General features: G+C 47.5%; 2 protein-coding genes and 1 long non-coding RNA gene across 3 annotated transcripts; 2 read left to right on the top strand and 1 right to left on the bottom strand.

The window, feature by feature from the left end:
* Nucleotides 1-2,819: 2,819 nt before the first annotated feature.
* LOC126524579 (uncharacterized) lies at nucleotides 2,820-17,067 on the top strand. The gene is made up of 4 exons (XR_007598011.2): nucleotides 2,820-3,186; nucleotides 10,635-10,752; nucleotides 13,937-14,156; nucleotides 16,820-17,067. It is a non-coding gene; the product is annotated as an uncharacterized lncRNA (long non-coding RNA).
* Nucleotides 17,068-22,805: 5,738 nt separating this feature from the next.
* Nucleotides 22,806-25,303, top strand: LOC126524224 (putative nuclease HARBI1). Its single transcript, XM_050172559.2, has 3 exons — nucleotides 22,806-23,424; nucleotides 23,501-23,642; nucleotides 24,109-25,303. Exons 1-3 carry the CDS (start codon nucleotides 22,882-22,884, stop codon nucleotides 24,597-24,599), a joined length of 1,176 nt encoding a protein of 391 aa, XP_050028516.2. The 5' UTR covers nucleotides 22,806-22,881; the 3' UTR covers nucleotides 24,600-25,303.
* Nucleotides 25,304-25,367: 64 nt separating this feature from the next.
* LOC129382634 (uncharacterized) lies at nucleotides 25,368-53,400 on the bottom strand. The gene is made up of 5 exons (XM_072286940.1): nucleotides 52,939-53,400; nucleotides 27,543-27,609; nucleotides 27,395-27,442; nucleotides 27,106-27,275; nucleotides 25,368-26,643 (listed from the first exon to the last, which is right to left on the bottom strand). Exons 1-5 carry the CDS (start codon nucleotides 53,398-53,400, stop codon nucleotides 26,491-26,493), a joined length of 900 nt encoding a protein of 299 aa, XP_072143041.1. The 3' UTR covers nucleotides 25,368-26,490.
* Nucleotides 53,401-71,805: the final 18,405 nt, after the last annotated feature.

The raw sequence follows: 71,805 nt of genomic DNA, 5'->3' as shown, positions 1-71,805 counted from the left end.
ACAAACGGCATGCATGTAGTGTACTACAAAGCCCTCATTAAATGAAAAAAAAATGAAAGAAGTGTCAGCACACTTGCTACTTTGATGCCACAACTAGGGGCCTGCACGGCCTTTCGAGCATGGTACAAAAATGACTCGTGTTCTGAGCTTGTTTGCAGAAGCACTTGGCAGACACACACAACAAAACCCATTTCCTTGTGAAACAACCTGCCCAGAGTCCTCACACGATGCACAACCATAAGCACTGTTGAATTGTGTCATACTAGTTAGTTCACATTTGGAAACGCTGTCTACTGTACGGGGACCAGGAAATGCCTTTGACGTGTGCGATACACCCCTGCTGTCCCTCCAAACAAGTACAGTGGATATTTCATTCATTGTTTTCACAAACTGTATCAAAAAAGAGTTCATTGATGGCTTCCCTGTGCCAAACCACAGCCCAGACAACAAAAGAGTCTGTGCACATTCTTTACATGGCAGTTCACTAATCATCAAAAGAAGAGACCACATGCTCGCATTAGATCTTTCAAAAAGGGGCACACCGTCAGTACTCAATGTCAATGTAATGTCATTCGAAGTCACAGGCAACTTGTACTTATAGCTTTTTGTGATGTCACACACATCAAAGGAAGTGCCTGTTCTACTGCACTGCAGCTTTCCTGATTCTAACACATCTTGAATTTGGCCCTTCATATCCATTACAAGAAAAAATGAGCCTTTCAGTAAGCTACCACTCGCATAGTTCACATTGCACTGACTGCCGACCACATCATTTCCTGGTAATTCTGCTAGTTCACCAATATACCCAGAGTACACACTACAGTATAAGTGCTTAGCATACTGCTTTTCGGCTCCGGCAAAGTGTCAAAAAAGAAGTATACTTTGATGTTGGGTACGCGACACCTTCTGGCAAGTGAGCTCCGAGAAGCTGCAGTAGGCTATCGGTGGCTTCTTTTGAGCAGCCATGGCGCAAGCTGTGGGCCATGACCATTAAGAGGCTTTCGGCTTTCGTAAGCTTGGCTCCAGGAAACAGGTCTTCATCCTAAGCAGAGAGGAATGGTAGTAAACAATGGTGGTGTTAGAAAAAGTACAACATTACAATCATACACATGTAGATGCCTGTTTTGTTACCTGCACAGTAAATTGGACAGAAAGTCCTGCCATGACAAGGGCTTCATGAGTTATCTTGTGGCACTGAGTTTATACTGGCTAACATGTTACTTAACCTGGCAACCAACTTTAATGCACTATTTTAAGCTACCCCTTTTACATTGTGAACCTGCCTCGAAATAATGTAGATGCCAACTCTGCATGGTGAACACCAGATGGCCACCAAAGAAACCTCTTTAAAGCGGCCATGGTACATGCAGCACAGTGAGACTAAGCACTGTCTTGCCATGAAATGTGTGCTTTGGGACAGCAGATATTTTTAACATGTACTTTTGGAGCACTATTAAATTGCGACAGATGTTCAAGGAAGATTTGTGGGCTTCATTTGCAAACAACCCCCAAAAAAGCAGGCTTTGGCCACAACACGACAAAATTACACACACACACACACACACACACACACACACACACACACACACACACACACACACACACACACACACACACACACGCGCGCGCGCGCGCGCGCGCACACACGCACACGCACACTCACGCGCACGCGCGCACGCACTATGTATATATGCTAGAACAGGCGCCAAGATAACCCCTGAACGTTAAAGGAAAACCCTCGGAAATTTCATCAGCACATTACGTATTCTAAGGCTCTGCGGTGCTCTGTTCCTGCCTCAGCTCCACTTTACCAACACCAGTTCACTAATGCTTTACCATCAGCAAACACAGTTTACTGATTACTGTGTTTACATCAGTAATATCAATTTAACAGCGTGGTTTTGTCCTTAACTGAGAGAAATAACTGTTGCGAGCAATGATCGCATCGGTACGCTCCTTACTTCATTCCATCACGTCAATATTTTCACTACATGACTCGGTCACTACGCTGCATAAGCTTCAGGAGATAACCTGCGGCAGGCGTTACAGCGGCGCAAAATAAGACGTCACAGCAACAAAATAATATCTGGAAATTACGCCTGACACCACAACGCTTACCAAGTCATCCTTGCTGCTCGCCGTGGCCAGGATACACGTCAGCGCAATCAGCGTCACATTCCGATTCGCTGCTCTCAGACGACGAGGTAGACAAGGTTTCATGCGAGCTTTCCAATGCATGACAGTCTTCAGTTGCAGCGTCAATTGAAGGGAACGGTGCGATGTGGCCTGCGTCAGCGTCTGCTTCGTTTTCACAGACTGTTCACTTGCATCAGTAGAACCCAGTTCACTGTCCAACGCGGCAGACGAAGCATCAACTGATGAACGTTTTTGAACCTATTTTGAGCGTATGGGCACGTCGATGGACGGGTCCCATAAGTAATTTCCAAATTGTCTTTTCGGCGACATTATTCGTGAACGGCGCTGGGCCTTGCACGATTACTTTACGATAAAATATAGAGCGCTACACACAGTAAAACATAGCGAACAGCGAATGCGGAGCAGTACAGCAGAGTAGTCATACAATCACGTAGTAGTGCACCCGTTGGCTAGAAAACCTAAAGCGTTGCCAGACGATCAACTGCCTCGACGCTCAATGACTCAACAGTAAAACGTTAGATCAGCATATCCAAGAGGTAAGTCTGGAAAACGCATTTTATAGTATTAGGCAATAGTGTGTGACTCACAGGGCCGCAAACATTTATTAAAGTTTTGTTTCAAGTTTTTGTTATGAGTTTTTTTAAAAATAATTTTACGCCAAACATAGCCATATCTAAAAAGTGAGCAGGAAACACTGATACCATCTCTTTCGTTTGCGTCGTGTTTGCATTTTTCTGTCGCCATTTCGTACGTATTTTTGTTAGTCGTCTCCCGGCAAGTTGGTTCTTTATTTTATGCTCCGGCCTCTGCACGTGCGTTTGTTTGCTCGGACAGCTGGAGCGTAAGATGTCTCACGTCCTTGTAAAGTGAGTTGACGATAACAAGTGGGACGTGTATCCCGTGAATGCTTTGGCCGACGCGGATGTGGCCTTCCGTCTCGTATCGCAGCAGGGGTCAATTAAAGAAGTATTCAACTCATCAGTTGGAAAGAAGGAGCGCCACCGGACCCGGCAGTACTCCTTGCCTTCGGTGAGTACATCTCGTGTTTTTTGACGGCTGTCCCTACTAAAGTAACATATTTAACAGGTAGAGGCGGGCTAGTTGGTGGTCGATATTGGAATGCATCATGTAACCGCGCAAACGACAACGGACGAGGAAACATCCGCGCCTGTCCTGTGTGTTTCTTTCCTCGTCCGTTGTCGTTTGCGTGGTTACATGATGCATCCCAACTAAAATCCTGTTGGATTCATCCACGTTACACGGAACCTGTATCAGAAAAGTTTATGCGCTGTCCAGGTTGCCGTTGTAGCGTGTTGCACGTACAATCAGTTGATCACTAAGACACGGGGGAAAAAAAAAACAGCGAATATGGTCGACGCGACCAGTTTGTGTGCTAGACCTTGACATTTTTCATACGTATGCCCGAGCAGCGCAATGTAATACAGCCTAGCCACAAATTCGTGCCAGCTTCCCCGCCTATCAGTCATTCTGCTCGATATTTCAGCAAAGTTCTGACTGGTGTCGCATAAAAGTCGCGGGCCGCTTTTATCGTCGCGACATGAGATTGGAGGATTTTTTACAAGCACTGCTTCCCGGAGGGGACATGTAACCGGCAAACGGACGCTTCAGAAGAGCACTTGAGATTATAACAAAAGAGGCGGCGCAGGTTCTCCAGGGCACCCAAGGGGTTTAGTGACATGAGCTACTCGTTGCCCCAGATTTCGATCCGATGAAAGTCAGACCGAAGGGAGTGAATGTCAGACAGGTTGTTAATTGGACGATATATGTAGCACGCAGTCGTCAGCAAAAAGTGTGATGTTAGAAGAAATATTACTCGGTAAATCATTGATATATATTAGGAATAATTGTGGGCCTAGGATCGTTCCCCCGAGGCACGCCCGAGATGACAGGAAGATAGGCAGAAAACTGTTTCTTAGCGTGCACGAATTGCTGGCGGTTAGTTAGGAAGTCACAAATCCATTCAAAAGCAAAAGAATTAACGCATGAAAGTTTTACAAATGGGCGTTCATGAGGAACGTTATCAAATGCTTTCTCGAAGTCCCCCCCCAAAAAAGACACACACGCGCACGCACGCACGCACACACACACACACGCACACACACACACGCACACACACACGCAGGTTGTCCCACATAAATTGAGTCAAAGTTTTAAAAATAAAGGCACTCCGGTTGCGAGTTGAACCGAATGCATAATGTTGGCACTGGCTAGAGATACTCCGAGTATTTTTTATTTTCCCCTTAACTAAGGCATTAGTTAGGTTTCATTAATCAACTCTTTAAGTATTGACTGCAGACACCAAGTGTGACACGCAAAGTTGTAGAACACCTTCAACCTCTCAATAAATTGTTTCCAACACGATATATCTCACGTGCTCCTTTCTTCCGCATTCCAAAGAAAGCCCACGAAATATAAAAAAATACCATGTGACAAGGCAATGGTGCACTGTTATTGTGCTACTTGCTCTCAAGCGTGCGATGGATGAAAAGGTCGGCTGCAGCGAGACTGGCCCGCGACAGGGCGTTACGTCTGGTGTGTAGGTATCTGGGCGTGCGGCTTTTATCGCATGACGGCACAAACGCGTGCTGCTGGCCGAGCGGTGCCGAAGCGATAAAGCATCTAAGGAGACGAAAGAGAACAAGAAGATAGCTTTATTTTTTTTGTTCTTGAAATGGACAAGAGCCGGCGGCCTGCCGATGGAGTGTAATGGGGTTGGGCGGGGAGGCGGCGTTAGGGCCGGAATGATTTTGCAGTGACCTTCAATCCAAAAAGCGCCTTTCGATTATAATGCGTGTTCGAAGAGGTCACCATCTCATAGGCACATTTTCCAAGCCGTTCTTGATCATGGTATCAGGGATGAAGTTGCAAACTTGTCTTACTTTTTCTTTTAGGTTCTCTGATGTTGTAGTTGGTGTCCGGTATACTTGATCCTTGATGTAGCCCCAGAGAAAGAAAGCAAGGGAGTTAAATCTGGCGACCATGCTGGCCAAGCAATGAGCCCATGTAGTCCAATCCACTGCTGCGGGAATAATTCATGCAGCCATTTGGAAGCTTTGCTGCTGCCATGTGCATGAGCACCATCATGCTGATACCAGATATCCTTGATCCTAGCCACTGGAACTCTGCAAAGAAAATCCTCAGGCGCCCCATCAAGGATGTTGTTCATATGTTTCGCCTGTAAGCATGTTATTTAAGAACAGGGGGCCAATGATAGTGCCACCGTAAATTCCACACTACACATTAACCGACCGCTGATATTGGTAATGTCTTCAAAACCCAGTGAGGGTTTTCGTTGCTCCAATAGTGAGTGTTGTGGATGTCCACTTCGGCATTACATGAGAAGGTAGCTTCATCAGTCCACAATGTTTTGTTGGCAAAGCCCGGCGGAAGATAGTCTTCCGCCTTGATTATATTCCAGTTTGCAAAGTTCTTTCGATTTTTTATATAGCGGGGCTCCAACATCTGGTGCAGCTGCATGTGGTATGGATGAGGCTGCCTCTTCTTAAGTACTCTCCACATTGAGGAATTTGGCACTCCAGCTTCAGCACCCACACTACGAGCACTTGCACGTGGGTCTGAAGAAAACTGACACAGTATCTGTCTCCACGTCCTCGCCCAGGATTGAAGATTTATGTTGTTTCTTCGTAAAAGTCCCAGTCTGTCTCAGCGTTTCATATGCATGCACAATCATCATTGAGCTCAGATGCTTACCTGGATGCCAGTGTTGAAATAGCTAAAGTGCACGCCTTCTATGTCCACTTGACGCACCTAGAGCCAAAACCATATCCTCCCTTTCCTCATTGGAGTAAGTCATATCCGCTGCTCAACGTTGGTCACAGCTGAATAGCGTTGCTGTAGAGAACACGCAGGGATACGGGTGCCTGAGGAGCTCTGGATATTGGGGACGAGCTCCACCACTGGAAAAGCTCATGCCACCATCGGCGTGACGTGACATGAGGGGTCACGTGGACACAGTGGCCGCGTCGGCTGCATTGGACGCACCGAAGTGTGCTGAAAATGAAAGTTTAATGTGCCACCTGTGCTGCGGTTCTGATTAAGTGGTGAGGCTTTACCGCTTGACAACATTTTAAAGTACTCTAATAGGTAGTGGCTGCCTTTGGAAGCGTGCAGCATGGTAGGCTGCTGCTCGGTGCCGTTGTGCCGGACGTACGCAATGGAGCCTGGTGTCAGCCTTATTCACACGTAGCCGCAGAACAAGGAGCCACGTGAAGCTTGACTCGCGAAACTTAGAACCGGCAGACAGCCATCACCTACAACTCCGGTATGCAGCAAACAGACGCGAGGAAGATTTCTGCTATGGTGTCGGGCGTGCGCGATGTTCGGTGAGTAGCAGAAAACGCACACCGAGACGCTTGCCCGCGCCCACTGCCTGGCTAATGTCATGACGGTTTTGGTCTATGAACTTGTTGATGCTAGGTACTGGCAAGTTCACTGGAGCAGAAAGGGAGCGGCAAGAAGCGCATTAAAAAAAAGGCATGGCATATGGTCACGTTTGTGTTATGAATTATTGCACTGGATTACGAAAAAGAAGCACAGGGAAATTGCACGCTGAGAAGACCGATAAGCATACAGTGCGACGTTCGCTGGAATTGGTTCAGACGAGGTACATAAGGTATGATCTACATCCGGTAAATTGGAACAGCCTGTGGGCGCACTCTCTCGGGGACTGACACGCTGGTGACGGTGCATAAGTGTGAAGCCAGACGCGGCCACCCGATACTGCGACCACGAAGTGATGTGCATGCGCGGGGTGCGAGATCAAAAAAAAAAAGTCTGGTAGACAGTAAGTGCGAGAAGGGGAGCAGACGGGGCCAGTATGGAAAGAGTTGTCTGAAGAAGACGTGTAATCTTCCTTGAATATAGCCAAGGTTTTTTTACCATTAGTTAGTTTTGTCCACGTGTGACTTATCCGCTGTTATTCGAGCCCTCAGGTTTAAAGCTGTAGCATCATCGTTCAATTTGAAAACTTCTACAAGGTCATTTGTGTACAAAGGCAAAATTGTAGCAGCAGTTATCGCTTTTCATCATTCCCACGCGCTTCGCCCTTTCCTTCTTTCAAGCAGAATCAAAATGCTGCTTTCATCTTTTCTCTTTTGTGGCCTTAGATGCTTTATCGCTTTGGCAACATTTGGCCAGCAGCATGCATTTGCACCGTTCTGCAATAAGAGCCGCATGCCCGGATACCTACACCAGGCATAACACCCTCTTGCGGGCCAGTCTCACTGCAGCCGACCCTGTTCATCCATCGCACGCATGAGAGCAGCACAATAACAGTGCACAAGTGCCCCGCCACGTGGCATTTTTCATATTTTGTGGGCTTTCTTTGGAACGCGAAAAAAGGGGCCATGTGAAATATATTGTGTTGGAAACAATTTATTGAGAGGTTTCTGTAAATGCTCTACAACTTTGCATCTCACACTTGGGGTCTGCAGCCAATACTTAAAAAGTTACCCGCTGTGGTTGCTCAGTGGCTATGGTGTTGGGCTGCTGAGCACGAGGTCACGGGATCGAATCCCGGCCACGGCGGCCGCATTTCGATCGGGGCGAAATGCGAAAACACCCGTGTACTTATATTTAGGTGCACGTTAAAGAACCCCAGGTGGTCGAAATTTCCGGAGTCCTCCACTACGGCGTGCCTCATAATCAGAAAGTGGTTTTGGCACGTAAAACCCCATAATTAATACTTAAAAAGTTGATTAATTAAACATAAATAATCCGTTAGTTAAGGGGAAAATAAAAGAAAACAGCCTGAGTAACTCTAGAACAGTACCAACATTATGAATTTGGTTCAACTTGCGTCCGGAGTGCCTTTCATTTTTAAAACTTTGGCTCAAGCTATGTGGGACAAGCTGTATATATAGTACAGGAGGGAGATTGAAAGGTTAGATTACATAGCTGGCTGTTCATTACACTATTGCCAAAAAAGATATTTGTAAATTCAAGAAACTAACCCTCATTTATCACTGGTTGCGAATAAGCTCATTATGTAAACTAGGTGGGCACTTAACCAGACTTACTTAGTCAAGACAAGCATGGGCCGGTTTTTGTAGCAATGCCTTTTCCCATGGAGGAAAGAAACAAAGTAGGAGGGCTTGATGTGACATTTTTGAAGAAGTGACTAGCGCAAGGGTGGACATGAGACAATGAGACACTAAAAAGGTGACAAGGACAAGCGCCTGTCCTTTTCGCCTTTTAGTGTCCACTCTTGCGCTAGTCACTTCACCATGGAATACCAACTAGCCCGGTCTCGCACACCACATTTTTGAAGCCGGAAATGCAGCCATGTTGGTGTGCCATCTCCCTTTGTGCCTCCAATCAGCTCGCCAGAACAGTTAGGCACGAGCTTTGAACTTGCATTGCTATGAGCTGCCAGAAGTGTGTGCTGCTGATGCGCATCAGAACAAAGCCTGTGAAACTTCTTGAACAGTTTTAGTGAAGCAGACGCGATCCTGTGCCCATCTGGGGCACGTTGAAGAAGATGACAAAGACCTGCACCGCGAATACTTGAGTATGTCTGTTGCTGACACTTGCACTCACAGACCCAAAACATCTCTCAAGCTTACACACCTCGCTTCAAAGTCAGCTTGTCTTGCTAACATTATGTGCTGCGAGAAAGACACGGGCCGAACAAGCTTATCTCACTTTCCAGGGGCCTAGCGCAGCAGCGAGAGCTTAAGGGGCATGGTTGCTATGGCAAGGTTTTCATTTGGGGCACCATTACCAGTGCTGCATTGCGAAAAACAGCATGCGACTTCCGTCACATTTCCTCCAACACGTCTGTGCTGGCCGGCGCCTCTCCTACGCTCTCCTTCCCCCATGCCTTTTCCCGATGACAGTGCCTTTCAGTGCTCTTCGCTTTAGTGAGTGGTCAAGTGAGGCTGTGTATCGGGCGGAGCTTTGAAAGAGGCCACTCATAAATGCGAAAAGCACTGAAAGGCATTGGCATCGAGAAAAGGCATCGCTACAAAGTACTGGCCATGCTCGCCGCTTCTTTCTGTATAAGTAAATACAAATAAAAATTGGCTCAGAAATGTACAGGACTTGACACAGCATAAGAATTGGGGATAAGAGTTAATGGAGAATAGCTTAGTAACTTGTGAATCGCTGATGATATTGCCTTGCTTAGGAACTCAGGGGAACAATTGCAATGTATGTTACTGACCTGGACAGGCAAAGCAGAAGGGTGGGTCTAAAAATTAATCTGCAGAAAACTAATGTTTAACAGTCTCGGAAGAGAACAGTAGTTTACGATAGGCAGCAAGGTACTGGAAGTGGTAAGGGAATACATCTACCTAGGGCAGGTAGTGACCGTGGATCCGGATCATGATACTGAAATAATCAGAAGAATAAGAATGGGCTGGGGTGCGTTTGGCAGGCATTTTCAGATCATGAACAGCAGGTTGCCATTATCCCTCAAGAGAAAAGTGTATAACAGCTGTGTCTTACCAGTACCCATCTACGGGGCAGAAACCTGGAGGCTTATGAAAAGGGTTCTACTTAAATTGAGGACGATGCAACGCGCTATGGAAAGAAGAATGATGGGTGTAACATTAAGGGGGATAAGAGAGCAAGTTGGGTGAGGGAACAAACACAAGTTAATGACATCTTAGTTGAAATAAAGAAAAAAATGGGCATGGGCAGGGCATGTAATGAGGCGGGAAGATAACTGATGGTCATGAAGGGTTGCGGACTGGATTCAAATAGAAAGGAAGCGTAGCAGGGAGCAGCAGATAGTTAGGTGGGCGGATGAGATTAAGACGTTCGCAGGGACAACATGGCCACAATTAGCACATAACCGGGGTAGTTGGAGAAGTATGGGAGAGGCCTTTGCCCCGCAGTGGGCGTAGCCAGGCTGATGATGATGAAGCAAGTGATCATTGTTAGCATTGTGTTCAGTGGGGCTGGTTGGTTCATGTTTAGAACAAAGACAGGAACAGCACATCACAGAGCACAGGGCAGCGCTCTGTCCTGTGCTCTTTACTCGCTCGCCCTGTGTTGCGCTGTTCGTGTTTTTATTCTAAAGTGATCATTGTCTGTGTTTATATATTTTTAAATAAGGTTTCCATTGAAACCGTTTAACGGTGTGGAGTAAACAAAAATATCTGGACATCTGAACATTCGAATATTATTCATCAAACAACCATGCAGGCTGACTGATCACTGGTTGTCCAGTTTTAATCTTTGAGTAAGTTGGGAATCAAGCAACCGAATAACTGGTATTGCCAAAGGCCTGATTTAATGGTGCTTCTGTAGTTTGTCAACTACCATTGGCAATATTGAATTAAGGCGTGTTTGTAAGAAGGCGTTATGTTGATAACTTCGAAGACAGTCTGTGAAAATGCACTGCCCATAGATAATTTTCGTGTGCGTGATACTGCTAAACCAATTGTTCTTGTATATCTTTAAAAAAATAGATGCTTTTTTTTAAATTTCAGATCAACCCATGCAGCACCTGTACTGTTCAGGTAAAGGCACTTCAAGAAGAAAATCAGGAATTAAAAGATGAAGTGGAACATATGAAGCGGATGGCAGAAAAACACGATTACATTTCTGGTAAAAAGCCTTTAAACATATGTTGCCACAACATTATACAGTCAGCAGCTGTGCTAACCTTGGTGCTTGACCACTTGCCATTGCTTTTGAAAAAGTTGAAGACCCTTCAAAATAAGAAAGAAGTTAATTTCATGAAACATGTTTTTCAACGAAAAGGTTTTTGCTTCCGTTATTACAATGTGAACTTGGTCACAAAGTGCCAAACTATGTCATAAAAGGCGCTGGCAAGAACACTCTTCCTTTCTTATGAAAGCACAACAAAATTTTTCAGGTAAATGAAGAGAAAGAAGTTTTACACCATAATGCATTCGTCAATTATCAGCCATTTCTAACATTTTTATAGGCCATCGAAAGGCAGTAAAATGGTCTGTGTTTAGAATTTTTTCCAGTAAAAGCTTAAATTTTGCATCAGGCAAATGGTCAGGACCTGTACAATGCAGAAAAAAATATGCTTGGACGGAATATGGTACAATAGTGTACACATGTGACGACCACTCAAGAAAGCCGATACGGTGTGCTAATTTAACAATGAATTGAAAAAAAATATGCAAACACTGCCTCTTGTGATAGCTCATTCTGTTGTTATTAAACTGAGAAAGCTTTATTAGAATATATTTTTGCTTAAAGGGAGAAAAAAGGATATTGAAGTGCTATTCCACCGATCTCAAAATGTACAATACATCTTCTCACTTCAGGAAGCCTCTTGGCACCAAAGACGGAATGCATGGATACGAGCGCTCCTGTGCCAATAAATAGAGGTTAGGCTAAACTGATTTTAAGGTGATTGCTTCATTTCTAGGGTGGTTATGAGCCTCTTCAGTCAAGCAGGGCTGCTAGATTACTTGTGTTTACCAGCATGTCACTGTCTGCTGATTTCCTGCTTGGTGTCCTTACACAGCATTGGGCAGTGCATTGATACCGACGTGTTTGCTACCTGACTACTTGTGCCAATCTAGTTAGAATTGGGCAGAATGCAATAAATAAAATAATAATAATAATTGCAGATTCTCGTAAATATCAAACGAGTAAGTTGGTGGGAATGAGCTGCCCAGTATTGTGTAAGTATGACGAGCCGGCCGTTAGTAGACAGCGACATGCTGCTAAATACATGTAATCTAGCAGCTCTGCTTGACTGAAGAGGCTTGTAACCACCCCAGCACTGAAGGAATCAACATAAAATCAGTTTGCACTACCCTTTACTTATGGCACAGTAACGCTCGTGTTCAGTACTACAGGCTCAATATATAACAAAAGATCAAAGGACAAGAGAAAAAATAAAATGTGCATGCATCCGCTAGCACAAAAACTTGGAAAAAGACAGCAGAAAGCACAATGAAATGAACAAAGTGGCAAGTGATCGCTTTTTCATTCTGCGTAACTTGTGCATTATCCACTCCCAGTTTAATTTCACATGCTGCCATGGCTCAGTGGCTGCATTTTGACTGTGGTGCAATCCAAAAGCACCTGTCTGTTGTGATATACTAAAGAACCATAAGTGATTGCTTTCATAATTTCGTAACCAATTTATTCTGCAGAAGCACCCAAATTAGTCAAAACGACCCAAAACGGCACTTGGCAAGGTTGTAAATCAAGCCGAACAAACAGTTGGAGCTTTTGTTGCTTGCCCAAAGGTGCATATATCTATCATATCCTCTGTCTTAGCTAGCTAACATAAATGCATGATATGGTACTGTCAGAAAAATGAATTTTTCGCACTATCCTTAATCTTGTTCTCTGCAAGCCCCAAGTCTCTTCGAGTCAAAGGCAGGAACATGCAGATTGGTATAGCAATGCATCATCAGAAATTGCTGTTTATTTAAAAAGGTAGTAAGCAGGATGACCTCATTGATAGGCTGCATTTTTCATATCAATTTTGTCTGTGAAAGCACACATTAGGGTTGATGCCTGAGGAAACTTGTCACTGTCTTCACTGTAATTATGCATTTATCTTTCTGGTTAGAAACGTCATGTATAGTCCTAATATAGCGTGTGCTGTGTAGCATCCATGTCTGAACCTGTACTTACTATTGCCAAAAAGCACACGTCCTGTCTCCCTTTCTCATCCGTGTTTTCTTCGATGAATTCATAACAATGAGCTTGCGTTCAAACCCTTTTAAGCCACTGATAACTTACACCATCACCAGACAGTAAGTTTAATGTCATGAGCTTGTACAATTTCACTTGATGGATGTCACTTTGGTGTTACATGACAAAAAAGTGTCACCTGATATTGAGGGCTATGGTGCTTATCAGAGTAGTATGCACTTGAGCTTTTCCTCTGCCTTTATGCTGTGTGTAGAAATCATGAATGGATAAGAAAGTGCCAGAAAAACCAAACTTGCCTCCGGTGGGAGCCAAACCCACAACCTCTCCACTACAAATTGCGTTACCGCGGCAACTGTTCCAACTTCTAGATTCTTGGGTATTTTGTTTATGTGTAACCGTGGGTGTGTTAGCCAGTTCTACTCATGCCAACCCATTAGATGTGGAACATCCTTTTCGCCAATGGTGACGCATATGTGAACTTTATGAGCAAGCAGCTGACCAATAAACTCTTGTATGCTATTTGAAGACATCAAACCTGCCTGATTCAAGACCCTCATTATGAAATTAAAGACAAAGTGAACTGAGGGGCCCAATTTTGTTTAACACAATCATGTGAAACCAACAGATAATAAGCCAAATAAAGCATAAAGGAAGTGATCTGTATTTTTTTTATGTGTAGAAATGATAAAGCAAAATGATAGTGGATGAAAAACAACTTGCTGCTGTAAGTCATGTCAGTAACTGCTGCAGGTTACCGCATTGTTTCTCTCCTTTAAACTTAGCTATTTGTTCCTAGATGTGTCACCCGCTGTGGCTGCTTAGTGGCTATGGTGTTGGGCTGCTAAGCATGAGGTCGCGGGATCGAATCCTGGCCACAGCGGCCGCATTTCAATAAAGACAAAATGGAAAAGCGCCAGTGTACTTAGATTTAGGTGCACGTTAAAAACCCCAGGTGGTCCAGATAATTCAGAAGTCCCCCACTACAGTGTGCCTCATAATCAGATCGTGGTTATGGAATGTAAAACAGCATAATTTAATTTTTTGTTAGATATGTCATTGCCAGCAAATTCTGAATCTTACTCTGCAAAAGCTTATGGGCTATACAGCTCCCACATGATTTTTTTTTTCATGTTCCCAGGTGGACATTGGGGCCGGTGTGAGTGTTGAACAAGGCACCCTAGAGAAGCTATGCTGAGCTTGCGAAAGTGGCCTTGGCAAATTTGCCAGGGCTCTTTTGTGGAATGTATTCACCCCAGAGGAGCTACGGGACAAACCGCTCCTGGGTGGGAAGAGCAACTTGCACTTAAACCAGCCATTCAAGGAGGCCTTGGACCCTATTCGTATCCGAGCTGTGATTGGTATGTACGTCAGTCCTAGTGGTACAACTCCAAATTCCAGTCTTGAACATTATTTAAAAAATTCGCATCTCCTCATGCGTTACTTAGCAAGAGATATGCGCCAGCACAGCAATATTGGCTTTTAGTTTGGTTAAGCTCGGCACCACCAGGTAGCTGGACCGTACAGAGCGATCAGGCCACTCACGGACGTCTAGGCTAAAGCTCCTTATCACAGCAATAGTAGCATGGAGAGGATTTAGTTTATGCTTCCACCTATCCGTCAAAATCTCCAAATCTTGCCTGTGGTTAACAGAAAACCGAACACGCTCGGCACTGCGACAGAATACTCGCAACACATGCTGCTTCAACAGCTCTCGCTTGGGATCGACTGCCAGTCAGCTGGCAGAGAAGTTTGAGAGGCTTGGTGCGCTGGCTCAAGACAACTAGAAGGAGATGACAGGATGTCCCATCACGATGCAGAGCCAGTGAAGGCGGAGCTTAGCCTGGCGAATGAGTTGGAGAAAAAGCATGGCTATGGAGGGTAACTTGTAATTGGCTAAAGTTCTCTTAAAGGGCCCCTGAAACTGTTCGGACAAATTTTGTAGACGCGTAGGATACAGCTAAAGCTAATCATTCACACCACAATTTGTGTGAAGCCTTGCATATTAAGAGAGCCACTGACGATTACAAGTTACCCTCCTCCGTAGCCATGCATTTTCTCCTCGACTCGTTTGCCAAGTGATCAGGGCTAAGCTCCGCCTTCACTGGCTCTGCGTCAGGACGGCACGTCGTGTCGTCTACTTCCAGTTCTCTAGGACCGAGTGCGTGAAGCCTCTCCAACCTCTCCACCAGTTGCTTGGCAGTCGACCCCAAGCGAGAGCTATCGAAGCAGAGTGCATTCTGAGCAGTCTGTCGCAACGCCCAACGTGTCTGGCATTCCGGTAACCACAGCTGAGCGGACTGATTGGTGTGCACGGTCTAGCCACCTGTTGGCGCAGAGCTTAACCAGCCAAACAACGAGCTAATATTGCTCTATCTCAGCGTAAAACAATTTAAGTATTTACAAAAACAACATGTTAACGATTACGCTCGTGCAAAATATTTACACCAGCAGCAAAGAAGAATACACTTTGTTACTGTTACTGTCTTTGGTCGAGCTCTGTGCCATCAGATGGCTGCACCGTGCAGTTTGCGCTTCTGCTCATCCTGTGAAACAGCACAGTCAAACGGCCAGGCCCTGTCTCCTTGTGCTTGCATTTACCCAAATACTGGACTCGCGAAACACTATTGTGGTTTTTAATAATCCTCCGGTGTAAAGTGACAGCTGCAAACGTGCAAATTCTGGCACCGATTCGATATCGACAGTCCAATGCGCTGCAGCCACTTTGCTCGTCTGCTGCCTTGCAGAGGGACATGGTGTCGCAGCTTGACATATTGCCATTTACAATGTTTGCAGCCTTCAATGTAACAAAGGCGAATCGTGTTGCTTGCGAAAGGACTGAGACCGACAATGACTGCGGAGCTCTCGTAAAAATGGAGCATGTTGCAACACAAGCAGACGACACTTGCTGTGTGCCGGAAGCGTAGCGAGAAACTTTTCTTGTGCATTCTCTTTCTGTTACTTTCTTTTTATAGAAACAAATTAACTAACATTCCAACTATTAAGAACAACATTGGTTCACCATAAAGTTAAAAAAATTATAGATGAAGCGCGCTGGGCGGCCAGTTGGATAGCTTGCCCTACCAGCATCATTAGGACAGTTTACATCAAATGGTTAGATGCGACTGAACATTCAGCCGAGTGGTGTGCTGTGATCGGCAGCAATGTAAATTTTTGAAATCTTATAATAAATTATGTGCTTTAACCGGAGCACTTACATGTGTCAAATAATGATCAGAACGACCTATGCTCTAATGGCTCAGTATGTTTGTACAGAATCATCAAAATCATTTCGAGGTCCCTCTAATGTGAGATGCTTTACACAAATTGTTGTGCGAATGTTTTACTGTAGCTGTGCCCCATGTGCCTACAAAATTTGTCCGGACCTTTTCAGGGACCCATAAGTGTGTCTTACCAACAAGGCTGTATGTCAACGCTTGTTAGCCTTCATATAGCTGTGATACTTTAGTGTTGCTATCATTGCTTCCACTTTTGGGTGAAGCTTCAACTTTCTTTGTCATTGAAATTCATTTTTTCCGATTGCCCGATAATTTGATAAGGTTTACGCACCCTTTTGGGTAAGAGAAATTTTCTGTGAGGATAAATAAATTTATAAAAGGTCAAATTTGCATTCAACGAAATTTTTATACAACGAAGTAAAGTGCTGGTTTTACTGGCTTCGTTATAGAGGATTACCTGTACGTGCAAATGAATTATATAAAATTCCAATGAATAGCTGCTAACACACTGACCTGTTTATGTATGCCAAAGAGCTTGGCGCCAGTACTGGGATGTTTATCTTCATTCTGCCTCTGCTCTTTACAATATCGTGGTGCACACCTGATAACTGCAGACCTTGGCTCAAAGTACACAACGTATAGCTAAATTACTGTGTTTTTACGACTGACACTAGCAGTGTGGCCTGCACTTAAACATAGCATAAGGCTTCAATTTGTTATTCTTTTATTAGAAAGCTAGAAAATCCTGTATGCATCGGTAATCTTATGCTGTATTTCTTTTCCAGACTACACATGCTCCAAGTTTCCCTCTGCCAGCCTCTCCTGCATAAAGAACATCATCTCCTCAATGCTGGCAAGAGAAATGAAGGAGCCTGAAGCTCAATAAATTTCTGGGCCATTGTATAAAAGGAATGATTCACATGCTTTTTGTTAATCACGAAGTTGTTTCTTTTCATAACACCACAGGGAAAGAGGCCTTGCAATGGAAAGCTAGAAAATGCACCTTGAAGATGTCCCGAGGCCAAACGATGCCTCAACGGCGAATACCAACATTAGTTAACTTTATGTTGCATTGCACCTTACAATCCATAAATTTAATATTGCATTCCACTTTACAATCCATAAACTTAATGTTGCATTCCACTTGAAAATTCGTAAACTTATTGTTGCATTCCACTTTACAATCCATAAACTTATTGTTGTATTCCACATTACATTTCATGGAAATGCAATTGTTCATCCATGGGAATTCCATAGAAAGTCAAGGCAATAACTCGTAAATGAAATTACAATGGTTTCACGGTGGCCACTTTTCAATGCTGGTCAACAAATCTGCAATAGTGGGACAATGATATTTCAACAAAAATTTTGTTGATTGAGCAATAGGACGGCAATGGAATATCTACTAAAATTCAACACTAATTTTCATAAGGGACCTTCAGCTGTCAAAAACCTGACGGCACCACGCTGCTCAACTTCTGGAGAGTCCATTACGGCACGCCACCATGTCCAACCCAGTGTATAAGAGCATTAAAGAACATTTACCGTCACATCTGCGTGTCACTCTTGTAAATGAGAGATGCCTGTGTGTTACGCGCAGGCCTTGCAGATAATGAACAGAACCATAATTGCACGGAGTGGGTAGGCTCACTTTCATTTGACTCGCCCTCGTACATTAGAAATGCGAAGATGCAATGGAATATACAAATGCCAAGATACAGCTTGATAAAGGGCAACAAAGTGCCACTGGAACCGAAGTTCACTGCACGTATACACAAAACCTCGCAACAAGATATTTAAACATACGTATAAGTAAGTCTCCAATAAATCTACGTATCTAAGAAGTCACGGCATATAATGCGTCAAACAAGGCAAATAAACATGTTGCGCAATCACAGATTCACAGAATCCTAGATCCTGCCCCCATTCCATCCACTCCCCCCGATGTATCGCGCGCGACGGAAGGCGGCGCTTTTTTATTCATTCATTCATTCTCTTGCGCACACAAGACTGAGCCACTATCGTCGGCTCACCCATTCCCCCCCCCCCCCCCCCCGCTTTCACTCGCACATACAGCATGCGGCGCGGGGTCACGATGTTATCGCACTTCGACTTTATGCCGAACATGACGGCGACGGCAGGAATGCACCTAGAGTGTCCATATACTTGCTATCGCAATAATATAATAAGACTATCCGGCAGCTGAAGCGTCCCATGGCCCATTACTTTCCGCAAAAGAAGTAACAAAATAGCACTTTCACCATGCGACAATTCGCTGCACCGCAACAACGCTTTTTTTTTCCTTTTGTCGGGCGGCGGCACCGTAATGAAAAAAAAAAAAAACGCTAAGTATGTTGGTCACAATAGAATGCCTACTTTGGGCAACTGATATGGCTATTAAAAGAATATCGAAGAAAACACGAGACGCTTGGTCCACCAAGAACCATGCGCATACTGCTCGGTATCCTACACCGGCGAGACAAGACTTTCTGGAGAGGCTGCGCTCAAGTGAACGCGCTGCAATCCGTCGAGTCCCCACAGTGATGGCGGCTAGCGACCATTGTTTCTTTTTCTCGTCTGCTAGCTAGAAAGCGTCTAAAGCTCTGCCAGGCGAAAATGCACTCGGCCAGAGAAAAGCGAACTCGCACCGAAGGGCGCCGCGCGGTGGTCGGGGCAACACCAGAAAAACGCATGCGCTCTGACTGGCTCTGGCGGCGCGCGGGTAGGGGAGCGTGCACAAATAAATTGAAGAGGCTCAATGTGTCCTCGCGATTAAAAGTCAAAGTAGAAAAAATAAATAAGAACGTAGTTGCCTTGGCTGGCTTTAGTGTCTTCACTGGATGCTTTGGCGCAGGTGAAACAAAATATACTTTTTTTATATGGCATGACGGCACGAATGAACTACCACAACGCTTCGTCTCATCGGGCCTCGCTACGGGCTTTGTCAACTTGTCTCATAGCGTGGTCATTTGGCTTGTCTCGTTGTATGGCCCGATGTGCGACTTTGGAAAAGTCAATGCACCTTTGGCATCAAATATTTATGGGAGCATTAAACTTACAAATTTCCGCAATTGAAAATCTAAAGCACATGTTTGGAAATGTCAATGCACCTATGTTAATGGAAAACTTTTGCATGTCAATGCAAAAGTTTATGAGAACTTTATACCCATAAAGTTTCGGAATTGATATCCACGCGCTCCGTAAATTCCATGATAGAGTGTAGATTCCGCGGCCTCTGCGAAATGCCGCGGCGAGCCCGTTCGCCATGGAAACATCCTTGAAACTTTGTGCTCGGATGGGGCTGCTTGGTTATGTGACTCCCGGTGCGTGGTCGTTGCCACGAAATTCAGCCCGAGTTCGCAATTTTCGCGGTGAAATGGCTTTTCGAGCGTGAAAAAGACGCTCTACACAAAATCCAGAATGATTTCCGGCGCCGAGGGTTACTTTTGTCGGCGGTGCATGGACAGCACGAAAAAATTTCGGGGGGGGCTGAAGCCCCATAAGCCCCCCCCCTGGCTACGCCCCTGGCTGGAATATATCCGGCCCAGCCTGAGATCGTGCACTTGACGTGAGTTGCAGCTGCGTCTGCTTGCAGAAACGCCGAATCGCTTCATCGTCTCTCTCTCGTGCGCTTCGGCCCGAATTGCAGCTGCCGCTTCCTCACGTGAGAGACCCAGGAGACGCTTGATAGGAGCTTGGCCTTCTCCAGCGCGAAGGGTCGTCAGACAATAGAGAAACAAATAACCAGAGCGGACCCTCCCATAGAGCCCAGCGGTCGAATAAAACCTCCTAAACTTCGTGAAGTAGTGCCACGCTTTGAAGAATGCCGCCTCCTCCTCGCGCGCTCTGGCCGAGGCCGACGCCGCGTCGCTATTGGCCTAATAGCATCACCTGGGCCCTCACGCCGGGCATCAGCGCCATTTTTGCTCGAGAAGCGTCTACGGAGTGGCGAGGATCGCATGTTGGCGCCGTTGCTACGCTCTAGTAGTGTAGACGGCGCCACGGTCGAGGAGTGAGCGTAAAAGAGAGGAGAAACGAGAAGGAGTGCAGGCGGAGGAGGAGAGTGTCGCCACTTCACGAAGTTTAAGGGGTTTTACGGTCGAATCGACTGCTGCGCACCAAGCGGACGATGTAAACAACTTAACCACACTTCCGATTTCTGTTTTGGGCGCGCGCAGTTTGAACGCTGGCTAGTACGTCTAACACCGGCTGCGCTGACAGACGCGGTATATGTCTTTAGTGGCACGAGCATCGAGTGACACTCTTTTTTCCTGCGCAGCACTTCAGGTCAACCTGAGGCTACCAGGGAGGAAATTCAAGATAAATCAGAAAAATAGTACAATACAAAATTGATGGGTTTCGTTATAGATATCATGTTGGAGCATAAGTTTAGTTACAAGTTGACTTCCTGAAGCTTCTGCAATAATTAGAATGAATTATACATCACTGATTACAGCACACCAAAGCACAGAATCGTAGACTTTAGAGACCCGCCACGTGAGCACGACTTTGACAAAAGTCCTGGAAACCCGTAACTAGAAAGCGGTAGTAATGGCGTCAGCAAAGGCGTCAGACACATGACGGTGGAATGATATTGAAGCGGCTAATTAAAGAAAACCAGTTGCCTAAGAGTTCGGTTCGCGCGTTGGGTTCGCCTAAAGAAGCAAGAACAGCGACGCCGAAGTGCGAGTGCCACTAAAATAAGCCTTAGTCAAAGATTAGGGTCGACTACCATTTTTTTTTCTACTGCTCAACGACATGCTGTCTTGATGCGAAATTGTTATTGTTTATTTGGTAAAATAAGTACGATTGCGAGCTATCTTTACTCGGCTTCATCGCAATGCGCAATTTCGTAAAGTAGACACAAGACGAGTTGTGAAATGAGGAAAGGTTTATTTTGCTTTATATGAATGCTCGCTTCGGTATTTCTGTGCGTTGTTCCATTATTCTAGCGCAAGGTAAGCAGTAGCAGTTCACGCACGAAGCTCCTTCGGACGGAATGAGCCGTTAAAACTAGTAATTAGCATGTGTCGTTTTTGGCGACTGCACCATGTAGGTAACTCCGTATAGAGGCGAATCCTGCGAAACTGGTGAATGGGCGACATTACGAACAAAGGCAATTCGCTTTTATACAAACATGTCGTAGAAAACACCTGACGCATCCCGAACAATACCATACCTAAAATTTACGAAGACATGGGATTTTTCAAGCATTGCTTCACTCCCAGGCCTTATTTACTGCTTTTTAGAAGCACAAATACGCGAGTGACTGAGAGTTTTCGACACAACTTGGCCTCAGCCGACGCGATTGCACGCCACGTATACACAGGTGACCGCAACACATGCTCCTGGCCAGCTGCTCTCAGAATACTTTCTAGGCGCACTGAAGACAAATGCGTGGGTGCGAAGCATGTTTACAGTAGTTCAGAAGATGGAATTTTCGAAATAAATGTTCCTGATTTTTGAGCTCCTCGGCGTTACCTTTCGCGCATTATGCCGGCGCGAGCAACAGGCTCCCATGTTGTCACTCCTGCCAATCGCTCGACGAGTTTTCGACAAGCGTCAGCAGCGAAAAAAAAGTTAAATGCTGCTGAGGGAGGCCGACGGTGCATAAAAAGCGTCACAAGCTTCTCCCCGTAAGGTCCAGTCAACGCGAAGCTAGCTTCGCCACATCAGCTGATCTGTCTTTCGCTTCGACGTGTCTTTTGCTAACAAAGTCACAGTGGCCGGCGCGACCAGCGTGTCCACAAAGTACCGAAATAAGCTCCAATAGTGTTGGGGTCATACAAAGATTCACTAACATGTACCAGTAAGATATATTAGACGCCAAACTAACTGCATCATAGTCGTCGACCTATCCTTCGTCAACTGCTTCACAGCTGCCACTGCGTCCAGCGTGCCGTCATAGTACCAAAATTAGCTATAATGTGGTTGGGGGTCGTACAAAGCGTCACGAGCATGTCCCACTAAAATTCAGTACGCACCAAACTAATTGCGCCACAGCGGCCCAGCTGTTTTTCGCCAACTAGTTCGCAGCAAAAGCTGCGGCCACTCAGCGCTAAGCCTAAATTCCTTGAAATGCAGCGCAAATTTGAAACAAAATTTCTCACCTTGCCGGATGAAATTTGTCAGGAGTGCCATGTCGAAGTGAAGCAGGAACACAAAAAGAAACAACAAACAGAACAGGCCTGCCTGGCACACGCAGCACAGTCACTGTGTAAGCTATAAGAGAGCAGCTCCACAGGTGCCCCATTTTGGGCACCACGCACGGCAGAGTCTTCGCGGCGAATTCTCTTCGGCAGAGATGGCGAGACCTGTCCCTGTCAGACGAGCGATTGTGCTTCCGAAAGCAGCGTGTGTGTGAAGACAAACGTAAGACGACGGTATGGCGTTCGCAGATATAGGTTGACGACGAAGTAAGCTGCTTGACTGCGACGACGATTGCATGATGAAGAAAAACATTCCACCGATGACATGGCAACGATGGCGACGAAGATGCCATGACGGGCCGCCCGGGCTTAGCCTCTTGCTTATTGATGCAAAACACGAGGCAATAAAGCAACCCAGATATCGTGGTCTTTTTCTCAGATGTTGTACACCTAGGTCGGTATAACGTAAAACTATTCCGTTCTGTTTCTATTCCAACATGGCCGACACCGCTCGCTCATTGGTCGAATTTTTTGAGGCCGCGCCCATTTTTCCTGCCTGTCAAGCGACGTCAGGAATGCACAAAAACTGCTATGTCAAAGTGACGTTTACGCACTCATTATGCTAAATTATGCCGAACAAACCCGGCAAATTCGTGGAATAACCGGTGAGTGCCCCGTTCCGTTTGGAATAGAAAAAAATGGCGGCCTTCGTGATTGCGTTGGCGGCGGCGGCGGCGGCTCGTCAGTCCGGGCGCGGGAGGAGGGAGCCCGAGGATGCGTTTGACATGCCAGACGATCAGTTTCGGCGGCACTTTCGCCTGAAGAAAGAAACTGTGCGGTGGCTGTGCGACGAAGTGGCGGAGGAACTCGGAGGCGTGAGAACTTCAGCGCTGTCGGTGGAGCGGCAAGTGTTGTGCGCGTTGCGCTTCTTCGCAACGGGCAGCTTTCAAGCCTCGGTAGGGAGCGAGGAGACGATCGGCGTGACCCAGCCTGCGGTCAGCAAGTGTGTGCGACGCGTGGCGGAGGCAATCGTCCACGCCGGGGCCCGCAACAAGTGGGTCCATTTCCCGAGGACGTCGGAGGAGAAGGCGGCCGTGAAGGAAGGGTTCCTTCGACGCGGCTCCATTCCCGGCGTCATCGGATGCGTGGACGGCAGCCTTATAGCCATCATCGCACCGAAGGGCGAGCAGAAGGCGGCATTCATGTGCCGCAAAGGCTACTACGCCCTCAACACAATGTTCGTAAGTATCTTAATTTTTGTCTAATTTGCCCGTCATAGCAACGCGTGGCTTATGCTGCTGTGCGCGCTCTCGTCAGATCTGCGACGCAGGCATGCGGATCCTCGCCGTCGACCCTCTGCGACCGGGGTCAGACCACGACGCCCACGTCTGGAGAACTACGTGGTTGCGTCGTCGGTTCCTGGAGGGGCATATTGCCAAGGCCGGCGAACACCTCCTCGGTGAGCAGCGGGAAAATTTTGTACAGTTGCAATTCTGGCAGCATGCAGCAAAGCGTGCTCGCGCCGTAGGAGAATATTGTAGCCCGAACCCCTTATGTCATAGTCAGGTTATTAAGTATAGGCGACATGTAGAAATTTTCCAATGGTATCTGCACAAAACAAAGTGACAACACACCTGCGTTCTACTTTAAACTAATTATTAATGCGAGTGTACAGTGCACGCGTTGTCACATTCTTTTTTACACTGGCAGTCATTTGTGAATAAAGACTACACAAAGAGCTGCCTTGCTGCAAATAGGGATGCTACTATGTCCCAGCTATTGTTATCTGTGATCACAGATGCGTCAGGTGCTCAGCCTGTATATTCCTTTATTACAGTCTCTCTGTAGTAGGTGCATTTTACATGACCCATGCTTCGCCTACTAAACTTTGTGCAGATTTCACACCCTGTTTTGTGATCCTGCAGGTGACAGCGGCTACCCCCTGGAACCATGGCTCCTGACCCCAGTCACAGGCCACCCTCCCATACACACTGCAGAAGGCAGGTACAACACTGCACATGCTGCCATGCGGTCCGTAGTGGAGCGGTGCATTGGGCTTTTGAAGAGCCGCTTCCGCTGCCTTCAGCGGTACCGCGCCCTTCACTACGAGCCAGACCGCGCTGCCAACATCGTTGCAGCATGTGCAGTGTTGCACAACTTGTGTCTTGATGAAGGTGACGTGTTGTTGGATGATGTTAGTGATGGCAGCAGCAACAGCAGCAGTGACAATGAAAGTGGCAACCCCTCCCCACAGAGAGTTCCCCGAGTGAGGGCATCACGCATGATGTACCTGAGAGGCTGTGCTGCCCGGGATAATGTTATTAGCTCATTTGGCACGACACGGCAGCAGCACCAGCACTACCTGAAAAGGGGGCGAAGGCGGCTGCGTCGACAGCAGCACCGACAGCAGCAATAAACACGTGCCTGACACTGCAGGCAGATGTTTATTACTGCTGTCTACACACCTAATAGAGAGCAGGAACCAATGTGAAGAAATGTGTGCAATTAGTGGATAGCGTGCTGTTTCTTCATCGAATCTGCTCAATCATAACCAGCGTTTTCACGTGTCCTCTGCCAGTGAGCTGTTACTACCGGAGATGATTGCATCATTCCACTGTGACACTACATGAGAGCCTTTCATTTAGTACCTGTGGATAGAACACTTTGTGTTCATCAGCAGAATGCTGTAGCCACTTCTCTGGGCAGCTGTGGTTTGCCAAATGATTTGCTGCTGCTGCTGTTGCTTCTGTCATCACCGACACTGTCACCGCCATCTGCACTGTGTATGGGAGGCTGGTCTTCGTCTCCTCCCTTCCTATTTGGGCTGCTGTCAAGCACAACACTTCTCGCTCCACCATGTGTACTGTTCTCACGCACCTTTTAGGTCCTGCGCTATTTTGCCACACAGCCACCGCACAGTTCCTTGACAGAAGGCCAAGTTATGCCGAAAACAATCGCCTGGCATGTCAAGCGCGTTATTCTCCCTTGGGAGAGTGTACATATGTAAATAGTTCTGAAATTGAAGGAACACACATTGTAAATATTCATTTCAAGTGCCACTTGCATTGTTTAAAATTGTTTATTTATATCTGCATTGTAAATAAAACCATGTGACCCATCTTCAATGCCATGTTTCATCAAAGCAAATGACAGACAAGCACACAGAGCATGACTTCATGGCGCCAAAATAGCCGTATGATGTTCACTACATGGGACCCAGTACACTACCCAGTTGGCAGATGTTAAACTGCATAAATATGACACGAGCATTATGATGTTTTTTTGAACTCGCACACAACCATTTATCTTCATTCAGCAACTTAACAGCAAGAAAGATGTCTTGTCTATTATGTAGTCAGCGTGTTTGTAGCACGAAATAGTTCAATGACTAGTGCCGTAATAAGATCACAATATAAAACAGCCACCACATGCTTTTAAGGAAGGACAAGTGAGAAAACGTTTGGCACTTCAACGGTATTTCATATAACGGCTGCAAGAGCAGCCTGGCAGCGAATGTCAACATAGTGGCCACATCGATGGCTCCATTATGTATGTCACAAACTGTGATCAACTACAATGGCGACTAGATTGTACTGCTATCATTGGTAAGGACACCTGAAATATCACAATAACTATCACAAGTAACAGGCGCTTGGTGTTAAAGAAAATTCAAATTCGGCTACTTTGCATTGCGTAGGCGTTGCAAAGTTTGACGTTGCAAACATGACATACATATGGCATGAAAATTCATTTCCAGTTATCACAGCATTGTAGTTAAGTGCACCTGTATGTGTGCGAGACAATGTCGAAGTTGCTGTAAAAGTGATTGCATAGTGTATATCTTCCTTGGAAAAACGGTGCGCATTGAAACATATCAGTAACAGCAAAACAGAAGTGAACAACACCTAACGGAAATATGGCAGACATTCTACATATAATTTATAATGTCTCACTTGGGCAAACTTGCACTGCAAGTGAAAATACACATGAAAAGAAATTACCTTGAAAAAAAAATGATTAGGTACAGAAATGTAGGGAAAACAGTCATATCATCCTTTAGTGCTACATACAAAAAAAAAACGCATTTGTGTTTCAAGTGACATCACAGCACTATCAGCTTTCGCTGCCATGGTCGCACATGACCTGCACATAATTTCACAAGACTGGCTACAACTCGCCACAACAGCTTTCGAGGAGGTATGGGCACCACCACCAAATGCTGCAGCGGTGATTTGAACGGAAAGATGGGCAACACTTGTACCTATTAGTACTAAAGGATTATAAGGGGGGGGGGGGGGGACTGTCCCTCATGGCTGAGGATGCTCGCAGAGGCGGGCCAGGAGCTGGCGCAGTGTTGTCGCGATGAGGCCGGTGGCCTCTCTCAAACCACGCATCTCTGCTGCCAGCTGCTGCTGCACCACCCGGGCCGCCCTCAGCTCCTCCACCAGCTGCTGATGATGCTGCGAAACACATTCACTCACTTCAGCTGCAGGTTATGCAATGTAAACGTTTATTCGCACTGTTTGCAAGTGCTACAGGTTCAGCAAGGTTACTCTTGAGGGCAGCGAGATCATTTACATATGACATGAGAAATGGCCGTGCAAACGTATATGGTCTGTTATGTTTAAAACATGTAAAACGTAGCAAATCCTACCAAGCTGCCTCTGCCTGTCAGAAGACAGTATTCGTGACTAGTTAAATTGTTAAACAAATGATGATCATGCTGTGGTGATACATGCAACCATGGAAATGTTTTGTAAGTTGCTATGTGTTAAAGAACACCTCAAAGGAGATGTATAAACGTGCATGAACCAATGAGCCAAATGACTACAGATGCCTCTGATGTGTAATATGGTTGTAATGTACATTACCATGCGCACTAATCACCTCTTTAAAAAATGACCTGGCCAAGTTGTACGTACCTGCCTATTTTGCTGCAGCAGCAGCTGGTGGAAACTGGCGGCCTCCGCGTTCGCTGCCTCAGCCAGTTGCCCCTGCCCCTGCCGTGCATACTCGGCGGTTGCCCTGCAGGCCGCATCCTCCAGCGGCTGTTGGCGGAGTATCTGTACCGCCCGCACGGGGGAATGTACCACTGCGCAGCAGTGTGTCGCAGAGAAAAAAAAATGAGCCTCTGTTACAGACCACCTTCGATTTAAAACATGACCTACATTCGGAGATAGTTGCGATCGTTTATAGAAAATGTTTACTTACCAGCTATCTGTTGAGATGCCTTCCAACCTTCATCGATTCTTCCGTATCCTATGCGAATAAAAGCAAGAGTGAACACCATGCGATCACCGCAGATGTTCAGATGCTACTGCTCAGTCATTAAGCACAAGAAAGAATGATGTTTACTCACCGAGCACTACGCTTTCACAGTCTTCATGATGTTCACAGCTTCCAGAATTCTTCTCGGGCGAAAGTACCTCGTATGCCGAGATTTCATCTCATCAGGCAGCGTTACGGACAAAAATACACCAAAAGCGGCCCACAGAACCGATCAGCTGTTTTCACGTAGCCGCCATCTTAAGTGTGCGTAGCAAAATGGATTGGATGCGGAATTGGCACGTGTGTGGCTATGACTCGAAAAATTAAAATATTTGTGTTTACATTCAAGCGCGCTTCAACTTCTCTTGCGTTAAAAGATTATAAAACACTTTTACTCTCAGCGACATACAATTGTTCTTTTATCAGACGTTTATATCTAAATGTCACTTGCTATACGGTCCCTTTGCAAATAAAAAACAAGCAAAACATGCTTCCGGCAACGATGGAGGCTGCTGATTGGGCAGATTGAAAAACGTCGCTGGTTTCCGCCCCCATACGCAGAAACTGTCGCGTCATTTTGACGTCCGGAGTTTGGAACAGTTTTTGTTTGGAATAGAGTTACGTTATCGCGCCCCTACTTACTGCAAAGTCACCGCAAAACAACAGGTTTTGCATTAGGAACGACGAGCAAGCAAATCCTATTTGGGCGCCCGCCGAGCAGTCAGACCTGTGTCGACATCGCAAGAGCCCGATGGCGATCCCTTGACATTAGTGCCGAAGGAAATGCCCTCAGAAATCAGGGGTCCACCACGCGATCTAGGAGCTCATCTGTATCAGTGTGCTCGCTGTTCATCTACACCCGAGAAAAGGCACGGTGCTCCCATTGCTACGCCGAGACTTCGACGTATACGCGGGCGTTGCGAGGCAGTGCAAGCACAACCATGTGCAGCTGCTGCTTTAAGTGTGACTTAAAAACGTCAACTACATTTGCCTGCGTGTGTCTTTCGCGGTGGCTTCGTGCAGTCATGGCGCTGCGCTGCTGATCACGATGTCGCGGCTTCGATTTGCTTCGTGGCCGCAACAGTCTGCCACGTTACGTTGCTGCTAAATGGGAATGGCCAAATTATCAATGAGTGATTATCTTTTCTTTATTTCTCTGACGGTCGCACCGGTACCGCTGCTAGGCAAGGTACCATAGCGACAAGTGTGCTTTGTAAAATCGCTGCACCCTTCAGTGGAGGCCGCTTCGCATATGGTATAGGCTACGAATGCAAATTCTTATGGTGTGTTCTTACGACAAACAAACCAATAAACAAACAAACAAATTAATCGGCTCAGAATCGCGGTCACGCGGCCTCGCGACTGTGTTAAACAAGGCCTTCTTTTTCTTCTGTAAAGTGCACTTGATTTTTGTTGAAGTATCTGTCGTGGTTTCATCTCGAGTTGACGTGTCGTACTGTCAACGTATATGCAATCGCGATCATTTTCCGAATCAATACCGATGCGTTTTTCTGTTGTGGCTCACTACAACTTGTAACAATAACTTTATTTTTACTCCAAGATGCACATTTTGGATTAATGCATCCTTAAAAACAAACATCAGAAAGATTACATGTTGAAGTTTTTATGTATTGCGGCTTAAACGGCTTAACGGCGTTTTAATTCGTGACGATAGCACATGGGAGGACCGAATTGCGAGTCCGTTTTTCCAAGAAATTGCAGTAACTACGGTATATCTGCCGCGGTTGTGTGAGCCATGGTGTTGCGCTTCTGTAAAAGCATGAGGTCGAGGGATCAAACCCCGACAGCGGCTACCCCGTTTCGACGGCTGTGAAACGCAAGAATGCCCGTGTCCTGTGCATTGGGGACACGTTAAAGATTTCGCGGTGGTCAAAATAAACCCGAAGTCGCCCCCTACGGTGTGCGTCATAATCAAACCGTGGTTATGGCACGCAAAACCCCGCAATTCAGTTCAATTCAGTAATGACGGCAAAGGCCACAGTTAACTAGGAAAGAGAGCCTGTTTCAGCACAAAATACACAAAGAAGCCGCAAGTAGTCGAAACACATTCTAAAGCACCGCAAACCGGTTTATACGCATTACCACCTCATGAAATATTATTATGCAAAGTAATCGAGCGATGAAAGTTGCCGCGGCTCGACGTGACATTGCGCGTGAGGATTATATCCCATGCGGCGCCCTTGTTTTCGGCAATCACAAGTGGCAGTTTCGCGTCACTGTGTTCAGGGGCTGTTAAAGGCTCGTTTATAGTCCGACGTTATCGGCGCGTGGGCGATCGTCGTTCGCGGTCAGTCACGCTACGTCAGTTGCGCTGCGCCAGCCGAGATTCCATCCCCTCTATACTACAACACGCGCGCCGTCGGCTCCTATCTTCAGAGCATGCGCAGATCGTTCGCCAAGTCGCGCGCCGTCCGAAAAAGCCGCCTGCGGAGTTGTGTTGGCGCCTGCTTTCTTCGTGCGCAATGCATTGTGGTGCGAGAGTTCCGCCGACTCCGACGCGCGAATGGCTCAGGAGCCATATCGGCGCCGGGCCCGTCGGGGCGCGTCGGAAGCCGCCGGTTACGTTGGCTGCGCCGGGGCGCCCGACTATGGGGCTCTTGCATTGCCCAGGGGGCGCTGCGAAAAAGGTGCTAAAAGCGCCCTCTGTCCTAAAATGGGTCGTACCAAGCTCGGTCGTCTGCTTCGGAAAGCACGTTTACAATATGGACCCGCCACTTTCGGTTGTGTTGTATCACGGCCTGCAGCGAATATCGGGCGCCGAAGATTTTTTCAGAAGTGGTACGCTGCGTAAAGGCAAGAAATTATGCAGTGCCGAATACGTGTATGCCGTTCAAGAATTAAGCGGCGAAGTTTTAGCGCGGTGTCAATCGCAAGTGAAGCGAGTCGCGTACGAAGTGGAACTTCAGGTAAGGTTTGCACGCTGCTAGATTCAGCCGCACAAACGCGAGGAAATGCTTGCTATAAATGAATCCACAGCAGCGATAAGCAAACATCATGTGTACGGAGCTGCTCGAGCACACGACGGTACGCGCCGCGACGGCAGCGGTCTTTCAGCATGCCGCGATGTACGAACTGCTCGAGCGCACGATCGTACGCGCCGCGATGGCAGCGGTTTTTCGACATGCCGCGAAACGGCGGGTCTCCTGCAATCTTTGTTGACTGCATGCCGCTAAACAAGTAGTTATGCCTACGTTGTAGTAGCGGCCATCTGTCCCTTTTAGTAACTGGTAATAACTGATGCAATGCATATGAGCTCGCACGTACGTGCGAATCGCGCTGCAGCCCGAGCTCGTGCGCTGCTCGCTTGATGTAGCTTTTAATGACAACGCTCGAAAATCGATCTGCTGTAATCAATACTATCTTGCTGCGCTGCCTCAACATGCTGGCTTGAGGTCAAGTATGAGCCCATTTAACTCTCTAACCCGTGCTGCTCGTAGTGGGGTAGTGAATTGTCACCGAATTAGCCCGGCCATTTGTGGTCATTTGCACACACCTGGGCACTTCACCACTTCGCACCGGTCGAATTGTTAATTGTCGCTGTGGCCGGGTTTCGAATCGTGAATCACCAGCCATGCCTGCTGCTATGTCGGTCTGCCGTCGGGACTGTAGGTGCAAAAGACCGAATTTTAGAATGCAGATCTATAATCAAGCAAGCTTCAAGACAGGTGAAGCAGTCAGCATGGCGCGAAGTTTCGCTTACCCAGCGCGACGAAATGCAGTTATACAGCGCGCCCGACGCTCCGCTTCGTGAGGCCTTGAAGGGAAACGATAGGATCGGATGTTGGGATTCAGGCCTTCTTGTTCATGGCAGCCTACGACGCAGCAGTATCGACGGTGACGCTTTTTCGATGCTGAGCTAGGTCCCTCCGGATAGGCGTCGCCGATTCCTTCTGCTTCCAGCATTACGTCCCACGGCACACGGAGAGTCCGTTTTCGTTAAACTATAGGCTGCGACCAGCTCGCAGCGTGGTCGACGTGGTCTGTGAGAAGTGACGAGCCTTTTCGCACTCGCAACAGGGCAGAAAAAAGTGCGAATCGATGCAAAACTCGGCCTAGAAACGTGCTTCGCCACATCCAGGGCTCAATACGACCCAAGCTGGTACGACCCAGATGTCGTTTCCCGCGCCGCCACCAGGCGCCGCTACTATACCTCAAACTCCAGCGCAAGACGCCCATAGGGGTGTCGTTTTCGCCGACCTGACGTAGCGTGCGCGCGCGCGCGCGCGGGCGTTACGTCGGACTATAAACGGGCCTTTAAGTGTCTGCGTCGTCACGTGCAACTTCGCGCGAAGAGAGGGCATGAGAAAGGGAACGGACAGGAAAAGCTAATGGCAGCAAAGCGGCTGGCAAAGCGGGTGGCGGAATTAGCTGGTCAGCTGTCGAGATAAATAAGAGAAGTTTAGAATACTCGTAAAAAAAGCAGGGAGGAAATCGATTGAGCAAGGATATAGTTACAAGAATATCAAACTGTAGGATACAGAAATGAAACTTTTTGTGGTGACAGACAAGATCAAGGATAGATAGAGAAAATTTTATGCAGCAATACGCATGGTGATAACATGAACTATAAGGCAGGTGACTATTTGGCGCAGCCTCGTATCAAAGGCGATGCCAGCGCGCTTGCTTCCCCATTTCGACACGTTGCATCGTGAAATTTGTGTTACAGCGAAGCTATTTACGCGAACCCTGCGCCGTCGTCATGGGAGTTCGCTAAAATTATTATCATCAGCAGTGGCTCGAGCCTATAGCTCGTCGTCTTCTGCCACAGCTGGCTCGTTGCCCATCCCTCGGTGCTACCGCGCGAACGCGCTCGTGCAACTGCTCCCGCGTTCATCGTCGTCCTCGCCTTCTTCCACAGCTCCGTTGCCGCTCGTTATTGCAGCTTAGAATTTCAGTTCTCTTCGTCGTCGTAATGCGGAGGCCGCGTTTACGGGGGTATGAGTCATTCATTGTCTTACCTAACGAACAGATTTAATAGTCAAGAACCAGGCTGTGAGTGTGAAATGTAAACGCCGTCATATGCCGTCAACTCAAGAGCCAGTAATGCAAGACTCAGTGTCTCCAGACAAAGCACTGCAAGCGGAGGAGGCACACCGAGCGCTGCAGACACAAGAGACAACTCAAGCTCAAGTGGTAGAAGAGACAACACAAGACCAAGAAAATACAACATTGCACACGAAATCAATAAAAAACACTCCGGTGAGTTGTACTTCACGCCAAACCTTGCTGTCATTACTCGCGCGAAAGAAAAAGGGGGGCCGGAGCAACATGCAGACGAAAAAAAACCACAACAAAACACATACAGAAAACTCACGCGCAAAAAAAAAGAGAAACACTGGGAGAACAGCAAAAAGAAGCATTCCTAAAGCACACCCACCATGCGAACCACGCACAAGCGAAAATGAGGCGAAAGAATGGTGAAAGAAAAGATTTACAACATAGATTGCATGCAAAGTATGGCTTGCATGGTGTAACACTCGGTGTAGCTAGCACAGCGTCGATGATCGACCATCTTCACGGACTGGAAGGGGTGGTCACTTTTTCTATATTATTGTTTGCACTGCAATGAGTGTATACCGCTGTAACTGTTTTTTTTTCCTTTAATGCAATGAAGTCCGCAGAACTGCCGCCAGTAGGCAGGGTCCTCAGCCGGACATGTGCTTCGTAAAATCGCTACACTCGACGGTGGAGTGTAGTGCGGTCCACGAGCGAAAGATTTGATGGTGTGCATCGTGGCACCAATTACGACCGATCTCAGTCACGTGGTGTAGACCCCGCCGTTTTCAAAAGACCCAAAATACCGGCCGATAATATTGCCAGCATTTCTGATTGCGTCAGCACACGTCATAAAGAAATTTGACTTCACATCTTTTTAATCTGGTGTCACGAAGTGGCCCGGTCTTTGGCACTGTTGCAATCGAATAAGGTGCCGTGTCTATCGAAGTTCTTCCCTCGTCGTTTAAAGAAACGTTTTACGTATTACACGTATATGAGGTCGATGAGGTTCTCTATGAATATTGGGGCGTCCCTCGTAGCGACACGCGACTTCGAGAATAATTCAAGGCCACATCTGTTATTTGTGTGGTCTGTTGCTTCATTCGACCAATTAAATTGTAGCGAAATAATAAAATATGCAAACCAAATGTCTGCGGGTTCTTGTTTTACTTTGCACCGCAGCAAGACATGTACTTCCGATTTGTCTGCTTGTTCCCACGTCGTCTATTCTCGATAAGGGCAGATACAGAACACAATCTGTACTCGTGTAACATTCTGAACATATTCTGTACTTGTTTTCCTTACCCTTCCCCACCTTCCTGGAGTGCTTGGCTTCCCTCGGACTCGGCGGATCGACTACGGGCCTTAGCGGAGCAAGCACTCTTATCTACTGGGCCTTAGTATTGGCCTTAAATAAGGTTTCTTCTTCCTCCTCCTCCTCAAGCTACGGTATGGGAGAACATAGGGATGGAATCTGGCTTGCGGAGACTAGATGGGGCAAGCGGAGCGAGTGCCCCTCTCGGCTGTGGCTCTCGCCTCCTGTAATGATGGCTTCCGGGCACTAAAATATTTCTAACTTGGCTATTAATGAGCCAATTTGAAAATTCTTGCGTCAGAACGCTCCCTACAGGGCACGTAACAACTTCCATTGTGTAACCGAAATTTGCTATTAGGAATGGTGAGCGGCCCTTTAACGTGGTCCGAGCACATTACTCAACTTGTCACTAATGTTTCAAAGAAACTCGGTCATATCAGAAGACCGTGTTTTTCTGTGCCCAGCCTCAGTCCGCGAAGTAGCATATGTAACCTTCGTTCGCACTAAACTTGAATTAGCGTCATCCATTTCCAGTACTCAGCAAAGCTACATTATTAAGCTACTGGAATCCATTCAAGATCATACTCCTCGTTTCACGACGTCTAACTACTCGCTTCACGACGTATAACTACAACGGCCATTCAAACATCTACAGTTTTAGGGAGTCGCTCGCAATGCAATATCTAGGCGTCGGACGTAAGCTATCTCGACTCTGCTTATTTCAAAAATCGTAATAATGCTTTCCTAATTTGCATGCCTTCTTACTACTACCTCCCGCCGGCTAGTCTCGTCACCTATTAAACTCAGCGAGACTCTAAACACTTTTTGATAGAACCACCGCATTCAACAAATCATTTCTTCCTGTAGCCATTGGGGAATGGAACAAAATACCCGGATCGAAGATTCCAGAGCGTGACCTGCTAAAATTCAGACAACTAATAGGAAACCATTTTTGCTCAAAGGCACGTTTAACTCCGCCTACCCAACTGCACCATGTTATATATGTGACATTTATGCATGTTTATAACTATTCTTCTTGTTGAGCGTTTAGGTAATCAGTATGTTACTTTTGGAGCGTTCTGTTACGAACGTTTTCTGTGACAGCGCTTCCACGCATATTGTCACTTCGCTTCACGCTGATCATGCTTTCTGCTGTTCTTCCTAATACCCCCCCCCCCCCCCCCCACGCCTAGGTAATGGAGGACCATGTAGCGGTCATTTACCCATCTAATATATGATGATGACGAATGATGATGTCATCCAGCATTTCGCACGTCCAAGTGTAGTGCCCCAGCAACGCGCAGCGCGAATTTTTCTTCAGTGCTCTCCTTCCCCGCTCACTTCCTTCCTTCTTCGGGGCTTCTGAATGTCCTCTTCCCTTGCTCTTTCCGTTATTCGTTAACGCTAGAATTACACGGCGCCATACTAAGAAAACCGACAACAACAATCATGCAGACCAGACGCAACGTGGAAATGAAGGTTTTGAGAAGAATTTTACCAGTAGCTGTCCATCTAGCCTCGTGTAGATATAGAGAGAGGGAGAGAAAACTTTCATTGAAAAGCAGGTTAAGCAGCGCTCCAAACTTCCTGATCTCATCTGCCCACCTAACTTTCGGTCGCCCCCTGCTACGCTTCCCTTCCCTCGGAATCCAGTCCGTAATCCTTAATCACCATCGGTTATCTTCTCTCCTCATTACATCTCCTGCCCATGCCCATTTCTTATTCTTGATTTCAACTAAGATGTCATTAACGCGCGTTTGTTCCCTCACCCAAACTGCTATTTTCTTATCCCTTAACGTTACACCTATCATTCTTCTTTCCATAGCTCGTTACGTCGTCCTCAATTTAAGTAGAACCCTTTTCGTAAGCCTCCAGGTTTCTGCCCCGTACATGAGTACTGGTAAGACACAGCTGTTATACACTTTTCTCTTCAGGGATAATGGCAACCTACTGTTCATGATCTGCGAATGCCTGCCAAACGCACCCCAGCCCATTCTTATTCTTCTGATTATTTCACTCTCATGATCCGGATCAGCAGTCACTACCTGTCCTAAGTAGATGTATTCCCTTACCACTTCCAGTGCCTCGCTACCTATCGTAAACTGCTGTTCCCGTCCGAGACTGTTAAACGTTACTTTAGTTTTCTGCAGATTAATTTTCAGTCCCACCCTTCTGCTCTGCCTCTCCAGGTCAGTGAGCATGCATTGCAGTTGGTCCCCTGAGTTACTAAGAAAGGCAATATCATCAGCGAAGCGCAAGTTACTAAGGTATTCTCCATTTACTCTTATCCCCAATTCTTTCCAATCCAGGTATCTGAATACCTCCTGTAAACACGCTGTGAATAGCATTGGAGAGATCGTATCTCCCTGCCTGACGCCTTTCTTTATTGGGATTTTGTTGCTTTCTTTATGGAGGACTACAGTGGCTGTGGAGCCGCTATAGATATCTTTCAGTATTTTTACATACGGCTCGTCTACACCCTGATTCCGCAATGCCTCCATAACTGCTGAGGTTTCGACTGAATCAAACGCTTTCTCGTAATCAATGAAAGCTATATATAATGGTTGGTTATTTTCCGCACATTTCTCTATCACCTGATTGATAGTGTGAATATGATCTATTGTTGAGTAGCCTTTACGGAATCCTGCCTGGTCCTTTGGTTGACAGAAGTCTAAGGTGTTCCTGATTCTATTTGCAATTACCTTAGTAAATACTTTGTAGGCAACGGACAGTAAGCTGATCGGTCTATAATTTTTCAAGTCTTTGGCGTCCCCTTTCTTATGGATTAGGATTATGTTAGCGTTCTTCCAAGATTCCGGTACGCTTGAGGTCATGAGGCATTGTGTATACAGGGTGGCCAGTTTTTCTAGAACAATCTGCCCACCGTCGTTCAACAAATCTGCTGTTACCTGATCCTCCCCAGCTGCCTTCCCCCTTTGCATAGCTTCCAAGGCTTTCTTTACTTCTTCCGGCGTTACTTGTGGGATTTCGAATTCTACTAGACTATTCTCTCTTCCATTATCATTGTGGGTGCCACTCGTACTGTATAAATCTCTATAGAACTCCTCAGCCACTTGAACTATCTCATCCATATTAGTAATGATATTACCCGCTTTGTCTCTTAACGCATACATCTGATTCTTGCCAATTCCTAGTTTCTTCTTCACTGCTTTTAGGCTTCCTCCGTTCCTGAGAGCTTGTTCAATTCTATCCATATTATACTTCCTTATGTCAGCTATCTTACGCTTGTTGATTAACTTCGAAAGTTCTGCCAGTTCTATTCTAGCTGTAGGGTTAGAGGCTTTCATACATTGGCGTTTCTTGATCAGATCTTTCGTCTCCTGCGATAGCTTACTGGTATCCTGTCTAACGGAGTTACCGCCGACTTCTATTGCACACTGCTTAATGATGCCCACAAGATTGTCATTCATTGCTTCCACACTAAGGTCCTCTTCCTGAGTTAAAGCCGAATACCTGTTCTGTAGCTTGATCTGGAATTCCTCTGTTTTCCCTAAGAAGACTAAGAAGAAGACACTAAGAAGCAAAAATGAGGAATAGGTTGAGTGAAAAAGTGGCTTCGTACGAAGCGCCGCGAAGTGTCACCAGATATTGTGAGACTTGCCCCTGTAAGGCGAGCCATTGTGCTTGCAACCGGAGCGTGTGTATGACGACAAACGCAAGACGACGGCGCGACGACCGCAACGCGACAATGGATTGAGGGACAGGAACGTAGCTTTGCTGTGGCGACGATGGCACGATGAAGAAGACGAGGCACCCAGATTCAGCCACCCAGATATCATATTCCTTTTAGAAAACATTCTGCAGCTACTTAGTCTAAATTGAGCGGGAAATTATATGTTTTCCTTTAGGAATGACGTGCAAGCGAGATCTATTTGGTGCCCGTCGAGCAGTCAGACATGGCCTCCTCGAGATCTCGGACGCCATGTGTACGAGTGTGTTCACCGATCATCTGCACCCGAGAAAAGGCGCTGTGCGCCCATTGTTACGCTCAGACTTCGAGGTATTCTTAAATCCTGACAAAGAACATTACGGAGAAGCAGCTCACCGGATCCGCACCGAACCTAGTTCGAGGTAAACGTCGGCATTGCGAGGCAGTGCAAGCACTACAATGTCCACCTGGTGCTTTAAGTCCGACGTAGAAATGCCAACCGCACTGCCATACCAGTCTCCTTCACGGTGGCTTACTGCAGCCATGGCGATGCGCTGCTGATAATGACGTCGCGGCTTCGATTCCCGGTAGAGACACCGCGGCATTCCTAACGGGACGGGATACAAAAACAGTTGACATGCCGTGCATTGCACAACTTAAATAATGCAGTTGAGTCGGAGCTGCCGCTTTGCTTCGTGGCCGCAACAGTCTATTTAGGCTACCACACGCTAACATTACGTTACCGCTGTATGGTAACGTCATAATTATCAGTGTGAGACCATTTTTTCTTTATTTCTCTGACGGTTGCCTCGGTACCGCTGCTAGGCAAGGTACCAAAGCGACACGTGTGCTTTGTAATATCGCTGCACCCTTCAGTACAGACCGCCTCGTATATGCTGTAGGCTACAAATGCAAATTCTTATGGTGTGTTCTGACGACACACAAACCAACAAACAAATAAACAAAATTAATCGACAAAGAATCGCGGTGACGCGGTCTGGCGACTTAGTACAACGAGGCCTTCTTTTTCTTTTGCCAAGTGCGCCGGATTTTTGTATACTCCGATGCGTTTTCCTGTTGCGTGACTCACGACCATTTGTAACAATGCCTTTAATCATAGTCCAAAACCTACATTTGGGACTACTTCATGCTTAGGAAACAGACTACAGAACGATTACATGCTGAAGTTTTTTTTAATAAGGCATAACAGGGGTTTTAATTAACGGCGATAGTACATGGGAGGGTCGTAGTGCGAGTCCGCTTGTAGCAAATTTCCGGTAACTACGATGTGAAGCACTCTAATCTATGAAAGAGAACCTGTTTCAACACATTATACACGAAGCGGTCGTAAGTAATCTAAACACATTCTAAACCACCAGAAAACTGTTTATACGCTTCAACATCACACTGAAACGTTACTATGCAAAGTAATAGAGCAATGAAAGTTTCTGCAGCTCGACCTGGTGTTGGGCTTGGTGATTGATTATATCCCACGAGTCTCCCGTGTCAGCAGCAGCTACGTGTGGCAGTTTTGCGGCGCTTTGTAAAGGGGGCGTTAAGTGTCTGTCTCGTGGCCTGAAATTTAGCGCGAACAGAGGGTCTGCGACAGGCAACGGTTAGGAAAAGGTAATGGGAACAAACGAGTTGGAAAGCGAGTGCGCGAATTAACTGGTCTGCCGTTGTGATAAGCAAGAGAGGTTTGGGCTACTCATGAGAAAAAAGCAGGGAAGAGATCGATTGAGCTGGGATATAACAGCAGCATCATCAAACTGTATGATATAGAGCTAAATGTGTTTCTATCTTTCTGGTGTGTGTGAGTGGGTGTGTGGTGAATGAAAAGAACAAGGGTATATAGGGAAAATATTACGCGGCAATAAATGAAGTAAAAGCTGATTACCTCATGCAGGGTATTGGTGGCTTTTTGTCGCAGCCCCGTTTCAAGGAGGATACCAATTCGCTTGCTTCCCCATTACGAGACATCGCATCGTGAACTCTGTTTTTCTACATTATTTTTTACGCTGCACTGAGTCTACACCTCAGTTCTTTATCTGTTCTTTTTTCTTGGATACAATGAAGTCCGCAGGACCACCGCCAGTAGGCAGGGTCCAGAGCCGGACTTGTGCTTCGTAGAATCGCTGCACTCGATGATGGAGGCCGCGTCGCTTATGGTGCGCTCTACGACCCAAAGATTTGATGGTGTGTCCCGTGCCACCAATCACGAATGATCGAGTCACGTGGTCAAGACCCCCGCCGTTTACAAAAGCACTAAAATATCTACAGAAAAAATTGCCCGCATTTCAGCGTGCTCGGACGCCAGATGATGTCCAAGTCCGTAAGACTGCTGACGCCCTTAGCTCAGTACACGCCACAACAAAAATTTTGCTGCACATCTTTTTAACTTGGTGTCCTTAAGTGGCGCTGTCCCTCGCACTGGTGCAATCGAATCAGGTTTTGTATCTGTAGAAGCTGTTTACCGGTCGTTGAACGAAATGCTTTGCGAGGCAGGCCGCCGAGAACAAGAGTAGCGGTTTACCTCTTGTGTTGTTCTCGCGAGTAGCAATGGCGTTCGAATGACTCGCACCTCCTTGCGCAGAGCGTCCTGCACGTGCAGCTTCTCTAGTCTTGGCGCATGCGCATTCTTTCAGCTCTGCATTCTGCATCATGATTTACCCGATTTTGATTGTGTTTTAAGGCCATGCTTTCTTGGGCTTAGCGGTGTCATGTTCGCGACGATCACGCTGGGGCTCGGCTCGTTCTTGCGTCAGCCATAATTTCTGGTGTGACGACCGTACGGCAGGGTTCCCCCGCGAATAAAGCGGGGCGTACCCTGGGCGCCGTCCCATGCATGCCTGCACTTCAGCGCGGACATAAGTGAGTGTGCAGTGTCTTCCTCCCCATTCGTTTGCGACGTAAGGGGTAGGTTCGAAACATCACAAGTCCTTGCGTCTCTCTCGCCCACTCCAAGATGACGTCAGTCTTGTTTTTATGTCAGCGACCGACAATCTCTTCTTTGCGTTTACGGTGGCGGCGACGACAACGGCGGTTTCCCGCTGCTGGGTGCGCTTATCGAAGTCGCCGCACCCAGTGTTGAAGTCGGCGCGAGTATATGCAAAGAGGTTTAAACAAAAAATTACGAACCCTTCCTCTACAGGAAAATGGCTGTAAGCGAAGCTTGTTCTGCGTGCAGCTGACCTTCGTCACGTTTATGTAACCCACAGGAAATGGTGCCCTATTGCTTAGGCCTTCCGCTCCCTCCGCTCGGGATCTTCTCATTGCTATCGGATTGCCTAGGCTCGAGCAGCTCGAAAATCGCGTTTATAGTCCGACGTTATCGGCACATCGGCGAGCATCGTTAGATGCCGGGCGCGTCGGAGCTTGCTGGCCGCGTCCGGTTGTGTTGGCGGTGCCAGTGCATCGAGCCATCGGTCGATCTGTAGACGCTGTTGTTCTAACCAACGTAACGTAACGTATGCACGCATTCTTGCTACAACGCAGAAAAAGTTCGTTTTACGGCAAATATGCTGCTAATATGTGACCGAACGCTTTTCCGTCAATAAATAACGGTCATTTCCGTAGAACAGACAGCCGTGAACGAAAAACTGTAATACAAAATACGAGTACTTTCGTATCTAGAAAACCGAAGATTCTTTATTCTAAATCTGTATTATAACCGTTAAAGTACAGGTGCTTCCCGTATTCAGAAAACGAAAGACTGTGTGCTCAATTTGTGCTATATCCGATAAAATACAGGTGTTTTCTGTATTTCGTCTTACAGAGCATATTCATTCTTTGGAGAATGCACTATCGGGGACAACACTTCCCAGGATGGGTGAGCGTCGACTGAATTTTATTGGTGCGCTATCTGCTGCAATCAGCCGCGCTAACATCTGCGTTCGGAACGTGTATACGTAACCCAGCGTTTCCAGCGTTTCCCAGCTATACTACGTTTCCAGCGCTATTGAACGGAGAGATGCAATTTAATCGACGCTTGAACTTCCAGGGTACTTTGTCCACGATAGTACATATACTTTAATGTCAATGTCATGAAGTCAGTTCATAGCCGAAGTAGCAGGTCACCATTGAGAAAATTTTCTTGCCAACACACTGACATAGGTCACAAGATAAAACACTTGGCACTTTGTATTATGAATGCATTGCACAGTATACATAAAAAGGGTGCAATATTTCAGTGCTCAATTTCTTTCGATCACATAAGCAACTTTATTTTCTTCACTCATTCGTCCTGCACCCTTTCCTGGTGAAAGTTGTTCTTGACCCCAAACGCTTTGAAAGGATAAACTTGCTGCTGTTAGGAAAAATGAATAGTATTCGCGAATTTCAATCCTAAAGAAAGCGGCAAAAGAGATTAACCACAGAACACAACAAAACAGTAACTTCTGTGTTAGAAAAACATGTACGTACACCAACGTTGGTGCAACGAGGGATGTTGCTTTAGCCAACATTTCAACAAAGGTCATGAGTGTAGCAACTGTTTCGTTGGCAGCGTTTTTTTTTTTTTTTTTTCGATAGCTCACGGGCCCCTACCCTCATTGGGGGAGAACCTGGTGCATGTAATAGGTCAAGAGAAGCAATAGTGTTAAAATAAAGGCAGGAAGGGTGTGCTTAGCAGTGGTCACTGTAATGGAGCGGGTAGGAGTACTGCTGTCAGTTCTTGCAAAGAGTAGGGGGTTACCAAAACAGAAGACTATGCACACATGTAAGCAATCATTAATCTTGTAGACCTAGTCTTCCCGGAAGTCAAAATAGGAATTTACATAAACTGTTTGCACATTTCGGAACAAGTAACGAAGAATTAAGGAAAATAAATTTTGTATCAAGATGCATCTCTTCAAGGTCAGTGGAAAGGGTAAGTGAAAGCACACTATGAATACACATTTTGTTGAAAGCCGATGAAGAAATAATTTATTAGCGATATATTAAAAAATAAGGACATTAAAATAAACTGGGTATTAACATAAAACATTAAACAGCCTGTGAAAGAAAAGTGGCATGCGCAATAAGGCAATAACCAGCTGCAAGATTGCGAAACCTTAAGCGCTGTTTATATTCAGGCCTTAATTGATGGCTTCAAGTTTCTGTTTTCCTGTGGAACTATTGTCTTATTTGAACATGGAAATGGATCATTTTTTAAACAAGTCTCAGTTCAGAGGCTGTTCAAAGCTTCAACGTTATTATATTGGAAGAAAATGTTATTGGCGATTCTCCTGGGTCGGCGTTCATTCTTCAGTAATATCCGCAAGTGTAAGCTGAAAATGTAATGGTGAAAATGGATTTTAGCTCCTGGCAAAGCATTAGGTGGGCTTTTTTTTAACACGGATATCTAAACATCATATATGTTGGCAGGAGCGCTAGAAAACTGTATTATACTTGTTGCCAACACCAAAGTTTGGTAACAATGAGCTAAAATTATTGTAGCCTCCCCATCCTACCGTACACACAATGATTATACACCACACTGACTCTCATGGTATCGATCAATCTACGAGGGTTGGTCCAGAAATCAGGCTCCCAAGGAACTCCAGCCACACGGGAAGGTGCGAGGTGAAATCCGGCAACACTGCTGCGCGCGGCTGTTCCCTCCCCCCCCCCCCCCCATCTCGGTTCCGCCGCTTGGCTGCGCTTCGCTGAGCCGGCCATTCTTGTCTCAGCAGCCGTCCGATATGGAGGTTCGCATTGTTGATCCCGCCAAGTGCGACATTCGTTCCGTAATTCGTTTTTTGCGCGCCAAACGGACTCCACCCGTAGATATGCATCGTAAATTGAAAGAGGTGTATGGTGACAAGTTTATGTCCGTTCAGCACGTCAGAAAGTGGTGCTCGGAGTTTATTGCCAGTCGGAAGGAAGTCCACTATAACAACGGAGTGGAAGACCGTCAATTTCGGGTGTGGTTATGGAGATGGTCCAATGCAAAGTGCTTCAAAACAGGAGGATCGCCGTCCGTGAACTTGTTGCTCAGATTCCTGGGAGTTCTTACGCTACAGTGGAAAGAGCTTTCACTGAAAAATTGTTGGGATAACACAAGTGTTGCGCTCGATGGGTACCGCGCCTATTGACATCAGACCACAAGGAGAAACGCTTTGAATGTGCTCGCCAGTTTCTTCAAAAGTGTCAAGAATATAGGGAAGGATTGTTGGACTCCATTGTTACGGGAGACAAAACGTTGGTGTTTCATTTCACTCCTGAAACGAAACAAAAATCCAAACAGCGGCGTCACCAAGAGTCACCAGTCGCAGAGAAGTTCAAGCAAACTCCTGCTGCTGGCAAAGTCATGACCAGGGTTTTTTTTTTTTTTTTTGGGGGGGGGGGGGATCGTAAGGGGAAACTGCTGATCGATTTCATAGAACGTGGGACAACAACCATCTCAGACAGTTATTGTGCAACACTAAGAAAACTCAGGCGAGCTATCCAGAACCGTCGGCGAGGACGACTGGTAGCCGGTGTAATACTGCTTCACGACGACGCCCGTGCTCACGTCTCCCGCAGGGACTTTTGACAACCTTTCGTTGGACACTCATGTCCCACTCACCGTACAGTGCACAGCTCTCGCCTAATGATTATCACTTGCTCTCCAAGTTAAAGGAACATTTATGTGGCCAACACTTCCTGAGCGAGGATGAAGTCAAAGAAGAGGTAAACGTTTCTACAACGGGTTGGCGGCGTACTTATACGACATTGGGATACAGAAAATGGAGCACCATCTACAAAAATGCGTAAAAAAGGAGGACGATAATGTAGAAAAATAGCGCGAAGTTTTCTTTTTCCCACGATGTCATTTCTATGAGAACAAACAATGTTGCCTATCTCTAAACTTGATGGGAACCTTTATTCTGCTTACACTCTCGTATTACAAGACTAGGCATCAAGTGAGGAGAATTAGAGGATCGGACAGCACAATTCTTTTTGTTAGAACATCAAATGTGCTTTACATTAATGCTACATTCCAACCAACAAAGGAGCTGCCCGTTTGCGAAATGGTGACCAATTCATATGAATGTTCATAGCATTCTGTGCAGCAGAACGTCGCCGATGAGGTGTTATGAGCACAAATGCACTCTTTCATGCAAAGTGACATCCTGCAGTCAAACCTTGTGCAGACGTGCCAAACTTAGAGTTTAAAAAACACAAAGTGGAAGGGAGAAAGTGCTAAATTTCTTGAATATTACTAAAAACTATTTGATTGTTCATCATGTTTACTTTTCGTTCAATATTCACAGACTGTTCTCTACGGGCTCTGTAAACTGGCGCCCTGCTTTTACAGTCGCAACAGCAATGATCAGTGGTGCAGACAAGGAGAAATGCTTATAAGGTTTATGCAAGAGTATACCCTACCAAATACACCCCACTTCACATTCCAATCTGCTAGAGGAGGAGGAGGGAAAAAACTTTATGTTGTGGTGGAGGATACATACTCCAGAGTACACGAAACTACGGTACCCTAAGTATTACTGTTGCCGATGCCTGTGTACTAATAGTTACATATAATAAGGCAGTTACAACTATATTTCCACAAGCTGTAGTTAATGCAAGCTGCTGCCAGTTTACTGGCCCACAGCTATAATACATTTAAGGCAACTTAAAATTCTCTAACAAATGTATCCAATATGACATAATTAGAATGCAATATCCTGCAAATAACTGAAGCGCAATATGCCATCCCATACACTGAAACACCTTTGAAGAACCTGACTCGCCACCTGGGCCATGACAAGGTGAAGAGTGTGTTCTGTGTAAAATCGTGCACCTGCTTAGACTAAAACTGTGGAGAGTGCATTTAGTATCAGTTGTGAACGTTTGTAATTTAAACTGCACACAATAAAAATCTCTATGCAGTTTTGCGAAACGCAAACCCCCCACCCCTTTTTTTTTTTGTCGTTTAAAGGTAATGACACGTAGGGCCACAACACCTACACTATCATATTCATTCCCAAACAATCAAAGCGAATAGCGCCCCCTAAGGGTTATGTGCCTTCTGTCTCACATTTGCTGTCAAAAATTGTTAGTGTGGGATGCTGCCATTGGCAGAGAAACTGATTTCTGGAGCAATGTAAGGCATCGAGTACTCGGATCTCAGTTCTTTCACTGCTGTTTAAGCATCGTCGGGTCTTACAGTAAAAAGATGAGGAATAAATACAACATGTATATTTTATGTCGCAGCTCTCATGAGATATTTAGTAGTCTGAATTATAAAAAATCCTAGATTTAGATCGGAAGACAGATTTTATTCCACTGGAAGAATGTCATCATGCCAATGATTCGTGCATTTGGTGCTATATTTATAATTAATTATTTTAGTTGCAATAGGTATGCATCGTCAGTGGTATCGCTTGACATGTTTTAGATTGACTGTTCTCCCAAATTAGGCAAACTGTCATTCGCCAATAACCCTGTGGATGATACCAAGAACTTGCTTAGCGGAGTATATCAAACATTTGCGATATGCGAGGCTGTTGAACTCATATCTAAGCCTGGGGCGCGTGCCGCCCTTAGATCTCATCAGCAAATTACCACAAATCAATGACAAAGTTTCTTATAATGAATGTAAACTTGCTTGTACGGGAGAAGCAGGGAATTCGAGCAGATGAATATTGCAGCATAGAATGATGTCAGCAAGCAGGCATCAAGAATCACTGTCGCTCGACAGGCATAGACAATCAAACACAAGAATTATTGGGATGATTTAAAATTCTGGCAGACGAAGGAAATCTGCTTTCTAATCTATATCTAAACTCTTTCATTATTCAGTTTACTGCCACTACCATCACCAGAAACATTCATGATCATTATCCTATCTAAGCCAATTATCCTGGCCGATATTCAAGCCTTCATAACCTGCTTTATTACTGTTAGTTCTCAGCGGGAAAGGGGTGTGCATATGAAAATCATACCCCCCACTTAATGGCCGTTTTTTTTTCCAATAATTTATGACGGAAAAATTGCACACTTAAACTGAATTGAGCTTGAGCAAGTTTTGTTTGACGCTGTTGATTCTCTTTCCCTTGGCCATGTTTGATCAGCCTGGTTACCTAAGTAGGTAGAAAACCTGCTGGAGAAAGTTGGTGGCGCCGAACCAGTGATGTGCCCCACGGGACCTTTTCGCTGTCACTGGAAGAACAACTGCTTGTGGTCTTGGCTTCTCTAAAGGCAACATCAGCTTGAGTCTCAAGATAAAGGGGATAATGCATAGATACTTGCAGATTAAGTGGATAATGCGTTACCGGTTCATAGTTCACTTCCAGCGTATAACCGAAATTTGCTGTTCGGCCTGCTGAGGGGCTTTTTAACATGGTCCGAATACATTACTCAACTTGTGAGTAATGCTTCAAAGAAACTTGGTTATATTAGATGAACGTTCTTTTTTGTTCTGTGCCCACCCTCAGTTCTCGAAATAGCATATGTAACCTTCGTTCGCACTAAATTGAATTCGCGTCACCTATTTGCGGTCCTCATCAAAGCTACCTAATAAGCTACTAGAATCCATGCAAACTCGTGCTGCTCCCTTCACGACGTCTAACTACAACTACCATCCATGCATCGACAGTGTTAGGGAGTCGCTCGAAGCGCAATCTCTAGACGTCAGACGCAAACTATCTCCACTCTGCTTATTTCATAAATCGTATTAATGCTTTCCTAATTTGCATGCCTCCACACTATTATTTCCCGCCTGCTAGTCACGACACCTATTCAACTCTGCGAAACTCCAAAAGATTTTTTGATAGAGCCACTGCATTCAACAAATAATTTCTTGCTGCAGCCATCGGAAGATGTAGCGACTTACCCGAATCGACCATTGCAGAGCGCGACCAGCTAAAATTCAAACTACTGATAGCAAACCATTTTTGTTCAAAATAATGTTAATACTCCACCCACGCATCTGCATCTTTTTATGTATGTATTGCGACCTTTATGTATGTTTATAATTATTGGTACTTGTTAAGCATTTAACTAATGAGTACGTTACTTTTCTAGCGTCCCCTGTAAATAGGTTTCTGTGACATCACTTGCACGCAAATTCTCCCTTACCTTCACGCTGATCATGCTTTCTGCTGTTCTTACTGATGCCCCCACCCCTTTATGTTGTGGCTCTAAAGAGGCATTTAACGGTGCAATATATGATGATGACTAATGATGATTTCGCCCTGCAGTTGCCACGTTCAACTGTACTATGTGTTCCAGCAACGCGCAGCGCCAAACTTTCTTCAGTGCCGTCATTCACTGCTTACTCCATTTCTTTTGGGGGCTTCTGAATGTGCTCCCTCCCCTTGCCTTCTCCTTTATATGCTAGGGCTAGATATCAGCGGTGCCGTACCGACAAGAGAGAGAACAAGGATCACCCAGACCCTACACACTGTCGAAATCGAGGGTTGGGACAGAAGCTGTCCATATTGCCTCGCATAGAGAGATAGAGGGGGGGGGGGAGCAGATAGAAAAGGCTCATTGCAAAGCAGGTTCACCAGGGCTGAGCCCGGTACACTTCCTTACACACCGTGGGTGATGCACCAAACACACGCACCAGAATGCAGGAATGGTCGACACAAGCGCAATCGTTGCACTCGGGTTTTAGTCGTGTTCGTCCAGTCCTTCCTTCTCGTCCGAAGGGCTTATGCGCAACCCACGGTATTCCTTGATACCAGCTCACGTAGCTTGCAGTACAGCACGACTTCCCTACGCTACGGAAGGAAAAAAAGAGGAAAAGGTTGGGCGAAGCACTAGCCTTGTACGGAGCTCCACGAAGTGTCACCAAAGATGCCGTCACCTGTCCCTGTAAGGTGAGCAATTTTGCTTGCAACCTAAGCATGTGTGTAACGACAAACGCAAGACGATAGCACGACGACCGCAATGACAATAGATTGAGGGAGAGGAACATAACTTTGCAGTGACGACCATGTCATGATGAAGGAAACGTGGCACCCAGATAGAGCCACACAAATAGAGCCGCCCAGATATCATAGTCCTTTTCGCAGATATTGTGTCGCTACTTACTGCAAAGTCACCGGAAAACAAGAGGCTTTGCATTAGGAACGACGAGCGAGCGAGACCTATTTGGAGCCCGCCGAGCACTGAGACCTGTGTCAACATTCCAGTAGCCAGATAGCGATCGCTTGAAATTAGTGCCGAAGGACATCCCTCTCAAATCGGGAGTCCGTCATGTGATCTGGAGGCCACATGGATGAGTGTGCTCACCGTTTATCTGCACCCGAGAAAAGGCGTGGTGGCCCTATTGCTCCGCTAAAAGTTTGAGGTACGGCGGCATAGCGAGGCAGTGGAAGCACAACAATGTGCAGCTGTTGCTTTCAGTGCGACTCAGACATTTCAACGCCATTGGCCTACGTGTGTCCTTCGCAGTAGCTTACTGCTTCCATGCATGACGCTGTGCTGGTGATCACGACGTAGCGGCTTCTATTCCCGGCAGGGACGGAGGCATTCCTATGGGGACAGGTTGCAAAGGCGCCTCTCATGCCGTGCATTGCACAACTTCAATAATGCGTTTCAGTCGGTGTCCTGGCTTTGCTTTGTAGCTGCAACAGTCTATTGACGCTACCACACGATCGCATTCTGTTGCAGCTGAAAGGTAATGGCCAAATTATCAATGTGTGATCATTTTTTCTCGATTTCTTTGATGGTAGCATTGGTACCGCTGCTAGTCAGGTGTGGTTAGAAAAAAGCTTATTTCGACAAGAGCCGATACGAGCACTGAGTCACAATCACGGCACAATTCCACCAGGACGTTAACATATAGAAAACGAAACACGGCACGTTTTCAAAGTAGTTAAGGTACCACAGCGACACGTGGGCTTTGTAAGATCGCCGCAACCTTCAGTGAAGGCAGCCTCACATATGCTGTATGCTACGAATGCAAATACATATGTTGTGTTCTGACGCCATGCAAACCAACAATCAAAGCAAGAAAATTATTCGACACGGAATCGCGGTCACGCAGTCTCTAGAAATTGTAAAACGAGGCCTTCTTTTTCTTCTGTCAAGAGCGCCGGATTTTTGTAGAAGCACCTGTTGTGGATGGAGTCGTACGACGAATGTACATTCAAACGCGGACATTTCCTAGTCTATTCCGATGCGTTGTTCTGTTGTGAGGATCACGAGCGCTTGTAACAATAGTTTTCTTCAGTCTCCAATACCTATATTTGCGACTACTGCATGTTTACGAAACATACTATAAAGCGATTGCATGCTCAACTTTTTTTTTTTTTGCAATCAGGCTTAACAGACGTTTTAATTAACGGCGATAGTACCAGGGAGGGTCGTAGTGCGAGACTGTTGTTTGCAAGTATTGCAGTAACTACGATTTGAGGCAGTGTTATTTATGAAAGAGAGCATGTTTCAACGCAATATACACAAATAAGCAGTAAGTAATCTAAATACATTCTAAACCATCAGACAATGGTTTATAGGCATCAACATCGCAATGAAACGTTACTATGCAAAGTAATGAAGCAACAAAAGTTGCCGCCGCTCGACCTCTATTCGAGCTTGGTGATTATATCCCGTCATTATCCCGTGTCAGCAGCAGCTACATGTGGCCGTGTTGCATCGCTTTCTAAAGGAAGTGTTAGGTGTCTGTTTCATGGCGGGCAATCTGGACCGAGCAGAGTGTGTGCGACAGGCAACGGATGGGAAAAACTAACGGCAGCAAGGGGGCCGACAAAGCGGATAGGAGAATTAACTCATTAAACGTTGAGAAAAGCAAGATAGGTTTAAAATACTGGTCAGAAAAAGCAAGCAAGAAACCGATCCAGCCACGATATAGCTACAAACATGTCAAACTGTACGATAAAGAGATAAGTCATTTTCATGATGGCAGAAAAGTACAAGGTTATACAGGGGGAAATATTACACAGCAATATAGGTAGTAAAAGCTGGTTAACTCAAGCTGGGAATAGATGACTATTATCGCAGCCCTATTTCAAGGGGGTATACACTTCATTGCGTGTATAGCGTCTATCTTGTGTGTCTTATCTTTTTCCTTTAATACAATAATGTCCGCAGCACCGCCGCCAGAAGGCAGGGTCCTGAGTCGGATTTGTGCTTCGTAGAATCGCTGCACTCGTTGACGGAGGCCGCGTCTCTTATGTTGCGCTCCACGAGCGAAATATTTGATGGTGTGTACCGTGCCACCAATCACGAATGATCGAGTCACGTGGTGTAGACCCCGCCGTCTACGAAAGCCCTAAAATACCTAACGAAAAAATTGCCCACATTTCTGCGTGCTGGGCTACCGTTGGCATGTAAGTCCATAAGTATGCTGACATCATAGGTCAGTGCGCCCCATAACAAAAATATTCTTGCGCGTATTTTTAACTCGGTGTCGTGAAGTGGCGCTGTCTCTCGCACTGGTACAACCGAATCAGGTTTTTTATCTATATAAGTTGTTCACGGGTCGTTTAAAGAAATGTATTACGTGGCAGGCCGACGAGAACGAGGGTCGCTGCAATTGCTAATGAAAAATGGCGTTCGAATGACTTTTATCTCCTTGCGCAGACCATCTCGCAACTGCAGCTTCTCTAGTCTTGGTGAATGTGCATTCTATCACCTCTGCATTATAGCATTAAACTTTATCTGATTTTGGTTGTTTTTTGCAGCCATGCTTTCATGGGCTCAGAGGTGTGAAGCGCGCGACAATCACGCTGCGCTCCGGCTCGTTCGTGCGTCGGCCATATTTTTGGACGCGAGGACCGTACGGTAGGGTTCACTGGCGAACAAAGAGTGTGGATACTTGTGGCCCTCCTGACGTATACTTCGAGGCCTGCCTGCACCTCAGCGCTGAAAAAAGTGAGTGTGCAGTATCTTTATCCCCACTTGTCTCCGACGTGAAAGGTAGGATCGGAACATCACAAGTGCTAGCCGTCACTCTCGCCCACTGCACGATGGCGTCAATCCAGCTTGGCATTAGCGGCGGCTCCACTACAGTATGTCAATTTTAAGTCGTTTTGTTTTTATGTCAGTGACCGATAATCTGGTCTTTGCATTTCCGGCGGCAGCGAGGACAACGGCGGTTTCCTAAAGCTGGGTCCGCTCATCGAAGTCGCCGCACCCAGTGTTGAAGTCGACACCGGTATATGCAAAGAGATCTAAACAAAAAATTACGAACCCTTCCCCTACAGGAAAAAGGCTGAAGGCGAAGGTTGTTCTGCCTGCAGTTGACCTTCGTTATGGTTATGTAACCCCCAGGAAACGGTGCCGGATTGCTTCGGCCTTCTGCTTCCTCATCTCAAGATCTTCTCATCGCTGTCGGATTGCCTCGGCTCGAGCAGCTCTAAAAGCGCGTTTAGAGTCCGACGTTATCGACACATCGGCGAACATCCTTAGACGCCGGGCGCGCCGGAGCTCGCTGGCCGCGTCCGGTTACGTTGGCGGTGCCAGTGCGTCGAGGCATTGGTCGAACTGTAGGCGTTGTAGTTTTTGCCAACCTGAAATAACGTGTGCGCGCGTTCTCGCTTCACTCTAAGAAAAAAAAATTCTCCTTTTACGCCAAATAATGTGTGACCGAACGCTTTCCCGTAAAAAAAGAACGGTCATTTCCGTAGAACGGGTAGCCTTAAAAGAGAGAGCGTAATACAAAATATGAGTGCTTTTGTATCAAGAAAACCAAACACTGTATGCTGAATCTATGCTATAACCGTTCAAGTGCACGTTCTTCACGTATTCAGAAAACGGAACAGACTTTATGCTAAATCTGTACTATAACCGTCAAAATAAAGGTGCTTCCCGTATTTTGTTGTACAGAGCATATTCATTCTTTGGAGAATGTACTATCGGGAACAAAACTGCCTAGCACGCGCGAGGGTCGACTGAATATTATTGGTGCTCTATCAGTGCGATCAGCCGCGCTAACATTTGCGTTCGGAATGTTCATATATGACCCACTGTTTCGAACGGTCTGAAGCGCAGAGATGCAATTTGGGCGACGCTCGCACTTCTAGGGTACATTTGTACACGATAATACATATCCATTAATGTCAATGTCATGTTGGCAGCTCATAGCCGAAGCAGCAGGTCACCATTGAGGAAATTGAATTTCCAACATACTGACACAGCTTTGCACTTTGTGATATGAGTGTATTGCACAGGATACATACAAAAAGGTGCAAAATTCGAGTCCTCAAATTATTTACATCAGTGAAGCAACTTCGTTTTCTTCAGTGACTCGTCTTGCACTCTTTCCTGGTGAAAGTTGTTCTTGACCCCAAACGCCTTGAAAGAATTAACTTGCTCCTGTTAGGAGAAACGAATAGTATTCGTGAATTTCCATCCTAATGAAAGCTCCAAAAGAAGGTTATCACTTAACACAACAAATAGTGACTTCTGTGTTAGAAAAAATGCACGTAGACCAACATTGTTGGAACAAGGGATGTTGCTGTAGCCCACATTTCAACAAAGGTCATTGGCATCAGTATAGCAACTCTTTTCCTTGGCAGCGTTTTATTTTTTGCATAGCTCACTGGCCCCTACCGTTTCGAGTAGCTCTCCTGACCAAGGCTGCGGCGCAAACAGCGGCCGTACTTGCGCACGCTCGCCACGGATGCTCCGGACCAGCTGGATGTCCTTCCGCGAGATGGTAACGCGCTTGTCGTGGACGGCGCACAACTTGGCATCCTCGAAGAGACCGCCCAGGTAGTCCTCGCTGGCCTCCTGGCGGGCCAGCGCAGATGAACTCTGGAATCGTAGGTCGGTCTTGAGGTCCTCAGCGATTTCCCTCGCGAAGCGCTGGAACTGCAGCTTGCGGATGAGATGACTTCTCGACTTCTGGTAGCGGCGAATATCGCGAAGGCCCACCGTCCCAGGCCTATAGCGATGCGGCTTCTTAACCTCACCAATGGCAGGTGCACTCTTGTGAGCAGCCTTGGTAGCAAACTGCTTACGCGGAGTCTTTCCGCCGGTGTTCTCACGGGCGGCTTGCTTGGTCCTTGCCATGGCGAACGGAGCGAGCGTCTGAAGTCGTCGACTGAAGGAGTGAAAATGACCCCTAAGCCGCGCGCGTTGTGCTTCGCCACACGACTCCTTTCCTCTCCAACTCACCCGCCGATTGGCCAACGCCAGCGCAACCGTCTCTGCACGCAAGGCGGAGCGCACGCCGCCGTCGTTCGCCAGGATGCTGAGGGACGCGCGTCGTCGCGCGTGCGCCTTATTCGCGCACGCGCGAACGTTAATTGGGGGAGAACCTGGGGCATATAATAGGTCAACAGAAGCCGAAGTGTTAAAATAATGAGAGGAAGGGTGTGCTTAGCAGTGGTGATCGTGATGGCGTGGCTAGGGGTACTGCTGTCAGTTCTTGTAAAGGATAGAGGTGACCAAAACATAAAACGATGTACACATGTAAGCAATCATTAATCCAGTAGACCAAGCCTTCCCGGAAGTCAAAATAGAAATTAAAATAAACTGTTTGCACATTTAGGAAACGCAACGAAGTATTAAAGAAAATAAATTTTGTATCAAGATGCATGTGTTTTACTTCAGTGGAAAGGGTAAATGAAGGCACATTATGAATACACATTTCGTTTAAAGCCGATGAAGAAAGAATATATTCACCAAATATTAAAAAATAAGGGCATCAAATTTAAACTAGGTATGACCATAAAACAGTAAAGAACAGCCTGTGAAAAAAAAATGGGATGGGCAATATGATAACCAGGCGCAAGATTGCGAAACCTTGAGCGTTGTTTATATTCATGCCGCTGTTGATTGCTTCAAGTTTCTGCCTTCCTGTGGAACCTCTGTCTTACTTGAACAAAGAAATGAGTCCTTTTTAAACAAGTCTCAGTTCAACTACCGTCCCAAGCTTCAGCGTTATTATAATGGAAGAAAATATTATGGGCAGTTCTACTTGGTGCGCGTTCATTCAGCAGTAATATCCACAGGTGTAAATTCAAAATTAATAAGTCTAAATAATTTTAGCTCCTGGCAAAGCATTAGCTCCTCTTTTTTTTTTCAACCCAGATGCCTAAACATTATACAAGTTGGCAGGACCGCTAACAAACTACATTATGCTTATAGCCACAACGAAGTCTGGTAACAATGAGTGAAAGAAACAAACAGCAATCTACAAAACTGGTTCAAGCCATCCGGAAAAGTTGCTAAAATTATTGTACCCTCTCCACCACGCCATACACACAATGACTGCACACCACACTGACTCTCGTGGTGTCGACCATGCTGTTATAGCACTAGGCATCGAGTGAGGAGAATTAGGGGATCAGAGAACATAATTCTTTTTGTTGGACCATCAATATGACACAATTGTAAAGCAATCTTCTGCAAATAACTGGAGCGCAATATGCCATCTCATACAATGAAGCACTTTGAAGAACCTGAATCGCCACCTGGGCCGTGACAAGGTGAAGAGTGTGTTCTGTGTGAACTAGTGCACCTGCACAGCCTAAATTTGGAGGAGAGTGCATTTAGTATTAGTTGTGAACGTTTTTAATTTAAACTGCACACAGTAAAAGCCTCCATACAGTTTTGCGAAATGCAAACCCCCACCTTCTTTTTCTTGTTCAAAGGTTATTACGCGTCGGGCCATAACATGTACTCTTTGATATGCATTCCCAAACAATCAAAGCGAAGAACACCACCCTAAGTGTTACGCGGCCCCTGTCTCACATTTGCTGTCAAAATTTTAAGCGTGGGATACTGCCGTAAGCATAGAAACTGATTTCTGGAGCAATGTAAAGTTGTGAAGAAATACTCAAAAAGTAAGGAATGCAAGAGCAGACGACAGTGCAGCTGTCCTCGACAAGAGAAAAAGAAATACAAGGGAGGCTGGTGCAGCAAATGAAAAATGGCTGTGGCTTAGCTAAGGTTAAGCCCAGGATGCGAAGCATACTAGAGTAGAAGTACTCCCAGATACACTCGCAACTTCATCCTTTACCTCGGACTCTGTGGAGGAACGCTGCTGTTTAGCCGCGTACTGTGCACGTCGCTTGGCAAGCCGAACTTCTCGTTCTTCGGCCGTTTCCGTGGCTCTTTGTAACTTGCGCTTTGCGGTCTGACGAGCGGCCCTTTCCTTTCCCGCCATCGCGCTATACAACTGGCCTCGACGAGAGCGCCCCGCTCTTTTATACAGCTGTTATGACGCCAGTGCCCTGGCGGGGGGAACGGGAGTTAGGCCGCAGCACCGGCTGTGCGACCGCAGGCGAGCGCAAGAGTTGAGCCCGGCTTGCAGCTGTTGTGACGTCAGTGCCCTAGCGAGAGGAGCGGGAGTTAGGCCGAAGTACCATCTGTGCAACCGCAGGCGAGCGCACGAGCTGAGACCCGGCTATGTAGCTACGCGGCCGCAAGCGAGCGCACGAGTTGAGCCTCCGCTTTTGCAGCTGTTATGACGTCATATGGTAGCTACGCGGCCGCGCGCGGCGCAGCAAGGAAGAGCGTGGTTGTGCGGCTAGTATGCTTCGCATAAAAGGGAGGCTCACGCAGGGGAGATCGTAGGGACGCCGGCATGACTAGGGCCGCAGGACCTACGGAACCCACACCTACTAGTGAGGTTCTCTTGACCGGGCGTCCGTCTTCGGGACAGAGAACACTTCGGCTCGTTGCATGGCACGAGATCTCGGAGTGGCCTGCTCCAACCTTGAACCCGCATCTACGCGCGAGGTTCAGGAGACCGGGCGGGCGTCCGTGTCCGTCATCGAAACGAACGCCTTGGGCCGCCGTCTGGCACGAGATCTCGGAGTGGCCAGTTGCCGTCTGGGCAGCTGTGGGCCGTCCACCTTTTCCTTCCCCGTACTGCTGCCTCTACTTTACCACGCCGGTCATCACTCTACCAGTGAGGGTTCCACGTCAGACTACATTTTTTTTTCCTGTTGACGAACAACCTTGCATGCGTGCTTCTAGTTGAAGATATCCCTCGTGTTTCCGTGCCGTCTAATATTATTGTCGTGTGCTTCCTAATCATGCGTTGTCTCCTCCATCTACCTCGCGTCAGGCGCCTTGCAACTTGACGATCCAAACCATCACAAATATATTGAGTACTGGGACCTCTGTTCTTTCGCTGCTGTTTAAGCATCATCAGGTCTTATAGTACAAAAATGAGGAATAAATACCACATGTATGTTTCACGTCGCAACCCTCATGAGATATACAGTAGCCTAAATTATAAAGGATCCAAGATTCATATGGGATTTATATTCTTGCATTTGTTGCTATATTTATTTTATTAATTTCATTTGGAATTTGTATGCATCATCAGCGATATGGCTTGACGTGTTTTAGATTGACTGTTCTCCCAAATTAAGCAAATTGTCATTCGCAAATAACCTTGTGGATGATACCAAGAACTTGCTTAGCAGGAGTATGCCTTTAATATTTGCAAGATGCGAGGCTGTTGAATGCATATCTAAGCCTGGGGTGCATGCCAGGCTCTAATCACATCAGCTAGATTCCGGAAATCATCTAGAAGGCTTCTTGTGATGAATGTAAATTTTCTTGTACGGGAGAAACAGGGAATTTTAATAGGCGAACTATACAGCATAAGAATGATATTAGCAAGCAAGCATCAAGAAGCACTGTATCAGGAAGCACTGTCGCTCGACACGCATAGACTATCAAACACAAGGATTATTGGGATGATTTAAAATTCTGGCAGTGGAATTAAATCTGTTCTCTAATCTAGATTTAAACTCTTTAATTATTCAGTCTACTACCATTACTTTCACCAGAAACGTTTATGATCATTATCCTATCTATGCCAAATCACCCTGGCTGATATTCAAGCCTTCATAAGCTTACTAGAGGTTGGATTGCGCACCATTTTGACGAGACACACAGAAGAGAAACACGCACCTCAGAGCGCTACTTATAACTATCGTTTTATTCCCTTGTCAATGGAACAAATACAGGAAGATACTCGGAAGGGGGGGGGGGGGGGTTGGAACAAAGAACATACGATCCACGAGAAAATTCTGACAAGGGGTATTTGGCTTACTCTTTTGACGTCAAAGACTTATTTTACTCGGTTCCTCACATACAGCTCTTGCTGAGCATTGAACAATGCATTGATAATTACGGAAACGTTGCCTTTCAAAATATCTCACAGATGCATGTTGAAGCCTTCTTAGAGTTGTTGTCCTTGTACTTAAGATCCACTTACGTGTCTTGGAATGGAGACATTTTTCTTCAGAAACAAAGAACATGAATAGGTTCGTCCATCGCACCGATTCTGAGCGACCTGTTCCTAGCCAAACCCGCCGTGGTTGCTTAGTGGCTACCGAGCAACCTAACAACCTACTGAGCAACCTCAGTGGCACTGAGCAACCACGGCGAGTTTGCTCAACTGAGCAACCACGTGGTTGCCACGTGGTTGCTCAGTTGGGCTGCTGAGCTCGAGTCGCGGGAACGAATCAAGGCCACGGCGGCCTCATTTCGATGGGCACGAAATGCGAAAACACCCGTGTACTTAGATTTAGGTGCACGTTAATGAACCCCAGGTGGTCGAAATTTCCGGAGTCCTCCAATACGGCGTGCCTCATAATCAGAAAGTGGTTTTGGCACGTAAGACCCCAAAATTTATTTGTTTGGTTCCTAGCCAACCTTGACAGAACTCTAGCGGCGCGCCTCATGAATTCACGGGTTGCTCGTGTGTTCACGTTTGTTGATGATTATTTAGTTTTAGTGGAAAATGTTGAAAACAAGACTCAGCCGCCGTTCACACACCTAGAAACAATTTTCAGAGAGGGGCTAGAGCCATTGGTGATCACAAGGGAAGAGCCAGACAGTGGATCAATTAGGTTTCCTGACTTAGTTTAAAGCTAAGTCTGGGCTCTAGTCATCGTTGTTGGCAATATGAACCGCATGCGAATAAGTCTCTTTTGCCCTTCGAACCTGCGCATTCGAAAGTCGTAAAACGAACCATAGTTACGTCATGTTAAGGAAACTCGTTGCAAAAATCGTGCCATCATAGCATTGCTGAAGCTTTCGGAAGCAAACGCGCAGGCTCACGGAGGCAGGTTATCCGTTCCATGTATTACTATCTGTGGCACAATGTTTGCTCAAGGAAATCGGAACCAGGGCACAATTATCTGGGAAGGAGCCTCCCGATCCAAAACCACGAGAAGAAATAGTGGTGATGCCGTACATTCATTTGATCGCGCGCCGAGTGGTGTGTTCCACACCGTAAAAATTCCTGAGAATGTGTGCAAAGATAAACCCAGGTGCCACACAGAAACGGGACTATGAAACGCAACACAGAAAAACGCTCGTCGACTGCGATGAGTGAGTGGTACATCCTAGTCCACTTCAGTGCGGCAGAAAGAACATTGGACAGACTAGACGATGTTTGAACGAAAGATTAAAGGACCATGATTATAACCCTTGAAAAGCAGTCACCGGACAACTTGGGATACATTGTAGAGGTTCGTATGTCGGCCATCCTTTAAGAAATGCAAGATTGTGAGCAAAGACGGCAGCCGTATGACACGAGAGATAATCGAAGCCGCTCAGATTGCGCGTTTGGGAAGTATGTGCGTGAGCATGCCATCAGTCTCCTTTAGTGCAAATGAAATAAATTTCCTCACGTGCTAATCTGAAATTTTGTATCCAATTCCATTTTATCGATGTCGAATGCAGCAAAAATGAACACATGACAAATTTGCTTGGGATTGGTAGATGGCCCTGTTTTTAAAAAAATGTTTTGTTTATTTGTTTTTTGTCGCTACCCACTCCTGCTCTCCGCCCCCCCCCCCCCCCCCCCCCCCCGAGTGTCTCCCTGTATTTGTTCCATTGATAAGGGAATAAAACGATAGTTGTAAGTAGCGCTCTGTGATGTGTGTTTCTCTTCTGTGTATCTCGTCAAAATATTGCGCAATCCAACCTCTAATATGCTTACCAACACGCCCAGTCTTGAACCTTCATAAGCTGCTTTCTAACTCGTAATTCTCTGTGGGAAAGAGGTGTCAATATGAAAACCATACCATCCACTTATTTGCCGTTTTTTGGTAAATGATAAGGGAAGAATTTCACACTTCAACTGCATTAAGCTTGAGCTAGTTTTATGTTTGAAACGGCTGATTCTCTTTTCTTGGCCTTTCTTGACCAACCTGGTTCGTTAAGTAGGTTAAAGAACTGCAGGAAAAAAGTGGTGGCGCCGAATCAGACTTGTGCCCCAGGGGACCTTTTCACGGTCATTGGAGGAACTGCTTGTGGCCTTGGCTTCTGCAGTCAACTGCTGTGGCCTTGGAATCTATCTTGAGGGCCATGGCCATATTTAAGAAACATTGTTTCCACAGACAGCATAAAAGTGATAATTTTCTTAGCTAACTCTTTTTTTCTTAAAAGAACAGCTTTAAATTGTATTCATAGCTATGCGACGCAAAATTACCACTTGACTGGCCGCTCAAGGCACTGCGCGTGTATTCGTGGGCTTCGTTCTTGGAAAAATACTGTTATGCAGCACACAATGAGCAGCAGAAAGCTGTATCGGGAGACTTTCATGTTGCTCTACAATTTTCTTATTGAAACGTTTAATCTATTTGTGAAGCTTATTAACTAAGTAAGAGTAATTATGTAATCAGGCAGAGCGCTAAAAATAATCGGATTATTTCCAAGCGACGGGAAACAACATTACCTTGGTTCTGTCTAGTCACATGCCATTTACATCTCTACATAATGATGCATGATTGTTGGGACACCCTCTAGATAAAAAAACAATATTACTATTTTCATAATTATGTCGTGCATGTTAATTGTGGCTATCGGTGCTTCAAGTGATTCTTTAGGTAACGTGCAAGCAGTTTTCAAGGTAAATTGTTTTGCAGAAAGGGATGCATTCTTGGAAATGAAGCAAACGGTCAAGTTGTGTTCACTATTCAGATGTTAAACTAAGAAAGTGTAGAAAAACAAAACAGGACACAACGTCTAATAAATAATACAAAATTTGAAAATCTCAACTGAACAAGAAACCAGTTTTTAAATATGTAGCAAATATATGCGAAGTGAAGAAGTAACCACATTGCTTGGGCACCATATGAACGTCACAATCAAGAAGTTGCAACAGAATATTAACACCACTAAATGAATTGCGATTCGAAGATTCTCGTTCTGAAATGCTCAACAACTTGTTCTGGCGTTTTGTGTGTTGATGGATGGATGGATGAATAGATGGATGCAAAACTTTAATAAAGGTCCTCAGGTACGCGACTCAGCGCGCTGCGGGCCGCTCCCACGTTGGGACAGTCAGGCCATGCCCGACCGCCGTATTGTTGTCTCTCTGGAGAGCCCATAGTTGCGCCCCGGCATCGGGGCTCTTGATAGCGGAGAGCCACTTGTACTCATTTATTGGTTCTGTGCCTCGTAACGAGGGGCAACGCCAGAGCATATGGTTTAGGCTAGCGATGTCATTGCAGTGCCTGCAATGACTAGCGGCATAGGTGTCGGGATAAATTTTGTGGAATAAAGCCGGGCTGGGATACGAGCCTGTTTGCAATAATCTGGAGGTCAATGCCTGTGCTCTATTTAACTTCTTGTGTGGAAGAGGAAAGTCTTTCCTGCCGAGATAGAAGTGCTGCGCAATTTCATTGTATGTGGTCGGTTGATCTCTGTTCTCCACCACTGCGGGCCGGCGTTGGAGTTCTCCATGGTCGCGGAAAGCGAGACCTCGCGCCTTGGAGTGGGCCAGCTCGTTGAGGTTTGTGGGGCCTCCCATGGTGGATCCCATGTGAGCGGGGAACCACATGAGCTCATTGTGTATTCTCAAAATCTGGCTCTCAGAAAGCAAGCTCTCAGCCACAATTTCCCTAAAGGCAACATAAGCTTGAGTCTCAAGATAGGGTTGACTTGCAGATGAAGTGGCTAATGCATGGCAAACATCATGAACACTCTTACGTGTTAACCAGTAAGCCTACTCATGCTGCCATGAATTTATGTGATGCAGTCAAGTTAGAAATGGAAGCTGGTTTCGTGAAGTATTTCATGCTTCCAAGGCTTCTTCTCCAGTTGTGAAAGCTGTCTCGTCTACATAAATAAGCGATGAGAATAACAAGAGAACTTCAACATGCTAACAATACGTTGGTCATTTGCAAGCAACCAGCAGACTTCTTGGCTCCCAGCTTGCCCCGTGCTAATTTATTATGCCACAGCATTCGATTTACTCAGTACCAGCTACATTAATATGCAATATATATATATATATATATATATATATATATATATATATATATATATATATATATATATATATATATATTATCGTTGCTTTTGGTAGAACGCGAGCTCTCACATTTTGTACGTATCTTCATAATGCGCACAGTAAATATTGTTACATACAAATATGTGAGTACAAGCGCTCATTCAGACAGCGAGCATAGCTTTTCACGCAAAAATACGGATGTTCGCATATCAACAATACGGAATTTTGTCTGTTTCGTGCAAAACAATGCAGCCACAGCATCATTACAGTGAAATGTCCGTAACACGTAAGACGAGGAGCACTTCAGTAGCAGACGACGCCATTGTTGCAGGTAGCGTCTCGTTGCTCTCTTCGTCAGTAGACGGACAAGACGCACCGCCGCTTGCATCGGGGGACGCTGGCGTCGGCAGGAGACGCAACCCACGCCCGGCGTTCTTCGGACGTGCCTCGCATGGGCTCCGCGATTTCTGCTCCTGGTTCTGGCATCTCGCCCGGTATATTCTCCAGTTTCTGCTACCGAGCACCCGGAGGTGTAAGGACCTTCCTGACACCTCATCTGCCCGGACCCGCCGACCAACGTTTCACCAGGACCTCATCTTTGACCAGCCACGGGGCCGCCGAGCTAAGCCCAACGCTCGGCGCAACGCCACCTCGCCCGCAGCGCGCAGCTGCACCTAGCGTCGCACGGGCGTCCGCTGCGCCGGCACTCGCTCCCCTCGTCTCGAAGCCGCCGATATGAAAAGTATAGTCGACGGTACACTCATCTCCCAACAAGAATTTGATGACGACCCTCGCTGGTCCCGAATGCTCCAAGCCCACCGTGCGGCCCATCCAAAGGAAGCCGTTTCAGCCACGAACGCCCACCTCAAGTCCGCCATGGCACCCCCGCCATCGCTGAAGACTCACCGCCTACGCCGCCACGTCCCGCTGCCTCGACTCCCAGCGGAAGACTACAAGATCGTCTTCCGCCCTGGAGGTGGCCTCGACCTCCGCACAACCACCCATGGGGCCCTCATTGCCTCACTCTGTTCTAGCGCCAGCGTCGAGTACGGCGACGCCCGTGTCGAGGACCGCGTACGCATAAACCCGTACAACAACTCTTTCACCGTCAGTACACCCTCGGAGCAACGCACCCGACAGTATGTGCGAACCTCTGAGTTGCATCTCGCCACCCAGCTGTACCCATTGCGCGCTGTTACGTTTCGCCTACGACGCGCGGTATAGCCGGCGCGGATGCAACGGACGCCGGGGCTTCGTTCAAAGCGGCGGACATTTTGGCCCGTTCAGCGCCGCCGATACGCCTCCCCGCCAAGCGCGTCCAGGCGTGTTTCAGTGCCACGTGTCTTCGTGTGTGCGTGTGTGTGTGTGTGCCCACGCTTGTAAAAGCGCGGCAGCCGGGGAGCGGAGCTCCCCAAGTGAGGAGCCAGGAGGTCTGTCCGTCGGCGGGTTGGCGATGCGTCACTACACTCGTCTCGACCTGTCTCTCAGCTCGTCCGTGCTCCGCCGTCGCGTGGGCTCCGTGCTCCGCCGTCGCGTGGGCTCATCCCGTGACCTTCCTTCTGGCCCGCGACGCCGAGAGTATAAGAGCAGCTGCCCCCGGACGCCGAGAGACGCTCCGATTTGTTCTGTTGAAGTTACGTGCTCTCCCGTCTCTCCACTTCGGTCGACCTGACCGGCCGCTCTTTTGCAATGTTAGAATAAACAAGTTGTTCTGTTACCAGTCTACTCTTGCTTCGCCGGGACCTTCGGATGCTTCCAGTGCCCCAGGCCGCCAGGCCAACGCTACCCTTGAGGCTTGCGACCCATTTGCAATAACGGGCGTCAGCACCGAGACCCCAACAGCTGGTGGCAGCGGTGGGATACACAACAGCTGGTTGCCAGCGGTGAGATCGCGACAACGGAGGCCAACAGCGAAGAGATGCGGTTGAATGTATGCTGAGCAGCACAACGACCATCCGGGAGCAGTGCAACGAGCCCTGTGTGATGACTGGTTGCCTGCAGCGGAACGACTGCGCTGAATTCTTGGCTGCGAGGTTTGGTGAGTGCGGGACTTTCTTCTTCTGAGTTTTGCCAGGCTTTTGTTAGTGTCAGAAACAGAGCTGGTAATTGTGGTTGTCGTTGCTGCCGGGTTAGTTTGCGGCAAGACAATAGTAGGCAGTAGGGAAAGCAGCATTCAGAGCAGCCATAGATTTGAAGTCGTTGCGCAAACCGATATTGCTGGAGCTTGCAAGAGAGTTGGGTCTGGATGTCTCAGACAAACTCAGAAAACCAGAACTGCTAAGGGCTATTCTTGAGTTAGAAGCTGAGGATGACGAGCTGTCGGAATGCCTTGAGACCATTGAGGAGAGGGAGCGTGAACTTAAAGAACAGAAAGAGAAAGATGAGCGTGAACGAAAAGAACAGAAAGAAAAAGAAGAGCGCGAACACGCTTTGGAAATGAAGCGTCTCGAGGTAGAGCTGGAACGCGCTCGTAATGGAAGTCAGGCACACGGTGCAGGAGAACGAGTATTGTTCAAAATGACTGACCTGATGCGGCCGTTTAAGCTTGGAGAGGACATTGGTTTGTTCCTGGTTAACTTTGAGCGAACGTGCGAGAAGCAGGGGTTCTCTCGGGAAACGTGGCCACAGCGCTTGCTCACTTTGTTACCCGGCGAGGCCGCCGACGTAGTCGCTCGCTTGGAAAGAGAGGAGGCAGAGGATTTCGACAGAGTAAAATCGAGTCTGCTAAAAAAGTACCGGCTGTCAGCGGAGGCGTTCCGTCGGAAGTTTCGGGAAAATGAGAAAGGCAAAAGTGAGTCATATACAGAGTTTGCCTACAGGCTTATGTCAAACATGCAGGAGTGGCTCAAAGAAGAGAAAGCGTTTGGTGACCACGAGAAAGTTCTGCAGTGTTTCGGGCTAGAACAGTTTTATAGTCGGTTACCTGAGAACGTGCGGTACTGGGTCTTGGATAGGCCAGACGTTAGTACGGTGGCTCGAGCCGCTGAGCTAGCCGAGGAGTTTGTGACGCGTCGGGCTCGTGGAGCTAAGGACGGTCAAAAGGGTGAATTTGGCTCCAAGTTTGAGAGGCCAAAGTTCACGCCCATGAGAGCAAAGGGGGACACACGTAGTGCGGATGCGAGTGAAAGCAGTCCGACCGAACGTAAGGAGACGGCGGCAACCGAAGCCGAACGCAGAAAGCGGTTCGAGACGAGGCAAGCGCGCGTTTGTTATACGTGCCAGAAGCCGGGTCACTTTTCGGCGCAGTGTCCAGAAACAAAAACAAAAGTCGTGTTTTTGTCTTTATGCAGCACTGACGAGAACATGAAGCTTCTCGAGCCTTACATGCGAGACCTCCTCGTGAACGGGAAAGAGTGCCGAGTGCTTCGCGATTCCGCAGCTACAATGGATGTAGTTCACCCCTCTTACGTAGAACCCGATATGTTCACGGGCGAGTGCGCATGGATCAAGCAAGCAGTGGAAGCTCATAGCGTGTGTCTGCCCATAGCAAAAGTGCTGATTGAAGGACCTTTCGGAGCACTTGAGACGGAGGCGGCAGTGTCATCTATGCTGCCCCCCCAGTACCCGTACCTATTTTCGAACAGGTCCGATCACCTCCTGCGCGAGAAGGGGCTTTTGTTTGGTGAGGCTAGCGTTCAGGCCTTAACCAGATCGAAGGTTCGGGAGCTCGCTGCAAAGGCGGTAGTTGCGGGACCGACGTTGTCGAACAATGAGAAAGGGTCAGAGGCGCAGCAAGCTGATATTCAGAGCACGCCCGAACTGAATAAAATTGAGCCTGTAGCGTTAAAGGCACCAGATACTGGAGAGGAAATGCCCGACACGGGAAAGTTAGAAGAGCTTTCTGCAGATTTGCTCATCGCGCCTACGTCAGACGGAATTAATAGGTTGCTAAAAGTCAGCCGGGCGGCTTTGATAGCCGAGCAAAAGAAGGATGGCAGCCTAGAAAACATACGCTGCATTGTCAAGGAAGGTGTCGCCAAGAAAAATGCTCGCTTTGTGGAAAGAAGTGGGGTCCTGTACCGAAAGTATCTAGACCGCAGAGGAGTGGAGTTCGATCAGCTGATCGTGCCTCAGTGCTACCGTCAGGATCTGTTGCGCTTGTCGCATGGGGGTTCGTGGTCCGGACACCTAGGAGTTAAGAAAACTAAGGACCGTCTCTTGTAATAGTACTATTGGCCAGGGTGTTTTCGGGACGCAGACCACTTTGTGAAGACATGCGACACCTGTCAGCGGGTGGGCAAACCAGGGGACAAATCGAGGGCGCCGTTGAAGTTGGTACCTATCATTACGGAGCCTTTCAGACGGCTCGTTATTGATACAGTGGGACCTCTGCCGGTAACAGCCACGGGGTACAGACACATTTTGACTGTGATCTGCCCAGCGACAAAGTTCCCTGAAGCAGTGCCGCTTAAAGAACTAAGCTCAGTTGCGATAGTCAATGCACTACTGTCCATATTTGCGCGAGTTGGTTTTCCTACGGAAATCCAGTCAGATCAGGGCACGGTGTTTACGAGCGCTTTGACGACAGCCTTTCTCGAAAGGTGCGGGGTAAAGCTGTTACACAGCTCAGTGTACCACCCACAGTCGAATTCCGTTGAGAAGCTCCACTCCGTCATGAGGCGCGTGTTGAGAGCATTGTGGTTTGCACAACAAACTGACTGGGAGCTGTATCCGCCTGGGGTGATGTTTGCATTGAGGACAGCGCCGCATGCGGCTACGGGGTTTTCGCCAGCTGAGCTAGTGTACGGTCGCTCGCTGCGATCTCCGCTTCGCATGCTTCGAGACGGATCACTGCCCTCTCCAATGGCTGCAGACCATCTCTTCCACAAATGGCCGCCTCCTGCGCTGGAGCCTCGCTTTGCAACAATATTCCTTTGAGGTGCGTTACAAAAAGGGGAGTCTCAACGGTAACGCCGATGGCTTAAGTCGAAGCCCCTAACGTGGGAATCAGCCTCAAAATTGTTTGTTACTGATGTTTTTCTTCCTGAGGCAGGATTTTTAACATATTGCTTTTGTGTAGTGTTTCAAAGTGATGATGTGCTTTCTAGTGCAATTTTCCGATTTATGGACGCGTTCTGAGTGCTGCTAAACTACTGTAAGGAACTAGGCAGTAGTATAAAAGGGGAAAGAGCCTGGCAGGGCTTAGTGAGGGTTGTGCCGTGCTTGCTGACTGAGCGGTTGACTTTCGGCGTAGTTCTAACGCTTGCCGGGAACGAGAACAAAAATGTCAACTCTCCCGAAGTCACATTGCAGTGTCCTGTGTGAACCTAAACGAGAGAACGAGGCCTTCTCCGTGCGCTGCGCTCAAGAAACGCCGACGGACGCCCGACTTCGGTTATGTGCATCATCGAGCGACATCCCTCCGGACAGCGGATGCAGTCCCCTGACCATCGGGATCTCCTTCCCCCGGCGGGGCGGTCTGTTACGTTTCGCCTACGACGCGCGGTATAGCCGGCGCGGATGCAACGGACGCCGGGGCTTCGTTCAAAGCGGCGGACATTTTGGCCCGTTCAGCGCCGCCGATACGCCTCCCCGCCAAGCGCGTCCAGGCGTGTTTCAGTGCCACGTGTCTTCGTGTGTGCGTGTGTGTGTGTGTGCCCACGCTTGTAAAAGCGCGGCAGCCGGGGAGCGGAGCTCCCCAAGTGAGGAGCCAGGAGGTCTGTCCGTCGGCGGGTTGGCGATGCGTCACTACACTCGTCTCGACCTGTCTCTCAGCTCGTCCGTGCTCCGCCGTCGCGTGGGCTCCGTGCTCCGCCGTCGCGTGGGCTCATCCCGTGACCTTCCTTCTGGCCCGCGACGCCGAGAGTATAAGAGCAGCTGCCCCCGGACGCCGAGAGACGCTCCGATTTGTTCTGTTGAAGTTACGTGCTCTCCCGTCTCTCCACTTCGGTCGACCTGACCGGCCGCTCTTTTGCAATGTTAGAATAAACAAGTTGTTCTGTTACCAGTCTACTCTTGCTTCGCCGGGACCTTCGGATGCTTCCAGTGCCCCAGGCCGCCAGGCCAACGCTACCCTTGGGGCTTGCGACCCATTTGCAATAACGGGCGTCAGCACCGAGACCCCAACAGCGCTTATGTGGCCGCACCTGACAACGCCCTCCGCAGCATAATCTACAACGCCGTGGACAATCAAAACCAAGAGGAGATTATCGAGGACCTGCAGGCTATGAATCCCAGCAGCACTTACGCCATCGCCGACGCAAGGCAGATGGGTCGCACCCGGTCCATCCTGATCACCTTCGTCGGCACGAAAGAACTCCCTCGCACCGTGGTGTTCAACTGCAGCCTGTTCATCTGTCACTCCTTCCGCCCCAAGGCTGAAGCTTGTTTCAATTGTTGGAGCCATGGTCACCGCTCCGACGTATGTACCAAGTCCAGGTCCGGACGCTGCCCACGCTGCGGAGCTGTGCACGCGGCTCGGGACCCCCCTGACTGCACTCCTAAATGCATCTTGTGCAGCGGCACACATGTCACGGGGTCCCGCCCGTGTAAGCTCCGCTTCGAACGGGGGGGTCCCTCCCCACTCGCATCCAGTCCCAAGTCAACGTCATCCAACTCAGCGCAGTCAACACCATCCGCCAAAGACAACCGCTCATCGCGTCCCCGTCAACGATCCAGCTCCCGATCAAGCCGGGACCGCAGCCCCCGCCACCGCTCCGTCTCATTTCCACCGCTACCGGGGCAAGACAACCCATCGACTGCTTCCCATGTGAGCTGGCGATCGCAGCCTCCCACACACGACCCCGAAAAAGAAAAGCTCAAAGCTCTAATCGCAGCCCAGGGCAACGAGATTGCCCTACTGAAAGAACAGCTGCAGGCGCTGCTCGCGCGCCCCCACCTCCCCACCTCATCCCCTCACCAAACCTCACAACCCATCGCTCTCCAGACCCCACCGCCGCCACCTCCCGCCCCTATGTCCGCCTCCTCTTCGGCCGCTTCTTCTCGTGCCGCCTCCCCCTCCCGCAGCCCTCCACATAAGAGGCGCTCCTCTACCGAACCTGCCGCCACCCCGGAGATGGAGGCTGTCATCCGCCACACGGCCTCGTTCCTCGAGGCACATGAACGACGCATCATGGCCGCCATTACAGCTCTGCGTACAGACAAGCAGAGCTGGATGGCTCAAATTAACAACCGCATGGCCAAAATTGAGGCCCGCCAGAGTTCCCTCGAGGCCGATCTTGCCCAGATGACCATTAATGTCTCATCCCTACTCCCCTCATCTTCATCTCCGAAACACCCTGCAACAGCAGGGGCACCCAGGCCTCAAGATGGCCAGACACCCCCCGCGCCTTAATTTCTGGCAGTGGAACTGCCGCGGCTTCCGCGCAAAGCGGAACACGCTGCAGCTCCACCTCCAGAACATCCCTCCCTCCGACCTCCCCGCTATCATCGCCCTTCAAGAAACCTTCTCCCCAGTAAAACTACGGGACTACACAGCTTTCCACCCTGCTTCCCCTTCACCTCCGAACGTTGCCACGCTAGTTCATCGCGCCTACATGGCAATCGAGCATCCGCTCGACGTTCCGGAGTGCACTCACCTCTTCTTGGAACTCCTTCCCCGGCGGCGGCAAGATGCCAGCCTCTTTGTCCTTAATGTATACAGCCCTCCCCGCACACCTGCAGCTCCCCTCCTCCTCCTTCTCCGCAACGCCATCTCACGCGCGAGCCGGAACGCGCTCCTAATTCTTGGGGATTTCAACGCTCATCACGTAAATTGGGGCTACCCCAAGAACTGCAGGAAGGGCCTGGCACTATGGACCTTCTTGCAGAACGAACAGTTGACCGTCCTTAACGATTTCTCGGAACCCACCCGCATTGGATCCAGCGTAGAACGCAACACTAATCCGGACCTTTCCATCTGCAAAAATATCCCGGACGTGGTGTGGACGAACACACCACGTCTCTTTCTCCTTTCCCACCCTATCTTCCTCCCGCAAGCGTCTGGTGCAGGTGGTGGACTGGGATCGCTTCCGCCAGTCGCGGCAACAAGCCTCCACCTCCATCTCAGACCTTTCTCAGTGGACCACTAACTTGCTTCAGGATGTTCCTGAAGTTTCCACCGTGGGTTCTCCTGCGTGTCCTCCTTGACCCGTCGCATTCCAAGGCCACGCACCGCAGGGACGTGACGCGCCTCCTCCACTCATCTCCACTCTCTCATTCCGACTTTCTTCTTGCTCTTCATGATCGCTATCTCTGCACCAACCCCCCTTCCTCTCTCCCTTCCTACGCCGGCAACCCTAATTCTGCGCTCGACGCAGAATTAGTCAGGTTCGTGCCCCAGGTTCGTGCCGCACTGCATAAGCTCCGCACCACCTCCACACCGGGGGCCGACCAAATCTCTAACAAGGCCCTCCGTAATCTGGAGGCCATCTCTCGAGGCCATTACTGACCTCTTTAACAAACATTGGCATGAAAGCACTCTACCTTCCGAGTGGACCCACGCTAAGGTAACTTTCATCCTCAAACCTGGCAAACCAATAGACATCCAAAATCTCCGCCCTATTTCCCTCACCTCATGCCTCGGTAAGCTCTTGTAGCACGTTGTTCTCGACCGCTTGCAGAACTTTCTAGAAGACAACCACCTTTACCCCGATTCGATGTTTGGCTTTCGCCCTTCCCTTTCTACCCATGACGTCATGCTCCAGCTCTCCGAAGAAGTTCTTCACCCTCTTCACGCCAAGCGCACTCGTGCGGTCTTGGCACTGGACATGACGAAAGCATTTGATAACGTCCTTCATTCCGCCATCCTAGATGCTCTTTCCACCATTAACGTGGGTCCTCGTATCCACGGTTATATCATGGCTTTCCTTGCCCGTCGCACCGCTGAGATTTCATTCGGCCCTCTGACTTCTCCAAATTTCACTCTTGGAAATCAGGGCACCCCCCAGGGTTCTGTCCTCCTTCTGACCTTCTGCTCCGCACTTGGAGCACACTCGCTTCATTTCATTGCATTCCAGAATTACCCGAAAGCTTGCCGTGCATGGCATAACTTAAATAATGCGTTTGAGTCGGTGCCATCGCTATGCTTCGTGGCTGCTACAGTCTATTGACACACGCTCACGTTCTGTTGCAGCTGAATGGTAATGGCCAAATTATCAACGTGTGATAATCTTTTTTTTATTTCTCTGACGGTCGCGCTCGGTCGCAGTCGGCTAGGTACCATAGCGACACATGTGCTTCGTAAAATCGCCGCACCCTTAAGTAGAGGCCACCTCGCATATGCGTAGGCTAGGAGTGCAAATCCTTATGGTGTGTTCTGACGCCAGGAAAACCAACAAACAAATAAAGAAAATTATTCGACAGAAAAATGCTGTCACTCGGACTCGAGACATTGTAAAACGAGGCCTTCTTTTTCTTCTGTCAAGTGCGCCGCATTTTAATGCGATAGCGCTAAGGAGCTCGAGTCGCAGAAAAGCCGGTTTCGGTGGCGTTGGCTGTGAGCGAAAGATCCCGGAAGGCAACTCGTAAATAAAAACAACTTGCAAGATGGACTGGGTGGGAATCGAACCAGGGCTCTGGTGTGTGAGATGGAGACGCTACAACTCAGCCATGAGTGCGATGGTTGAAAGCGGGACAAAGTCGCCTCTAGTGAATGCGGTGTTGCCTTATAAACGTGCCGTAGAAAGTTATACTGCGGTGTATATCGGTAATTATGAGCATGTAAATTACAGAAGGCTCAGTTAAACTTGTAGCGAAGCATGTTTCCGCTACATTTCTTCTGCGCTTGGCGCACACGCAGAGCCATCTTTCGGCAAACACAGAAGAGCCCCTCCTCGCAATGTACGGCGCTGGCCCGACAGGTGACGCGCCACTCGCCCGCTTCTCCCCATCATCTCGTTTGAGCGCATTGGGGCCGTGCGGGGACCGGTGCGAGGATGCCCCAATACCCCTGCGTTTAATAAGTGTTCTCGCTCTCTCCCCTTCCAACTTCCAGCGTGCGTCACTCAAACCCTCATGCTTAGGCGACGCGGCTCCTCTTTCCGCTCACAGTGCGATTCCTAGGTGCAACGTCCGATGTGGGACGCCTCTGACGTGACCGCTGCATCGTAGCGCGTCTGGTGGGAAAGCGTCCCCTGCGATGTGCGCCGTGCTGCTGGCTAGCAGTCATGCGTCTAAGTGGTGCTGCTGGAACAAATAATAAGAAAATTTTGCGCTCTGGACTTAGAAATGTTGTATATGAAAAGTATGTCTTTGTGTGACTC

Source organism: Dermacentor andersoni, chromosome 3 (genome assembly GCF_023375885.2).
Source record: "Dermacentor andersoni chromosome 3, qqDerAnde1_hic_scaffold, whole genome shotgun sequence".
Classification (NCBI taxonomy): domain Eukaryota; kingdom Metazoa; phylum Arthropoda; class Arachnida; order Ixodida; family Ixodidae; genus Dermacentor; species Dermacentor andersoni.
This window is presented reverse-complemented; position numbering and strand designations above follow the sequence as displayed.

Coding starts and splice junctions, on each gene's coding strand:
- LOC126524224 (XM_050172559.2), top strand. CDS start 22,882: ATGGCGGCCTTCGTGATTGCGTTGGCGGCGGCGGCGGCGGCTCGTCAG. Junction 23,425..23,500: donor ACGCCCTCAACACAATGTTC/GTAAGTATCTTA, acceptor CGCTCTCGTCAG/ATCTGCGACGCAGGCATGCG. Junction 23,643..24,108: donor GGCCGGCGAACACCTCCTCG/GTGAGCAGCGGG, acceptor GTGATCCTGCAG/GTGACAGCGGCTACCCCCTG.
- LOC129382634 (XM_072286940.1), bottom strand. CDS start 53,400: ATGGCAAGGACCAAGCAAGCCGCCCGTGAGAACACCGGCGGAAAGACT. Junction 27,610..52,938: donor CAGGAGAGCTACTCGAAACG/GTAGGGGCCAGT, acceptor TCGGCATACGAG/GTACTTTCGCCCGAGAAGAA. Junction 27,443..27,542: donor CTGTGAAAGCGTAGTGCTCG/GTGAGTAAACAT, acceptor TTATTCGCATAG/GATACGGAAGAATCGATGAA.